Source organism: Lactuca virosa, chromosome 8 (assembly GCF_052849685.1).
Source record: "Lactuca virosa cultivar CGN04683 chromosome 8, Lactuca_virosa_CGN04683_v6, whole genome shotgun sequence".
NCBI classification, from domain to species: Eukaryota; Viridiplantae; Streptophyta; class Magnoliopsida; order Asterales; family Asteraceae; genus Lactuca; species Lactuca virosa.
In genome coordinates this window covers 148,873,802-148,945,890 of record NC_136433.1, presented here as the reverse complement: position 1 = coordinate 148,945,890, position 72,089 = coordinate 148,873,802, and the positions used below count along the sequence as shown (strand labels likewise).

Below are 72,089 nucleotides of genomic sequence, written 5' to 3'. Positions count from 1 at the left end.
GTCCCATATTAGTGTGCCGGTTAACCATACACGCTCCACTAATGACCAACAAGGTGCAATGTGCAATTTCATGGATTAGCACTGTCACACCTCCAGCCGTCGGCGGAAACACCGGGTGGTGTAACGTCATTCTTCGTATCACAGTTATATAACATACACTGAACAATACTAAAGAAAATACATACCTTTATTGATTATTGAAAGTTACATTATTGTTTTCCTAGTACTTATTACATAATATCCGACTATGGCATACTTCTTAATGAACAGAAAGGTAATAGTAAAACTTCTCCTGTTCGAATACATACCAGCTTTTCAAGTTCCTAAAAACATATGCATTTTCAAATTCGTCAACATAAAGTTGGTGAGTTCACAGGTTTTGACTCCATATGAAAATAATACTATTCCTAAGTTCAAAAGTTTAGTTTTTGAAAGTATCATTTTGACGCTCCAACATTTAGTATATATATTAGGTATAATAGTCTACTTATCAAATAAGTGTTATACCTAGACATTCCTTGAACCTAGGGTATAAGTAGGGGGAAACTTATACTTAACATTAATACTTGTATACGACAAAGTATAATGTTTCTAACAATTTTCTACCATGAGCCTGTAACCGCTGCTATGACATAATACCTCTGATAAAACACACTCACGATTTCCATGAGAAACAACACACTCATGATTTCCATGAGAAACAACACCGCACGCTTCATCGACGCCGGAATAATTACAAGCAAAAGGATAGTTCGTCACTCGCTTATGGTTGACTGTAGCCAACAATCACAAGTGGGGTTGTCAACCCGTATACTAATTATACACGACGTCCTTGCTCACACAGGATTAACGGTTACCGTTCAGAGGATTTCCGCTAAGATCCCTAATCTTAGTTGATGAATACAATTACTCATGTAGACTCCGACGGCTTCCTATAGCTCTAACAACAAAAGCATTTTCATGTCTAAAACCCTAAGTTATTAGACTATACCTTTAAACATTACTCCTAAGTTCATATTACTTTAGGCAGTACAACAACTATAACTTGAGGAAAAACCAGGTTTTATCTTAACATAAAACCAACAATAACAATATATAACATACCAAGTTTTATCTTGACATAAAACCAATAATAGCAACATACTTTTTAACATATAGAACTTTCGAATATAACTTCGGAACTATATCGCACACAACATATATATAGAATCCTAAGTATAAATAAAGATCTACATTAGTACAAGAACATGCTAACAAGTTGATAATAGTTGTATATATTCAAATTATTATATTTAGAACAACTATATCCTGGTTATTATAACTATCTACGTTGATACTAATATACTATCATATAGACATAATAGTAACGTATATACAATATTTAGCATGCGTTTTCCCCCAAAATATTAGAAAGTGGGGCCGTGAAACTCACCCTAGTAGCGTGATTTTATGTAATCTAAGCAGAAATGGTCAGCGGTACTAGGTCGTCAGGGCTCGGGATGCAAGAGGGCTTCAGCAAATGAGAGAGCAGGTGGCCATATGAATCCTCACGTCGTGAGATATCCTTGCTCACGTCGTGAGTTTGGAACTTATCCCTTCGTAGTCTCGTCACGCACCTTCTAGATCCGAAATGTGGCAATTTGACTCCTCACGTCGTGAGTTTCTATGCTCACGTCGTGAGTTCAGTCGGATTAGGGTTTCTGGCAGTTGTATCTTCGGAAGGTCGTAACTTTCGCATACGAACTCCGTTTTTGACGTTCTTTATATCCACACGTAGGTATTTACGAGTACTACAACTATCTTTGGGACTCCAATAGCTAGCTCTAAGTCTATTTTAAATTCCTCTTATTATAGAGATTTATATTGTTTGGTTATCATAACTTCTTCACACGAAGTCAGATTCAGACGTTCTCTATATTTTGGAATCGTATGGACGTATAATTTGAGTTGTATCATAAAGAAAGTTCATATTTGTATTAGAATTTATCCTGAACTACATAATAAGTTTATCATATTACTAGTTTAACAACATCACATTACATGATTGGCATAATCACATGTGATTGTTATTGATCTATCTTGACTAGTGTTACATTCTCCCCCCGTTAGAATAATTTCGTCCCGAAATTTATCTTATGGATGGGGTTTTGTCAAACAGTTGGGGGTATTTTTCTTTCATCTGATCTTCACGTTCCAAAGTAAATTCAGGTCCTCGTAAAGAGTTCCATCGAACTTTCACTATGTGAATACGACTTTGCTTTAATCGTTTGACTTCTCGATCCATGATCTCGACAGGTTCTTCTACAAAGTTGAGTTTTGTATTGACTTGTATCTCGTCGAGAGGTATAACAAGAGTGTCATTGGATAGACATATTTTGAGATTTGATACGTGAAAAACATCGTGCACATTACTTAGTTCTTGAGGCAACTTGAGTTGGTATGCGACAGAACCAATTCCTGCTAGAATTTCAAAAGGTCCTATATACCTTGGGTTTAGTTTGCCTCGTTTCCCTAATCGGATTACGCCTTTCCAAGGAGATTCCTTCAACATTACTTTATCTCCAACTTGGAATTCTAAAGGCTTACGTCTTACGTCAGCGTAACTCTTTTGACGATCATGTGCAACCTTTAATCGATCCTTACTTTGCACGATCTTTTCAGTTGTCTTGTGGATTATTTCTGGTCCAGTACGTAATGTATCACCCGTATGTTCTCTGCCATCTGCGTATCTCCAACTTCTGCCCAACATATTGGGGAACGACATTTTCGTCCATAAATAGCCTCAAACGGTGCAGCCTTGATGCTGGTGTGATGACTATTGTTGTAGGAAAACTCAATTAACGGTAAATGTGTATCCCACACATTTCCAAAGTCTATTACACAGGCTCGGAGCATATCTTCTAAAGTCTGAATGGTTCTCTCACTCTGACCATCAGTCTGTGGATGGTAAGCTGTACTCATATCTAGGCGTGTTCCTAAGGATTTTTGTAGAGATTGCCAAAATCATGAAGTGAATCTACTATCTCGATCAGAAATAATAGAATTTGGAACTCCATGCAATCTAACAATTTCTTTAAGATAAATTCTTGTCAGCTTCTCCATCTTGTCGTTCTCCTTAATTGGTAAGAAACGGGCGGACTTAGTCAATCTATCGACTATTTCCCAAATAGTGTCGAACCCACTAGGAGTTTTAGGTAACTTAGAGATGAAGTCCATTGATATCTGCTCCCATTTCCATTCAGGTATTTCCGGTTGTTGAAGTAAACCTGAAGGCTTTTGATGTTTTGCCTTTACTCTAGAACAAGTCAAGCATTTACTCACATAAGTAGCAATTTCAGCCTTCATGTTTGGCCACCAATAATGTACTTTCAAGTCTAAGTACATTTTGTCAGAGCCTGGATGCACGGAATATCTGGACTTGTGGGCTTCTTCTAAGACCAAGTCCTTGACTCCACCGAACTTAGGCGTCCAAATTCGGTTCATAAAGTGTCACGTTCCGTCATCTTTTTGTATAAGTTGCTTTTCCATTCCTCGCAAAGCTTCGTTCTTAATGTTTTCTTATTTTAGAGCCTCAAGTTGAGCTTCTCTAATTTGTGCGGTAAAGTTAGAATGGATAGTTATAGTTAATGCTCGTACCCGACGGGGTTTAATATATTCTTTCCGGCTCAAGGCATCTGCTACCACGTTTGCCTTTCCGGGATGATAACGAATCTCACATTCGTAATCATTCAACAATTCGACCCATCTTCGTTGTCTCATATTAAGATCTTTTTGGTCGAAGATGTGTTGGAGACTCTTGTGGTCGGTAAAAATAGTACACTTAGTACCGTATAAGTAATGTCTCCAGATTTTTAGTGAAAAAACTACAGCTCCCAATTCAAGATCATGGGTAGTGTAATTATTCTCATGCACCTTAAGTTGTCGTGATGCGTAGGCGATAACTTTTCCTCTTTGCATCAACACACATCCCAATCCTTGATTTGATGCGTCGCAGTATACGACGAAATCTTCTGTCCCATCTGGGAGGGATAGGATTGGTGCACTACACAACATTTGCTTCAGTTTCTGAAAAGAAGCTTCTTGTTTGTCTTCCCAGTTGAACTTCGTATCCTTCTGGGTTAGTGTTGTAAGCGGCTTGGCTATTTTGGAGAAATTCTCTATGAATCGGCGGTAATAGCCAACAAGTCCTAGGAATTGACGCACTTCTATTGGCGTCTTTGGTGCTTCCCAATTCCTGATTGCTTCAACTTTGGATGGGTCAACATGAATTCCTTCGCTGCTATCTACATGACCTAAAAATTGTACTTCTCTAATCCAAAACTCACATTTGGAGAATTTGGCGTACAACTTTTCTTTTCTTAGTAGTTCCAAGATTATTTGCAAGTGTTGACCATGTTCTTCCTTGGTTCGTGAATATATCAATATATCATCGATAAATACGATCACGAATTTATCCAAGTATGGTTTGCAAACATGATTCATGAGATCCATAAACACTGTTGGGGCATTGGTCAATCCAAAAGACATAACTAAGAACTCATAATGACTATAACGAGTTCTAAACGCTGTTTTTGGAATATCATCTTCTTGTACTCTGAGTTGATGATATCCTGATCTGAGATCTATCTTTGAGTAGTAGTTGGATCCTTGCAGTCGATCGAATAGATCATCAATTCTTGGAAGCGCGTAACGATTCTTGATCGTTAGCTTGTTTAGCTCCCGATAATCAATACACATTCGAAAGGATCCGTCCTTTTGTTTGACAAACAAGATTGGTGCTCCCCAAGGTGAAAAACTTGGTCTGATAAAGCCTTTGTCAACAAGTTCTTGTAGTTGGCTAGACAATTCTTGCATTTCGGATGGAGCCAACCGATAAGGACATTTCGCTACTGGTGCTGCTCCTGGAATTAAGTCGATTCGAAACTCGACTTGTCGGACGGGAGGTATTCCAGGTAGATCTTCAGGAAACACGTCAGGGAAATCACATACTTGAGGTATGTCCTTGATTTCTTTTGTCTTTCTCTTCTTATCTAAAATGTCGGCTAAGAATGCGCTACATTTCTTATGTAGATATTTCTGGGTTTTGGTACAAGAGATGACTTTGAGGTTCTTCCCAGATTTATCACCATAGATAATCAGGGCTTCGCCGTTTGGTAAGGGTATTCGTATAGCTTTCTCATAACATAAAATTTCGGCGTGGTGTGAAGATAATCAATCCATGCCAATTATGACATCAAAACTACCGATAGGCATTGGCATGAGGTTGACGTGAAAAAGGTAGTAATTAAGAGTTAACAGAAAGTTTTCTAGGATTTCATGTGTTTTCTCGGTTTGACCGTTAGCGATTTCTACTTCATAGATTTCTTTTAATTTGCTAGACTCATGACTTAACAATTTTCTAAACATCGGAGTTATAAAACTTCTATCTGCTCAAGAGTCGAAGAGTATGGTAGCATATAAATTATCTATGAGAAATGTACCAGATACGACCGAAGGGTCCTGCATAGCTTCTCTGCTTCCGATCACGAATGCCCTGCCACGCCCTATGCCTCCTTGATTCCTTAACTTTGGACATTCTCTCTTGATGTGTCCAACCTCGCCACACTCAAAACACTTTCTTCCTTCATCTTTGCCTATTCCAGTATTTGTTTTCTGATTGACTGTTGCAGGTTTTGTGCTCCTGCAGTAACTAGCAGTATGCCCTTTCTTCTTGCAACTCATGCAAACAAAACAGTCACCTAGGTGATGACGGTTGCACCGATTGCACCATGCAGACTTTGGTTGAGTGGTTACTGCCGTCGTGGCTGCATAATTGGTTGCCACTTCTTGTCTTTTCTCAGATGATTGTCTGGGATTGTTCCCATTAAACTTGCGCTTGTTTGTTCCAGATTTGGGAGACTCAGCCTTTGAGACCACTACTGTTCCTTGAATCTCTGTGAGGGTTAGTTGATGAGCTATTCTCTTAGTGCTGTCATAGGCTGTAGGCTTTGATGCGATCACCATTCCTTTAATTTGCAATGCTAAACCCCAGATATATCGCTCAATTTTCTTATATTCAGGGGTTACAAGTGTTGGACACATTACTGCAAGATCATTAAATCTAGCGGTATAAGCTTTTATCTCTGAACCCTTCATGGTTAGGGTCCACAATTCTTGTTCCAACTTATGTATTTCCTCCCTATGACAATACTCCTCTACTAGCATCATCTTTAGCTCTTCCCATTTCATGGAATTTACAGTATCAATTCCCATTGTATTCACATGGCTATTCCACCATGTAAGTGCTGCATCAGCGGAAGTACATGCTGCAATTCGTACTTTACAATCGTCTGGACAAAAGCTTATTTGAAGGACGGACTCTGTATTTTTAACCCATCTGGTCAAATTAACAACCCCTTCATTTCCATGAAAGCTCTTTGTCCTGCAATTCATAAAGTCTTTGTAGGTACATATTCTAGCGGTCCCTACATTGCCTTCATTTCTAACTCCACCTCTTGTTACATTAGATAGAGCCGCATCGATTCTTTGAGCTATGATTTCTTCAAGTTTTGCTGTACTCATTGGGGGGTTTGGTTATGGTGGTTTTTGTTGTGGTGCTGATCGTTGGTTAGGGTTTAGCCGAGCACTACTCCTTCTAGGCATTTTGTTTTAGTTCCTATTATAAATAATAAGAATTTTATGAGTTTTGTTAGTCATTTAATACACGAGTACTAAATACTTCAATTATTCTTCAAAGTGTAATACATAATGGATAACACAATGATTACTGTAATATATGCTTCATATTATTACCAGCGGTTACATCAGTTTATTTAGGCTTATAAGAGAAAAGTTTCTATAAACATTGCAAGGTTTTCTACATCCTTGCTATAAACTTTACTCTTCATGCCTTAACCAGTCTGATTTTTCTATTTACACAACCACTAGTTTTAGCTTATCTACTAGAAACCTAAGTGATGACCTAGCACATCAGTGACATTAACCACTTGCTCCTCAAGTGCTTGAGTTCTTTTCTCAAGACTTCATGTGCGTTCTTTATTTCTTGAGGTTTGATTGTAGAGCTCTAACTCTGCAATCCTTGTATCGTGAGTAATCATGTCTTTATAAGCGAAATTTATACGATGATGGACATCCATCACCAATTCCTGATCTCGCGTCCTTTGTCCTTCTAGCCTTCGTACTCTTCCGGAGAGATGAGTAGCCCTTCCTTCGACAATTTCCATCTTATCTTCAATTTCACACTTTTGTCAAACAATTGAGATAAGGTGTTAACTTCAGAAGATTGTGGGGGATGTGGTCGATATGACTGACCAGTCTCATACATCCTAGCAGCTCTTTCTTCTGCCACCCATCTATTAATGGTTGTGCTATCCGTGCAGGTTCATCTTGAACTCTATGACTTCCTGAAGATGTTGCCTTCTGATTCTTCTTAATCTTTTGCCATATCGGTATGGATTTACGAGCCGTGCGTTTCATCTTCGCTCCTCCTCGAACTTGACGGTAAAGAGTTTTCATTGGTGGTAAAGATGATGCCATCGATTCTGTCTCCTCCATTGGTTCACTCTCTTCTATTGGTTCACTCTCTTCCCATTCGTTGGAAGGTAAAGGTGCTCCATCGTCACAAGGTATTGGATGAAAGGTGGTTGGATTTATAGGGTAGTAAGGATCGCCTACCAATATGGGTAATGAAACTTCCTCTTCTTCATCCGTATCCTCGATGATTATCCATTCTCGTGAATGTGCCATGTCGAATTCCTATACATTTTGGATCACCAAGAGTTTAGTCTATCAAATATTACTCCCAAATTAAATAGTTCATATAATGTGATCATAATAAAATGTAGTTGCGCACCTACACCTAATTGTGATAGGATATACGCACATATAAAATTTAGTTGGAATATTTGATCTAAATCCTTGAGATCAAAAACATTCCGGGTATTTGTGACAACCCGAAACTTTTTCCGTTTCCATTATGCAATTTCCGTTAATAAAATTTGAATTTTATTAATCTTCCTTCGAACCTTAGATTTAGAAAATCATCTGGTATTATATAATTAAACTTATATATGCAAGTCGGAACCAAAACCGCGCGAAACTCGATTTATCCTCGAAAAACATCATGTTCACGGCCTAACTGGAGTTCACGGCCGTAAACCTGTTTACGGCCGTAAACTCGTTTGCGACCAACGTCGGGTGGACCCCACCCACCGACAACAAAACCCCTATAAATATGAGACCCCCACCCTCATTTGAACACCTTTGACCGGAAACTCTCTCTTTCTCTCTCTAAAACTCTTGACAGTAAACACCTAGAAGGCCTCCAATCTTCGAGGAAACACCGAGAAACACCGTTTAGAGTTATTTCGGGGCGTCTGGAACACATTTCTCTTCGAAATCAGCACCCTTGTTCTTGAGTTTACGGCCCATCTTCAAAGACCGTAAATCCGTTTACGGAGCATCTTCAAAGACCGTAAACCCATTTACGGCCCATCTTCAAAGACCGTAAACCCAGTTCACGGCCGTAAACTCTTCACGGCTGCAAACTCTTCCTAAGTGGTGAAAGCTCGTTTTCTCGATTCAAGCAGGTTTCGGTAACATTCCTTAACCGAAAGCAAGTGTTTTTCTAACACTTTATCTAACGAAATCGCTAATTTAGATACATATACGTATTTATTGATATTAGGATTCCGTTAAGCACCACGTACAACAACCCGAGGATCTTCGTTTCCAATGAACGTTTCCACACAACCACAGTGAGTTCATACCCCTACATTTTTCCGTGTTTTTAATGTTTTCAGGGGGAATACAAGCCAAACTCAAAGTATTTTATTAAGTTTTAAACTTATTAATACAATTCAACGATTTCCACGTTTAATAACCTACCATATATTTTTCCCTTTTGTAATATGTTGAGCATTAGGGAAACTGTTATTTCGAAATCTAACTTCATAGCTTTCAGAAAGGTTTTACAAAACATTTTCCATAACAACACTAATAAACTATAATGGGTATAGTTTGGGATAACCCTCTAGGCAGTTTCTACCAAATCAGATTTCATGGATGAATATATCTAAACTATGACAGATTTAGTTTATGTTATATGTTTTCTCAGAAGTATAAAGTACATTTATTCAAGGATAATTACTGTTTTATACTGTTTCTAGCTTGTAAACAAGATTATACAGAATTGTGAGGCTCTACTTCAATACTGTACCCTTAGGTGTACAGGGATAAATCCTTTTAGTATAACCAGAGTCTCCTGGAGGGAGAGCGTGAGATTTGTGAATAGATCTATTCGGGACTGACAATCCCACACCTGAACTGCTAGCTACAGTTAGGCGGGCACGCCTGGGGTGAACAAATGTCATTTAGCTTAACGCCTGAAGAACGTTATAAAGGTCTCTAGGTCATATCAAGTATGGTTATACGACTCGCAAGATAAGTATAAACTAACTTTGGTTTACGGACTCTACTCTTCATTTGTTTTTATTTTTAGAAATAAAACTACCTTCATGTATACACTGATAGTAATCAGGGATTTCTATACTTACATCTCTACCTCTAGGACGGATAACTTGTTTTTAGGAAAATATGGGATTTTCCCAGGATTACACTGGCATTTCTAAAACTGATGATTTATTTTCTACTAATAGATACTCTTTCAACACTACTTTTCATAAGAAAATATGGGATTTTCTTGAGGAACAATTTTCAAAAGAATCAAAGAACCTCTTCCACCAAAGCAAATGCTTATGAACTCACCAGCTTTATGCTGATATTCTTTCAAAACTGCTTGTATTATCAGGAAATCAGTAGACAGGTACCTGCTGGATTTTGAGAAGCTGGAGCAATAAGAGTCTTATGTTTATATTTTACATACTTTTGATGTACCTAAAACAAGATTTCAAACTGATGTAAACATTTTACTTATATATGTATCCACTGTATTGGTTGTGTTGCTATGTTTCCTATTATTCATTGGTTGTGATGCTAAACATGACGTCCTCCGCCCCCCGAACGTTTCCGCCGTTCCAGTTTGGGGGTGTGACAGTATTAAGGTGTATTCTCATCGCGAGTCTGAGTCTTTATATATGACTCTATATTCTTATTTATTGTATTCACGCTTTAACTATTGTTTGTTACTTCAGGTCTATTTGATAAGGCACCGGCCAGTCAGCACAGTCGAAAGGGCAAGATCATTTTAGCATATAGCCGTTCTGGAATCCAACAACCCAAATCGACATGTCTATCCTGTCACTGCTCCCGTAAGTAGTCCTTCAGTAGAATAATTAATAATATTTTTTATTGTAGGCTAAGGGATATACCTAAACCTAATAGAGTAAGCCCTAAAATATAGACGTGCTTTCCTAAGAAAGTACTAGTTCACTATAGTTAATAGCTCTGATACCAATTCTGTCACACCCCCAGCCGTCGGCGGAAACATCGGGTGGTGTAACGTCATTCTTCGTATCACAGTTATATAACATACACTGAACAGTACTAAAGAAAATACATACCTTTATTGATTATTGAAAGTTACATTATTGTTTTCCTAGTACTTATTACATAATATCTGACTATGGCATACTTCTTAATGAACAGAAATGTAATAGTAAAACTTCTCCTGTTCGAATACATACCAGCTTTTCAAGTTCCTGAAAACACATGCATTTTAAAATACGTCAACATAAAGTTGGTGAGTTCACAGGTTTTGACTCCATATGAAAATAATACTTTTCCTAAGTTCAAAAGTTTAGTTTTTGAAAGTATCATTTTGACGCTCCAACATTTAGTATATATATTTGGTATAATAGTCTACTTATCAAATAAGTGTTATACCTAGACGTTCCTTGAACCTAGGGTATAAGTAGAGGAAAACTTATACTTAACATTAATACTTATATACGACAAAGTATAATGTTTCTAACAATTTGCTACCATGAGTCTGTAACCGCTGCTATGACATAATACCTCTGATAAAACACCCTCATGATTTCTATGAGAAACAACACACTCATGATTTCCATGAGAAACAACACCGCACGCTTCATCGACGCCGGAACAATAACAAGTAAAATGATAGTTCATCACTCGCTTATGGTTGACTGTAGCTAACAATCACAAGTGGGGTTGTCAACCCGTATACTAATTATACACGACGTCCTTGCTCACACAGGATTAACGGTTACCGTTCAGAGGATTTCCGCTAAGATCCCTAATCTTAGTTGATGAATACAATTACTCATGTAGACTCCGACGGCTTCCTATAGCTCTAACAACAAAAGCATTTTCATGTCTAAAACCCTAAGTTATTAGACTATGCCTTTAAACATTACTCCTAAGTTCATATTACTTTAGGCAGTACAACAACTATAACTTGAGGAAAAACCAGGTTTTATCTTAACATAAAACCAACAATAACAATATATAACATACCAAGTTTTATCTTGACATAAAACCAATAATAGCAACATACTTTTTAACATATAGAATTTTCGAATATAACTTCGGAACTATATCGCACACAACATATATATAGAATCCTAAGTATAAATAAAGATCTACATTAGTACAAGAACATGCTAACAAGTTGATAATAGTTGTATATATTCAAATTATTATATTTAGAACAACTATATCTTGGTTATTATAACTATCTACGTTGATACTAATATACTATCATATAGACATAATAGTAACGTATATACAATATTTAGCATGCGTTTTCCCCCGAAATATTAGCAAGTGGGGCCGTGAAACTCACCCTAGTAGCGTGATTTTATGTAATCTAAGCAGAAATGGTCAGCGGTATGAGGTCGTCGGGGCTCGGGATACAAGAGGGCTTCAGCAAATGATAGAGAAGGAAAGAGTTTCAGATGCAAGAATGGATGGGGTCGAACTTGCTATTTATAGTAAGTTTTTGGACTCTCACATCGTGAGTTTTATAAGACTCACGTCGTGAGTCAAGCATGATCATCTCGTAGACTTGCCATTTGCGTCCCTAGCTTCGGAAGGTGGCCAGATGAATCCTCACGTCGTGAGATATCCTTGCTCACGTCGTGAGTTTGGAACTTATCCCTTCGTAGCCTCGTCACGCACCTTCTAGATCCGAAATGTGGCAATTCACGTCCTGAGTTTCTATGCTCACATTGTGAGTTCAGGCGGATTAGGGTTTCTGGCAGTTGTATCTTCGGAAGGTCGTAACTTTCGCATACAAACTCCGTTTTTGACGTTCTTTATATCCGCTTTTGACGTTCTTTATATCAACACGTAGGTTTTCGACGGGAATGGAGGTGTTATTGCTCTAACTCGATGGTTCGAGAAGATCGAATCCATCTTCAAAATTTGCGCCTGTTCCGAAGCCAACAAGGTGAAGTTCGCCGCTTGCACCTTCACCGACAGAGCCTTGACCTGGTGGAATGGTCGAGTCAAAACCCTAACCCTGCTAGTGGCTAATGCCATGGGTTGGGAAAGACTGAAGGAACTCATGGTTGCGGAATACTGCCCGAGGGGCGAAGTGCAAAAGTTGGAGCACGAACTCTGGAACTTGAAGATGAAGGGTTCCGACATCGCTGCCTAGACCGCTAGATTCTGTGATCTGGCTCTCCTCTGTCCGGGAATGGTCACCCCAGAAAGCAAGAAAATCGAGAGGTACATCTGGGAACTGACACAAGCAACCAAAGGAAATGTCTTGGATGCTTGACCGGCCACGTTTGAGAGCGCCAAGGATCTGACACAGACTCTGATCGATCATGGGATCGATATGGACGAGGCATCAGCGGTCGTCGAGCCACAAAAGGAGAGTGGCGAGAAGAAGAAGAAATTTTGGAACAAACGCAAGGTCCAGTCTCCTCAGGAGCCCTCCAAGAAGCAACAAACAGTGGCAGTCCACGCTGCTACTACTCCTACTGCTGCTCCCACTGCTGTTCCAACCACTCAAGCTCCTACCGGTGGCTATGCTGGAAACCTACCTCTGTGCAACAAGTGTAACTTTCATCATCACGGACCCTGCCGTGAATTGAAATGCAACAATTGTGGAAAGAAGGGACACACGGCTCGATACTGCAAGACACCTGTTCAACCAACCAAGTAGGCTCCTGGGGCGGGTGCTGGTCAAGCCTGCTATGGCTGTGGAGAGGTTGGGCACTTCAAAAGAAACTTCCCCAAAGCGACAACGAGGGGCAATACAGGAAGAGTGCTGGCGATGGGCCAAGAGGAAGCAGTCGCTGATCCTACCGTTGTTACGGGTACGTTCCTCCTTGACAACTCTTATGCATGCATTCTCTTCGATTCTGGTGCGGAGAGGAGTTTTGTTAGTCATGCATTCAAACATCTAATCAAATGTAAATCCCAACCTCTAACCGAAACATTTACCGTCGAGGTGGCTAACGGAAAGAAGGAGAGCACTAACGACATATTTATAGGCTGTACTCTTACCCTAGACGGTCATTCCTTTCCCATCAACCTTATGCATGTATCCATTAAGAGTTTCGATGTCATTATCGGCATGGATTGGTTAAGCCCCAATCGTGCTGATATCCTTTGCTACGAGAAGGCTATCCGTTTCAATCTTCCCTCTGGCGAAGCCCTCACTATTTTCGGTGATAAACTTAGTTCGAGCCTTCGTATCATTTCATGCATCAAGGCCCAGAAGTATCTGCGGAAGGAGTGCCATGCATTCCTAGCTCATGTTTTCGATGAGATGCAAAAAGTTAAAGATCTCGAGAGTCTTCCCGAAGTCTGCAACTTTCCTGATGTCTTCCCCGAAGATCTTCCAGGAATTCCTCCCGAGCGTCAAGTCGAGTTTCGCATCGACTTAATCCCCGGATCTACTCCCGTAGCTAAATCTCCTTATCGTTTAGCGCCGGCAGAAATGCAAGAGTTATCCAGCCAGCTCAATGAGCTGATCAGCAAAGGATTCATAAGGCTGAGTTCCTCACCCTGGGGAGCCCCGATTTTATTCGTAAAGAAGAAAGATGGATCCTTTCGGATGTGCATCGACTACCGAGATCTGAACAAGCTTACCATCAAGAACCGTTATCCCCTACCCAGAATCGACGACCTCTTCGATCAACTTCAGGGAGCCAGTTATTTCTCCAAGATAGACCTAAGATCAGGGCACCATCAGTTACGAGTTCATGAGAATGATGTTCCCAAGACAACATTCTGAACTCGTTACGGACACTATGAGTTCGTAGTAATGCCCTTCGGTCTAACCAACGCACCGGCAGTATTCATGGACCTGATGAATCGGGTGTGCCGCCCTTTCCTAGACAAGTTCATGATCGTGTTCATTGACGACATACTTGTTTATTCGCGGAGCGAGGATGATCATAAACAACACTTGAGGCAGGTACTCGAAACACTAAGGGCGGAGAAACCATATGCAAAATTCTCAAAGTGTGAGTTTTGGATCAGGAATGTAACTTTCCTTAGTCACGTGGTTAGCAAGGAAGGCATACACGTGGACCCTTCCAAAATCAAAGTGATTGAGAATTGGTCTGCACCAAAGACACCCACAGAAATCCGGCAATTCTTGGGTCTCGCAGGCTATTATCGCAGGTTCATCCAGAACTTCTCCAGAATCGCTAAGTCTTTCACTACCCTGACACAGAAAGGTGTAACCTTTAGTTAGGGAGTCAAGCAAGACACTGCGTTTCAAACATTGAAGCAGGCCTTATGCAGCGCACCTATCTTGTCCCTGCCCGAAGGGACGGAAGACTTCGTTGTCTACTGTGATGCATCCAATCAGGGCCTAGGCTGTGTGCTCATGCAACGAGGAAATGTTATCGCCTATGCCTCGAGGCAGTTGGAAACACACGAGGTCAATTAAACAACTCACGATCTAGAGTTGGGAGCAGTGGTCTTTGCATTAAAGATCTGGAGACACTATCTCTACGGAACCAAGTGCACTATCTTCACCGACCATAAGAGCTTGCAGCATATCTTTGATCAGAAGGAGTTAAACATGCGACAACGGCGATGGGTAGAACTACTCAGTGATTATGAGTGTGAAATTATTGGGTTATGAGCATTCTAACACTCCTAAGTGTACATGCAACCCTAAATACCTTGGATCTATGTTTTCTCTATTATACATACAATTATGAACATCCAAGGTATTATCCTAATCTAGCATACAAAATAATAAATATAACAAGATAGAATACATACCTCTTTGATGTAGAATGTCTTCATGAAGCTTGAGTGCCTAGTGCCCCAAGTGTGACACCTCAAATGGTTCACACAACACCAAATACACTTGGAATAACTTGAGAGAAACTTGAACACTCCTTGAAATCGTCTAGCCCTCACACTCACACATTAGTGCATGATTTCTTGAGCCATGGGATTCTTTTATATGGTGGCTATTAGGGTTACACCATGTAACTCATAACTTTACCCATTCCTTATGCTCCATGGATTTTAACCTCCATGGAGTATCCATGGGTCACCCCATGGACTTAGTCCAACATAAGAAATCTTGGATCACAAGCCCACATATATAAGAATGAATGATTTACACAATCAACCCATATATTTAATTAGTCTCCTTTTGATCACTTAATTAATTCCAAATTAATTCTTGATCAATACTAATTAAATAACCTTATTAATATATTAGAACTTATAATATATTAACCAACCTTAAGTGTTATTTCTCTCATTATAGTCTATCCAAATGCATGATGCCATGCAACCCAAATGGACCATGCCGGGTCGGGTCAAGTCTTACCAATTATAGTTATGGACTTAGACATTAATCCAACAGTCTCCCACTTGGATAAGTCTAAAACTATTATTGCGTATGACTTCAGGAACCGATCAGCAATCGTAGCTCTCAAAAGCTTCTGTCGAACTCTGACCTTGTCGATGAACTCTGACCTTTGTCAATGACTTGTCCATTAGATAAAGGATCATATATTCCTCCATTCTAGATATCATATGGACTGAGACATGGATTATCAATCATTCTCTCTGTCCATTTGTTGTTTCCCGATTTCCGATTCATAATGACTGACTGATTGAACAAATCAAATCAGTCCTGGCTTGGCCAAGCACTCACATGTATCATCTTTAAATCATCGAGGGGCCCACAGATATCGCTTTTATCCCGAAGGTAAAAGGAATGGATAAACTTCGACTCATATGGCTTGTTCTACTACTTGTTGAATCATACACAAAGGCACGTTTTATAACATCGAGTTACCAATGCGTTTTCGTGCAATCAATGTATAACCAACTCATAGTAACAACTCATATCTCTAGGTTTGAAGAATATAAGATATTATCGTCTCATGATCACTCGTGATAAAATCCATGAAGTGATTCAAATGAGCGCGGGTTGAATCCAATACTCAGAACAAATGAGCACTCATGAGTGTTGTAGCACCACTTTGTCCACCAACTTGGACCTCTACAAACCAACCCATGACAGTCTTGATTCATATCTACTTCCAACATATGACCGACTGTGGATGGTTTGAATAACTTAATCATTCAGGAAGAGCGACTTAGTTATTCTGGAAGTCAAAACATGCAAAGTGAAACACAAGAATAAATGAATCAAATATGGTATCAAACCCTATGAATATAAATAAACACTTTTATTTATCACCATACTGATTACTCATTATTCATTGTTTCGGTTTTATCAACTTTATACTTGAATTTTAAACAATAGTTGTCCCATGCTCCAAGCATGTACACTATGTTTTCTAAACACTAGTCATGCCATACACCAAGTATGCATACTATGTTTGTCTATGATCTTTACTTTGTAAAATAGATCAATTGAACATCACTCCAATGATCCTCTTTTCACAGTCCCAAATCCTTACTGCAAATGCAAGAATTCCAAATTCATGCCATTTACTGAAATCTGTTAGATTCTAAACTTATATGCATTGATCCTCTTAATGATTATGCACGAAGTCAGAAAGACTTGACAACAATCATTACAGAGCATTCCAAAGGAGATCAGCTCCTTGGAAACATCCTTCTTTCATTAAGTTTCCTAATCTTACACAGATTGAATAATTTCTAACTTTGAAACATTTCCATATTCCATTTTGACTATCACTTCTGAACAAGAGTTGCCTCCTTACAGATTATGTCAATATGGTCCTTCCAGAATTAACATTATACTTCCAACTGTCCTTGAGCAACCAATCTTTGGTAAACCTTAGATTGTCCTCGACAATTGCTTAATCATTTTAGTCATATCCAATTCTAAACCTTTTCCCTTCATAATGCCCCAGGCATTTGGAAAATTTTAGAAAGGATGAATATAACACATGTAATCGATCCTATATCCGAAGCATATGGGAAACGATTCATGATGTCTCACATAAAGACTAAACCAGTCTTTTGCTATAATATTTCCATTTCAATTTGCCAAGTTCTCAAAATTCAGATTATGAAAAGGGATGCCGTAATCATAATCAAATTTTAGAACGCAAATAATGGACCCATATATAGAATTTCCTTATGTTGAGCCATTCCAACATGAAATTCATATATATATCCTTGATTAAATACGATTAAAATCTCAATCTAAGCTTTTAGAATTGAAATGAAGTATAATTTCCTCTCCCTTAATTATAGCAAAACAACTTTTTCAACCCCTACAACCTCACGAATTGAAACTTTTGTTTTCTATAATTAACATTGCTAACTTGCAACCTTTGTCATAATTATCATGCTCCCACTAACATGATGATTATTAGGATAACACTTATGCTCCCACTAGCTTTGACATGTACTCAGAAATCAGCTGACTTACTTACCAAAGTTCAGATTTCTGATACTAGATTGTTTTGATAAAACTTTATCAAAATCATACACCTCTCTTAGATAGCTCACATGTGTGTCTAAACAATTTTAAAACTATGAAAAGGGATGCCGTAATCATAGTCTCAATTGTTTAGACCTTTGCCACTTCTCACAAGTCCATGTTAGTGTGCCGGTAAACCACACACGCTCCACTAACGACTTTGAGAATGCAAATATCACAATTGCTATCTAGCTAAAATCTACTTAGTGAAAGTGTTTCCTCACCATCATTTTCATGAATCGGAGAGAAACCTTATGACACTTAGATTTAATAGTGTATGTGTTCTTATCCATGTGAATTTGTCAAAACCATAATCACAAGACAAGGTTAGTGACAAATCCAAACTCATATTGATTAAACTTGTGCAATCTTAAATTCTTGCCGTTTGGCAGCTCAGGTGCCTGCCATTGCTTCCAAGTAGTTGTGAAACCAATTGAGAACTCTCAGAACTCCTATGCAAAGCCAACTTGAATAGGCACAAAAATTTCAACACGATAGGTTATAAACCTCAAGTCGTGTGCTAGTGAAGGACTTTAGGTTTTATTCTTGATTAAGTCTTGAAACTTTCAAGAGCTTTAAGACTCCCACTGTCCTCTTGACATATAAGACTCCCTTGTCAAATATTCAAGAGATAGTGCGGATTCTTTATCAAGACTAACACTTTACACAATTGGCCTAAGTTGGTCTCTGTTTTATCCAAAACATCACAACTTACCAATTTCAAATGTACAAGAGTAGATAACCTTTTACTCTTACATCTGACTAGTGTTAACAAACCCTCTTTAAGATATGTCACTCAAGTTACAATCTTGGAGTATGACTCTAAGAATTGTTTTGGAACGAAGTATGACTCATCTTTTTGATTTAACCATTTCAACAATTCATGACTCATCTTCTTAGTCATAAGAATGCCCTAAGATGACTTTAGAGGACCAATTGTGATATGGTATCTTAATCATTAAGATGATCATAAACATGATACTAAAGTACTCTCCCATCTTTTCAGATTTGAGAAACTTTTATCTTTCTGCCATACTTTAATTCTTCTTATTCGTCCTGTCTCACATTGAAACTTCTCCAATGCTACAGACTTATACTTAAACTTATAAGTATAACCATATTTACTGAACTTAAGTAAATCATGACGAATAGTCTTCTTGATCTTTTATGGTGGACTTGACCAGTGCACAAGAATGTGTACTCGATCCCTTAGTCCTTTCCTTATTCACATAAGGAATTAGTCTTAATTTTCCAAGCTGAAAGTTCTCATTCATCATACTATACAACTTGCATGATTCCAAGTTTCGGTCCAATTGAACCTTGGGTGATGAGAATCTTTCCTTATTTGGTAATATTAGACACTACCACAACCGAAAGAATCAAATCCATTTTTCCAATATTGCTATCAATGGAATCTTATAAGCAACAACTTTTCACAAATGCCATTGTAAGGATACTTAAAATAAATAAAATCAAAACCTTTTTCTTTTATTTTAAAACTTTGCGGAAAAACTTATCCTTACAATCCATATGAAAACCTTGTTGTTATCTATTCCTAAGCAATATAAATATCATAACTCTTAAGTAATAACCCAAAATTCTGATCACCGAACCATGCGATTGAAATCCATCTTCGCGATCAGAATCAGCATGTACTTAATAGAGTTAGACAATGGACTTTACCTGAAGTAGAGCCAAACTTATTGACATTAACATCCTTAGGTAAATTTGGCAGCTTCGTAACCAATGCCCCTTCCTTTGGCAATAGTTACCTATGGACCCTTGATAATGGGACTATCTCAGACTTCGCCTCTCTCTTTACCATTGGGTCAACCGAGTTGACTATGGCCGATCCCTTTCCATTGGGAAGAGAGAGCTTTACTGGATATCCAATGTCATCATTGTCAATGTCCATAGCGTTTTAGGAAGTTGATCTTAGCAAATAGATAAGATCATTAAGGGTCTTGTCTTAGTCTGTTTCATGGGATTCCTAAAAGAACTCACTATGTGACTTAGAAAGTAGTTGAGCCACCAACTTTCTCAAGACTTTGACACCCAACTCTCCCGGCTTGTCAATATGTGACTACATCTCCAAGATGTGATCACACCTAGACCTTGTCTTGCCAATAGGGCTTGAGTGACCTTAAACTTTTTAGGAACTTGTGGGTTAAGGAGAATAATTGGAGGAGGTGAAAGAAGTATGATATCCATGGGACATCATCTTCATTTAGGAAAGCTTGTTTCAAGAGATTTGGGAAGATCATAAATGTCTAGACCAGACATCTTTTTGGGAGATATTCAAGATAGTTGATTTAAAGTCCTTAATATGACACCCAATACGAAATATTAAGGCTAGGACCCAACAAACTATTTTATAACTTAGAAGAGGGATGTCGTAATCCAAGCTATAAAATATTGAAGGTAGGTGAATGACGATTCACCAATTTCCACCATGAAAAACGAAATAATTTATTAGGTTTTAATTGGATTTGAAAGTCCTAGATCTTTGAGATTCATTGAACTGTTTAAAGGCATGTTTCAATCTCGAGTGTGCCCTTCAGGTTTTGTGACTGGGATGCCGAGGATCACAAAACAAGGTGTGAATAACCATGCAAATATACTTGGTACCCTTAATATTTACCCCTTAATCAGTGTGCCGGTTAACCACACACGCTCCACCGATACTATGATAAATATTAAGTTACCCTTTGCCTACCTTGTTAAGTCCAGGTTAGTGTGCCGGTTAACCACACACGCTCCACTAACGACTTAAGCAAAGTGCAAAGTGTAATTTCATGGGTTAGCACCAAATTCACATTTTCCTAAGTAACTAACATTGGGTATTAATAAGAGTTTAGTTACTTAGTATTTATCATTAATACTTTTAATGAAAGGAGAATTATAGTCCTTGTCCTACCCGTTCGGCTAACGACCCTCCACCAGTCAAGGAAGCGGTGGGTGAGAGTGGACACCCATTAAACTGCCATTTTATAGGCAGTAACCTTATACCCCCCTTATAGACCGGCTTCGTGAATGAGGCCTACTAACGGTAAGACTGACTTTACTCTTATACATATATATAAATATTATTAACTTATAATATTATAAAGTATAAGGGTTGAATTTTAACTTTTAAAATTCTAAGGGCTAACTTGGAATTAAAGTATTCATAAGTGAAAACTTTTCAAATTCCAAAACTTGAGGGCAAGTTTAGAAACTATTCAAAACTAATTAATTCCATAAGTTATGAGTTTAAAGTAGTTTTAATTAAAAAAAAACTCTTCAAGTTCCATAACTTGAGGACAAGTTATGGAAGACTTTAAACTAATTAATAAAAAAAATAGCTTTTTTTATTGTAACTTATGGAACTAATTAAGGTTACACTTTTTTTTTAATTTAATGAAGAGACTCTTGAACCTCCATAACTTGAGGACAAGTTATGGAGTCATAAAACCATTTAATTAGAACTAGACTCTTCATTTTGTAACATTTGCCAACTTTTATGAGTTTTATGATTCTTAAATGTGACTTTTCATATAACTTGAGGACAAGTTACAAAAACACACTTTGGAATCAACTCTTAGATTAAAATGGATTGAAAACAACTATTTCACACAACTTTTCTATTAATCTAAGAACATCATAAGAACAAGATAATTCAAATCATCAATCTTCAAGAAATTAGCATGAACATACAAACTAATACAAATCTTGAAATTATGACAATTATCTTAGAAATTGGATTAGCATGAACATTACCACATCAAAAACAAGTTTATAAGTCCAAAAACATCTTAGGGTAATGTTCCTAGTCCAATTCCAGCCAAAACAATCGAATATATGCATCCAACTCAATTTTTTCAGCTACTTTTGCAAGTATAACAAGAAAACAAGCCTAGGATCTGATACCACTGTTGGGTTATGAGCATTGTAACACTCCTAAGTGTACATGCAACCCTAAATACCTTGGATCTATGTTTTCTCTATTATACATACAATTATGAACATCCAAGGTATTATCCTAATCTAGCATACAAAATAATAAATATAACAAGATAGAATACATACCTCTTTGATGTAGAATGTCTTCATGAAGCTTGAGTGCCTAGTGCCCCAAGTGTGACACCTCAAATGGTTCACACAACACCAAATACACTTGGAATAACTTGAGAGAAACTTGAACACTCCTTGAAATCGTCTAGCCCTCACACTCACACATTAGTGCACGATTTCTTGAGCCATGGGATTCTTTTATATGGTGGCTATTAGGGTTACACCATGTAACTCATAACTTTACCCATTCCTTATGCTCCATGGATTTTAACCTCCATGGAGTATCCATGGGTCACCCCATGGACTTAGTCCAACATAAGGAATCTTGGATCACAAGCCCACATATATAAGAATGAATGATTTACACAATCAACCCATATATTTAATTAGTCTCCTTTTGATCACTTAATTAATTCCAAATTAATTCTTGATCAATACTAATTAAATAACCTTATTTATATATTAGAACTTATAATATATTAACCAACCTTAAGTGTTATTTATCTCATTATAGTCTATCCAAATGCATGATACCATGCAACCCAAATGGACCATGCCGGGTCGGGTCAAGTCTTACCAATTATATTTATGGACTTAGACATTAATCCAACAGAAATACGCTACCATCCCGGCAAGGCCAATGTGGTAGCAGATGCCCTCAGCCGAAAGGAGTATTCAGGTCGTAGAGTGAAGGCATTGACTATGACCATTAATTCCCATTTATCGGCGCAAATCAGAGAGGCTCAGTTGGAAGCCTTGAAACAAGAGAAAGTGGCGGATGAAGCCTTGCGGGGAATGGACAAGAACTTAGAGGTCAAGGAAGACGGAGCTTACTATTTCAGGAACCGATCTGGGCCCCAAAGTACGGTGGTTACAGGAAGGTTGTCATGAATGAAGCTCACAAGACTAAATACTCTGTTCACCCATGTTCAGATAAGATGTATATGGATCTCAAACAACTCTATTGGTGGCCGAACATGAAAGCAGAAATCGCTACCTTCGTGGGCAAGTGCCTGACTTGCGCCAAGGTGAAGGTAGAATATCAAAAGCCCTCAGGTCTACTTCAGCAGCTAGAGATACCTGAGTGGAAGTGGGAAAGGATAACAATGGATTTTATCACCAAGTTACCCAGATCTCCGAGTGGGCACGACTCCATCTGGGTAATTGTCGATCGGTTGACTAAATCCGCCCACTTCCTGCCAATCAAAGAAAACTTCAAGATGGAGAGACTCACACGAATCTACATTCGAGAGATAGTTCGCCTTCATGGGGTACCTGTATCCATTATCTCCGACCGAGATAGCAGGTTCACCTCGAGATTCTGGCAATCGCTACAGAAGGCTCTTGGAACTAAGTTGGATATGAGCACGACTTATCATCCACAGACAGATGGCCAGAGTGAGAGAACAATTCAAACATTGGAAGATATGTTGAGAGCCTACGTTATAGATTTCGGCATGTCATGGGACATTCATTTACCCTTGGTTGAATTTTCCTACAACAACAGCTACCATACCAGCATCAAGGCTGCGCCATTTGAAGCCATCTATGGCCGTAAGTGCAGATCCCCTCTGTGCTGGGCTGAAGTGGGTGACACGTAGCAAGCCAAGGGTCAAGTCCCTGACAGCACTCTCACTGGTCCTGAGATCATCCGAGAGACGACTGAAAAGATCGTACAAATCCGAGAATGACTGAAAGCTTCAAGAGATAGACAAAAGAGCTACGCCGATAAGAGACGAACACCCTTGGAATTCCAGGTTGGTGACCGTGTTCTTTTGAAGGTCTCACCCTGGAAAGGCATGATACGCTTCGGAAAGCGTGGAAAGCTGAATCCAGGATATATCGGACCATTCGAGATCCTTTCTAGGATCGGTCCAGTAGCACACCGACTCCAGTTACCTCGAGAACTTAGCAACGTACATCCTGTCTTTCACGTCTCGAACCTAAAGAAGTGTGTGTCCGATGAGATACTTTTCATTCCCCTCGATGAAATCGAGCTAGACGAAAGTCTACACTTCGTGGAAGAACCCATGGAAATCATGGACCGGGAAGTCAAACGAACAAAACAAAGTCGCATCCCGATAGTGAAGGTTCGCTGGAATGCCAAGCGGGGACCTGAATTCACTTGGGAGCATGAGGATTCAATGAAACAGAAGTACCCTCATCTTTTTCCAAGTCCATAATTTGTATCTCTATTCTTGAACTTCGGGACGAAATTCCCTCTAACGAGGGGATGATGTGACAACCCGAAACTTTTTCCGTTTCCATTATGCAATTTCCGTTAATAAAATTTGAATTTTATTAATCGTCCGTCGAACCTTTGATTTAGAAAATCATCTGGTATTATATAATTAAACTTATATATGCAAGTCGGAACCAAAAACCGCGCGAAAGTCGATTTATCCTCGAAAAACATCATGTTCACGGCCTGACTGGAGTTCACGGCCCAAAACCTGTTTACGGCCGTAAACTCGTTTGCGGCTAGCGTCGGGTAGACCCCACCCACCGACCACAAAACCCTTATTAATATGAGACCCCTACCCTCATTTGAACACCTTTGACCGGAAGTAGTCCTTCAATAGAATAATTAATAATACTTTTTATTGTAGGCTAAGGGATATACCTAAACCTAATAGAGTAAGCCCTAAACTATAGACGTGCTTTCCTAAGAAAGTACTAGTTCACTATAGTTAATAGCTCTGATACCAATTCTGTCACACCCCCAGCCGTCGGCGGAAACACCGGGTGGTGTAACTTCCTTCTTCGTATCACAGTTATATAACATACACTGAACAGTACTAAAGAAAATACATACCTTTATTGATTATTGAAAGTTACATTATTGTTTTCCTAGTACTTATTACATAATATCTGACTATGGCATACTTCTTAATGAACAGAAATGTAATAGTAAAACTTCTCCTGTTCGAATACATACCAGCTTTTCAAGTTCCTGAAAACACATGCATTTTAAAATACGTCAACATAAAGTTGGTGAGTTCACAGGTTTTGACTCCATATGAAAATAATACTTTTCCTAAGTTCAAAAGTTTAGTTTTTGAAAGTATCATTTTGACGCTCCAACATTTAGTATATATATTAGGTATAATAGTCTACTTATCAAATAAGTGTTATACCTAGACGTTCCTTGAACCTAGGGTATAAGTAGAGGAAAACTTATACTTAACATTAATACTTATATACGACAAAGTATAATGTTTCTAACAATTTTCTACCATGAGTCTCTAACCGCTGCTCTGACATAATACCTCTGATAAAACACACTCATGCTTTCCATGAGAAACAACACACTCATGATTTCAATGAGAAACAACACCGCACGCTTCATCGACGCCGGAACAATAACAAGTAAAAGGATAGTTCGTCACTCGCTTATGGTTGACTGTAGCTAACAATCACAAGTGGGGTTGTCAACCCGTATACTAATTATACATGACTTCCTTGCTCACACGGGATTAACGGTTACAGTTCAGAGGATTTCCGCTAAGATCCCTAATCTTAGTTGATGAATACAATTACTCATGTAGACTCCGACGTCTTCCTATAGCTCTAACAACAAAAGCATTTTCATGTCTAAAACCCTAAGTTATTAGACTATGCCTTTAAACATTACTCCTAAGTTCATATTACTTTGGGCAGTATAACAACTATAACTTGAGGAAAAACCAGGTTTTATCTTAACATAAAACCAACAATAACAATATATAACATACCAAGTTTTATCTTGACATAAAACCAATAATAGCAACATACTTTTTAACATATAGAACTTTCGAATATAACTTCAGAACTATATCGCACACAACATATATATAGAATCCTAAGTATAAATAAAGATCTACATTAGTACAAGAACATGCTAACAAGTTGATAATAGTTGTATATATTCAAATTATTATATTTAGAACAACTATATCCTAGTTATTATAACTATCTACGTTGATACTAATATACTATCATATAGACATAATAGTAACGTATATACAATATTTAGCATGTGTTTTCCCCCGAAATATTAGAAAGTGGGGCCGTGAAACTCACCCTAGTAGTGTGATTTTATGTAATCTAAGCAGAAATGGTCAGCGGTACGAGGTCGTCGGGGCTCGAGATGCAAGAGGGCTTCAGCAAATGATAGAGAAGGAAAGAGTTTCAGATGCAATAATGGATGGGGTCTAACTTGCTATTTATAGTAAGTTTTTGGACTCTCACATCGTGAGTTTTATAAGACTCACGTCGTGAGTCAAGCATGATCATCTCGTAGACTTGCCATTTGCTTCCCTAGCTTCGGAAGGTGGCCAGATGAATCCTCACGTCGTGAGATATCCTTACTCACGTCGTGAGTTTGGAACTTATCCCTTCGTAGCCTCGTCACGCACCTTCTAGATCCAAAATGTGGCAATTTGACTCCTCATGTCGTGAGTTTCTATGCTCACATCGTGAGTTCAGTCGGTTTAGGGTTTCTGGCAGTTGTATCTTCGGAAGGTCATAACTTTCGCATACGAACTCCGTTTTTGACGTTCTTTATATCCACACGTAGGTATTTACGAGTACTACAACTCTCTTTTAGACTCCAATAGCTAGTTCTAAGTCTATTTTAAATTCCTCTTATTATAGAGATTTATATTGTTCGGTTATCATAACTTCTTCACGCGAAGTCAGATTCAGACGTTCTCTATATTTTGGAATCGTATGGACGTATACTTTGAGTTGTATCATAAAGAAAGTTCATATTTGTATTAGAATTTATCATGGACTACATAATAAGTTTATCATATTACTAGTTTAACAACATCACATTACATGATTGGCATAATCACATGTGATTGTTATTGATCTATTTTGACTAGTGTTACAAGCACCAACTCCACATTTTTCCTAAAGTAACTAAGATTTGGGAATTTATAAAAGTGTTTAGTTACTTTGTATTTCATTATACTTATAATGGAAGGTTGTGTCCTATCCTACCCGTTCGGCTAACGACCCCCCATTAGTCAAGAGTGTGGTGGGTAAGAGTGGATACCTATTTAATCACCATTTTATAGGCAAATTCCTTAAACACCCCTTATAGACCAGCTTCGTGAATGAGGCCTACTAACGGTAAGACTGACATTTACTTATACATCTATAATATTAAACTTATAATTCTATATAGTATAAGGGTGTATTTTTATACTTTTAAAATACTGGATGGTTTAATCTATTAACAAATTAGACTTTTAATTTTATTAATCTTAAACCATATTATTATGGATTTATTAATTCTCTATTTTAATTAAACTTTTAATTAATCTTAATGAAATCCATAAAGGGGGTAATTTTGAACTTTTCAAAATACTAGGGTTTTAGACTTTAACATTTCAAAATTAATACTTTTTAATTAATTTTAAATTCCAAAACTCGAGGACAAATTTTGAAACTTTTCAAAACATTAGGGTTTAACTATTTAAATTTCAAAAACTAAAACTTTTAAGTTCAAATTTAAACTATAAAACCTAAAGGGTGTAAATTGAAACTTTTCAAACTTACTAGGTCAAATATTTGAATCATAATAATCATATATTATCCATATTTAACCAAATCCATTAATTTTGATAAGGATAATCATTCCAAACATAAAAAATCGATTTTAGGCAATAAAAACGAGTTTTTGTTATTATCCTTAACAAAATCTGCTCAAAAAATCGAAAATCCTGGCAACAGCACCCTCGACTCGCCGAGTCGGCTTCGCAGACAACAAAAATTCGACTTTTTGATCCTTTGGCAGTTCACTTTTGCATCTATTCAACTAGAAAAACGACCTAGTCTCTGATACCACTGTTGTGTTATGAGCATAACATCAATCCTATGGTGTTCATGCAACCCTAATTGCTTTGATCTAGGTTTTTCTAATTTGAATATATAACACTGAATACCAAAGCAATAAACCCTAATTGACTAGCATACAAATCTGAAAATCACATATGATTAGGGTTAGAAAGTTTACCTTGATTGTTATGTAGCAATAACAATCACAATCCTCCTTGATCTTGACTTCTGAAAGCTTAGTGCCCCAAGTGTTGCACCTCTAATGGGGTCACAAACACTCTATGCAAAGGATGAAGTAGGAGAGAGGAGAATTTCGACCACTCTAGGGTTTCTTAAACCTTGGACGAAATTCCCTTGTACTGGGGTCTATTTATAGTTGTGTGGGATGCTAGGGTTTCATATGGAAACCCTAATTCTCTGCTTAGGCCTTAAGCAACCCATGGAACCTTTCTAGAAGGCCCATTGGACAATTTCTATATGGGCTCCCATACAGGCCAAAAAACTCGAAAATCTGCTGTCAGGGGCTCCAACTCGTCGAGTGCAAGAACAAACTCGACGAGTTTGATGAATTTGTTCTTGGACTCGACGAGTCCCCCAGTAGACTCGGCGAGTCCACTGTCCAGAACAGCAGAAAATCGATTTTTTGCTCCGAAAACCAACAATAACATCAAATATAATAGAAAACAACCCATGGCTCTGATACCACTGTTGGGTTTTGTATACTACAACATCCTATGGTGCACATACAACCCTAAACGCCTTGGATCTATGTTTTCTCTAATTATACATGTAATGGTGTTTCCAAAGCATTAAGCCTATAACTAGCATGCAATTGACATAAACACTATATAATACTAGTTAGGATGACATACCTTTTATGTAGATTGAAACCTTGTTGTATTTGGCCTTAATAGCTTAGCACCAATAGTATGAAATGCCTCAAATGGCTCACAACACACCTAGGACAAAGGTGGCTCTTGAGAGAGAATTTCCATGCACCAAAAATACCTCCATAAACTCCAAGAACATGTGTAACCACAAGTGGCGATTTTGGGCAAAGGACCACATATTTATATGTGGTGGATTCCAAGGGTCATGGGTATAACCCAAATCCATACCCATGGGTTTTATGATCCATGGTTCATGTGGCCCAACTCTTTATGTATCCATAGATAAACTTGGTCCAACATGGATCATAAGCCCAACACATATAAATATAACTAATTACCATAATTAGTCCCCATAGATTTAATTTGTCTCTTTTGATCACTAAATTAATTCCAAATTAATTCTTGATCAATACTAATTAGATCAATACTAATTAAAACATATGATTTCATATTAATATATTATAACTTATAATATATTAATAAATCATATATAACCTTTCTCTCAAGAGTCCATCCTAACAAATTGTCCTGATGATATGCAACCCAAATGGACCATGCTACTCTCGGGTCGAGTACATACCAATAATAGTTATGGGCTTAGACATCTAATCCAACATGAATGTCGTTACCAATGAGTAATATGTCATCGACATACAACACCAGAAAAGTCACTATACTCCCACTAGCCTTGATATATACACAGAACTCATCTTCACTCCTAGAGAAACCAAACTCTTTGACTTTCTCATGGAAGCAAAGATTCCAGCTGCGAGATGCTTGTTTCAATCCATAAATGGATTTCTCAAGCTTGCACACTCTATTGGGAAACTTTGCATCAACAAAACCCTTTGGCTGATTCATGTAAACATCCTCAGCCAACTTCTCATTAAGGAAGGCAGTCTTGACATCCATCTGCCAGATTTCATAGTCATGAAAGGAAGCTATGGCGAGAAATATCCTAATAGATTTAATCTTAGCTACTGGCGAGAAGGTCTCATCATAGTCAACCCCCGGGGTTTGAGTGAAATCTTTTGCAACCAGTCGAGCCTTGAATGTGTGCACATTTCCATCCATGTCTGTCTTCTTCTTGAAGATCCATTTGCACCCAACTGTCCTACGACCTGGTGCACTATCAACCAAATTCCAAACTTGGTTGTCATACATGGACTTAATCTCACTGTCCATTGCCTTTTTCCACTTGGAAGCCTCTAGGCCTGCCATTGCTTCCTTGTAAGTAACTGGTTCATCTAAATTTATCAGTGTCCTATCACTGATGAATGTGTCACCATCTGAAGTAATATGAAAACCATACAACTCAGGTGGCACACTCACGCTAGTGGATCTTCGAAGAGGTAATGAGTTATCAACTGGTTCAACAGGAACTGTTTCCTATGGTTGAGTGTTAGTGTCATCTAAGGTTCCTTCATTGGCTAACTCTTGAATCTCTTCAAGGTCAATGGTGCTCCCACTGTCCTCTTTTAATATGAGCTCTCTTTCTAGAAAGACTCCTCTTCGTGCTACAATTCAATAAATCTAATCTAACATCATTATTAAGCAAAAGTTGATAAACTCCGATCTTGGTCACTGATCAAGACTTTCTGTTCCCCATGATCAAGTTTATCCTCCCTCGCTCCACCTCCTCACTTTCTTTTAGCCCCTGCAAATCAGAACAGATGTGAAAACCACATCCTGTATCAAGGACCCATGAACGAGAAGATAATGAGTTATTAGAAGAAATAGTGTAAATACCTGCTGAAGATGGCTTCACTTTGCCATCTTTGATGTGCTACATATATTTTGGGCAGCTTCTCTTCCAATGCCCTTTGTCATTGCAATAAAAGCAATCAGCATCCTTTGGATCAGAAACATGGGGAATGGTAGCATTCGGCTTAGCCTTTGGGTCACTACTAGATGAACCAGCTTGAGCCTTGGCCTTCCAATTTTGCTTAGGAGGACCTTTCCTCTTTTTCCCCTTTCCCTGTCCAATAGCCAAGACAGGGGCACTAGCAGGAGTGGAGGCTATACTTTTACCCTTCATCCCTGCTTCAGCTGTCTGCAACAAGTTGTGAAATTGGGCCAGTGTCTGCTCAATGTTGTTCAAATGGTAAGTTAGGATGAACTGACCATAACAATCAGGTAATGAGTTCAAGACCATGTCAACGGCCAATTCCTCATCAAAATGAATGTTGAGCTTGACCAAATGCTCTATGTAGCGTTGCATTCTTTGCACATGACTAACAACCGACTCCTCATCCTTCATCTTGCAAGCCATGAGTGATTTGACTACCTCGAACTTTTCTTGACGAGCACGCTTATGGTACTTTTCCATAAGGTCCTTGTTCATATCAAAAGTCCAGTAGTCCTCATAGTACCTTTGCAGTTTTGGGTACATGGTTGCGACCATGATGCATGACACTTTGGTGGCATCGTCATAGTGCCTTTTGTAGGCAGCATATTCTTCGGGAGTGGCTTTGGATTCATCAATTTCTTTGAGTTCCTTTTCAAGGACATACTCCTTGTCCTCAAAACGAAGTGCCATTTTGATGTTGCGCATCCAATCATTATAGTTTGAGCCATCCATAACGACTTTGGAGCAAATGTTGAGCAAAGAGAAGTTGTGGTTGGAGGATGATGAAGCAGAAGTGTTTCAAGGAGCAGACATCTGAAAAAAAAAGATAGTTTTAGTTAGATTTCAAGATACCTCAATATAATAACCCAAAGATACAATATCAAGGTTAGGATCCAACTATGATGATTCACAACTTAGAAATGGGATGTTGAGATCCAAGTGTAAATTTCATAAAGGTAGGTGAATGACGATTCACCAATTCCACCATAGGACGAAATGAAGTGAAATTCCTAATTCTTTTGAGACACATTGAAACTATTCAATGGCATGTTTTAATCTCGGATTATGCTCTTCTATTTGTAACTGGGATACCGAGGATCACAAACAAGATGTGAATAACCATGCAAATGTGCTTGGTAACCTCATTGTCTTTATCATTATCTATTGATGTGCTGGTAAACCATACACGCTCCATCAAAATGATAATTATGAGATACCCATTACTACTCTTTATTAGGGCCTATTAGTGTGATGGTTAACCACACACGCTCCACTAACGACCAATAAAGCATAATGTGCAATTTCATGGGTTAGCATACTTTTCACATTTTTCCTAAAGTAACTAGAGTTGGGATTTTTGTAAAATAATGTTCTAGTACTTCATTAATAACATTATACTTTTAATGAGATTTAGTTTTCCTATAAAATTCGTTCTGCTAACGACCCTCCACTAATCAAGGAAGCGGTGGGTGAGAGTGGACACTCATTCAACTACCATTTTATAGGCAGTTTCCTTATACCCCCCTTATAGACTAGCTTCGTGAATGAGGCATACTAGCGATTTGACTGACCAATTCTTATACATATATAACATTTAACTTTTAATTATAATATATGAGGTGTGTTTTAAACTTTTTAAAACTTTAGGGTTTATATAAAGATTTCGAAAATTAAACCATTAGTTTTTAAATTTAAAATAAACAAAAACTAGATTTAATAATTATCTATTAATTAACTATTAATTAATTTATTAAATCTTGTAAGGATTATCTAATCAAATTAAACAATTAATTTAATCCTAATCCATATCCCTCTAGATTTCGAAAATTAGGGTATATGATAATTTCCTTATTTTTTCTCAATTATCCAATTAGGCAATAATTATCCAATTAGGCAATAATTATCCAAAATAAAATAAAACCCTAATATTATAAGCAAATTTCGAAATTCAAGGAAGGAGGTTAGGTTTTTCAAAACCCTAACCCTAATTTCGATTAGGGTTCATGGAGGCTAGGGTTTTTCAAAAAACCCTTTGAACCAAAAACCCTAAAAACGAAAAACATGGCCATTTAGGGTTTAATAGCTATAAACCCTAATTTGCAATTTAACTATTATAGCTATTCAATTTAAAACAAAACCAATAGCTCTGATACCACTAATGGGATTTAGGTAAAACAACTAAACTAGAGAAACAATCCCTAAGTTCACATGCAACCTACTTTGGATCTATGTTTTAACTATTGAACATATAACTTTGAATTGCAAAACAAGAACCCTAAAGAGAGAGGCTATTTTTTGAAATTAATCAACTAGGGTTTTAGAGTTACATACCTTTCAATTGTTACAGCAAACAATTGGTAATCCTTTGATCTTGATCTTCTTAGAAGCCTAGCACCACAATTGTAATGCCTCTAATGGAATCACACCCAAGAGCTAGCAAGAAGGAAACTTGTGAGGAGAGAGGTTAGGGTATGCAATTTCAGCCTAGGGTTTCTTCAAGAGAAGGACTGCCAATTTTGGGAGCCAGGAGGCTCCTTATATAGCTGAGGTATCTAGGGTTTAAGGAAAACCCTAATGTTCCTTTGCTTAGGGCCTAAGCTTATCCAAAGGCCTTATCCAAGCCCCTTGGACGAAATCATTAGGGTTTCCCCTATAGATTTCGTCCACCCCCTTCCAAGGAGGTTCTGGAACCTTCCACTCAACTATTTGATAATTGCAAACTAGTCCCTGCACTTTATAATTAATACAATTAACCCCAAAATCAATTCTAATTAATTTCTGGCTAACTATTAATTAAACATTATGATTTCTAATTAATATATTAACCTTTAACATATTAATAAATCATTTATATTAATTTATTAATCTTATAATAAATCAATATCTCTCATTACATAATTTCCTTGTCCAGTTGTTAGGTTTGAGGGCAACCCAAAAGGACTGTGTTGCTATCAATTCAAGTACATACCAATTATAGTTATGGGCTTAGACACCTAATCCAACAAGTAAACCCAAGTAAATCTTGAAAAATCGTCAATGATAACTAGAATATATTTATTACCACCAATGATCTCGATGACAGATGGGCCACAAAGATCAATGTGTAACAATTCTAGTGGTTCGATTACTTTAGTATTGATAATAGTCGAGTGACTTTTACGACTTTGATTTCCTAGCTCACAAGTTGCACATAGATGTTCCTTCTCAAACTTCATAAGAGGGAGTCCTCGCACAAGATCGCCAAGTACAAGTTTGTTGATGTCCTTGAAATTTAGATGAGAGAGCCTTCGGTGCCATAGCCAACTGTCATCCGAAGATGCTTTCGGTTTTATGTGATGGGTTTTGAGCATATCTACAATCTTATGTGATCATGCAACCCTAATTGCTTTGGATCTAAGTTTTTCACTAATTGAACATGCAAATTGAATACCAAAGCAATAACCCTAAAACTAGCATACAATTTCGAAAATCATATATGATTAGGGTTATAATATAACCTCACTTGTTATATAGTAATAACAAGAACAATCTTGAAGATCCTTGACTCTTGAAAGCTTAGTTCCCCGAATGTTGCACCTCTAATTGAGTCACAAACACCCAATGCAACAAGATGAGAGGAGAGACACTAGGAAAATCGGTTAGGGTTCTTCAAGGAAGCATAGGGTCGAAATTCTAATGCTTGGGGGGGTTTATATAGCTGTGGGCGGCTAGCGTTTTCAGGTGGAAACCCTAATTTCCTGCTTAAGGCTTAAGCAGCCCATTGACTCCTCATTATGAGGCCTTGGACGAAAATCTTATAGGGCCTCCTATAATTTTCGTCCACTCTATCATAAGGAGTCCAGTAGCCCAGTTTCACAACTATCAATGATTTGCAAAATAGCCCTCCATTATTAATCAGTTCCTTTAATCCCAAAATTAATATCAAATTAATTTATGATTAAATACTAATTAATAATATGATTTCCAAATAATATATTAATCTTGTAACATATTAATAAAATCATTTTGAGTACCAATTTATTATTTCACATAATAAATTCTACTCTCTCTCCACTAGTCATCCTGTCAAGTTGCGTAAGTGAAGGCAACTCAAAAGGACCATGCTACAATAAAATTAAGTACATACCAGTTATAGTTATGGGCTTAGACACCTAATCCAACATTATGTTCAAAGGAAACATCTCTCCCTTCCTTTTGGATTTCAGAAGCACTACCTTTGTTTTCTTCTCGATGATTTCTGATCCCCCATCATTGAATGATACTTTCAGCCCTATACCTATAACCAATTGAGGAACACTTATCAGATTGTGTTGCAGGCCTTCCACATAGGCTACCTTCCGAATGGAGAATTCACCATTCGTAATCATGCCATATCCTTTAATTTCTCCTGTGGCATTGTTTCTAAATTTCACTTTGCCACCGTCCTTCAGTGATCGAAATTCCCTCAGCTCTTCTCTCATTCCTGTCATGTGACGCGGACAACCACTGTCGATGTACCATTCGGAATCGTATTGTTCGTCACTGATTACCTCCAAAATTCAGAGAGATTTAGGAACCCAAACTTTCTTGGGTCCTTGTGAGGTTTTCTTATAAACTGGAAAAGTTATGTTTGTATCAACCCAGAAGGTTCTTTTGAGCAAAACACTATTCTATCCTCTGAATATTTTAAAAACCTTCATTTTACTATCACAAAGATTAACTTCAACATGAATTGTTTTTCTTTGAATAAAATCTTTGTGTTTTTCAGCCATCTTCTTTGCAAAAGACTTTCTCTCTTTTTTTAAGTTCGCTTCGAATTCCTCGAGAGAAATCTCCGGTTCCGAAACAACTTTATTTTTGCCCTTAACATCTTTTGATGTGTTAAAAAAATTGGAAACATTTGTTTTTGGAGAAAATTAGTTTTTGGTTTTTAGTTGGATCAGAAACTTGTGGTTTTGAAAAAAAATTAGGTTTCGGTTTCTGAATAGGAGAAGAATTCGTATTTTGAGTTGAAGATCTTTCTGAATTAACAGAATTTTGATTTGAATTCCTGTTTTTCGAGAAACGCTTTCTTTCTTGCAAGTTTTTCCTATATCTAGCATTCAGTTGTCATTTCTTAGCAATAAGTTCCTCAGCTGACTTATGCATGTTAGTTCTAGGTTTTTCTTTTCTAACAAGTGTGGCTGTCTGCTCAGATGACGTTTCCTTGGGAACATTCTTTGTGCCACTTCGCCATGCCTGGTCGTAACAAAAGTCAACACGATTCAATGGTTCCGAAACATATTTTCCTTTCGTTTTCCAAGAGGTCAATTCGGAAAGACCTTTTGTTTCGTCTGCATTGTCTATTGGTCCAGACCAGAAAAATTCATCACAACCATCAACATTATCATTATTAACAATGGACGTCACTTCTGAAGTATCAGTTTTGTCCAGTCTAGTTTTTACGAATACTTGATTAGGGACGGTCTGGACTTTCGGAAAAACTCTGGCTTTTGCTTTTAAAACTTCTGAACCTTTATTTTCAACAACACAAATATATTCAATTAAATTTTCATAAATCAACTTTTTCTTTGGTTCAGACTCATTTTGTACAAATGTTGAACAATCGATCTCATCCTCTACAAAAATCTCACTCATGTCACTTTCGTCAAATTCAGAAACATTTTCAGCATCAAAAGTGTTTTCTGAACTCAATTTTGTGCACAACGAATCAAATTTTTGCACAATATTAGATTTAATTTGTTCCTTATATTTATCATCCAACATTTGCTTTAACATATTATTATGTTCCTTGGATTGAATATAAGCTTCAATTTTGTCAAGCCCAATTTTATACGAATCAGAAACATCATCAAAGGACACAATAGATTCACACTTATAGCACTCTGCATCGATTTCATCCTCGTTTAATTTGTGAAAGGGTAAAACCATTGTGTGTATATTTTTACCTATTTCACAATGAAGATGCAGTTGAGTGATATTGAAATATAAACGCTTTGCAATTAAACAGAAAATATTTTGTTGTTTCAAAAGTGCTAAATTGTCTCTCTTAAGATAAATGACATCATCATTTGACTTAGTTAGTGTTGGATTAGGTGTCTAAGCCCATAACTATAATTGGTATGTACTTGAATCAATAGCAACACGATCCTTTTGGGTTGCCCTCAAACCTAGCAACTAGAAAATGAAATTATGAAAGGAGATATATTAATTTATTATAAGATTAATAAATTAATATAAATGATTTATTAATATGTTAAAAGATTAATATATTAATAAGAAAGCATAATGTTTTGGGGTTAACTATATTAATTATAAAGTGTAGGGACTGGTTTTCAATTATCCAATAGTTGAGTGGAAGGTTCCAGAACCCCCTTGGAAGGGGGTGGACGAAATCTATAGGGGAAACTCTAATGATTTCGTCCAAGGGGCTTGGATAAGGCCTTTGGATAAGCTTAGGCCCTAAGCAAATGGACATTAGGGTTTTCCCTAAACCCTAGATACCTCAGCTATATAAGGAGGCCTCTGGCTCCCAAAATTGGCCACTCCTTCTCTTGAAGAAACCCTAGGCCGAAAATTGCATACCCTAGCCTCTCTCCTCATAAGTTTCCTTCTTGCTAGCTCTTGGGTGTGACTCCATTAGAGGCATTGCATTTGTGGTGCTAAGCTTCCAAGAAGATCAAGATCAAAAGGATTACCAATTGTTTACTATAACAATTGAAAAGTATGTAACTCTAAAACCCTAATTAGTTAATTTCGAAAATAGCCTCCTCTCTTAGGGTTCTTGTTTTGCAATTCAAAGTTATATGTTCAATAGTTAAAACATAGATCCAAAGTAGGTTACATGTGAAATTAGGAATTATTTTTCTAGTTTATTTGTTTTACCCAAAACCTATCAGTGGTATCAGAGCCATTGGTTTTGTTTTAAATTGAATTGCTCTAATAGTTGAATTGCAAATTAGGGTTTATATCCATTAAACCCTAAAGGACAAAGTTTTCGTTTTTAGGGTTTTGACTTGAAGGGTTTTCGAAAACCCTAGCCTCCATAAACCCTAATCGAAAATTAGGGTTAGGGTTTTGGAAAACCCTAGCCACCTCCCTTGAATTTCGAAATATCCTAAGTATTTTTAGGGTTTCTTGTTTTGGATAATTGTTGCTTGATTGGATTAATTGGATAATTATCCTTTACCCTAAATTTTCGAAATATAGAGGGTTAAGGATTAGGATTAAATTAATTGTTTAATTTGATTAGATAATCCTTACAAGATTTAATAAATTAATTAAAAGTTAATTAATAGATAATTATTAAATCTAGTTTTTGGTTTATTTTAAATTTAAATTAATAGTTTAATTTTCGAAATTTATATAAACCTTAAAGTTTAAAAAGTTTAAAACACACCTTATATATATTATAATTAAAAGTTATATGTTATATATGTATAAGAATTGGTCAGTTAAATCGCTAGTATGCCTCATTCACGAAGCTAATCTATAAGGGGTATAAGGAAACTGCCTATAAAATGGTAGTTGAATGGATGTCCACTCTCACCCACCGCTTCATTGATTAGTGGAGGGTCGTTAGCAGAACGGATTTGATAGGACAATTTAATCTCATTAAAAGTATAATGTTATTAATAAAGTACTAGAACATTATTTTATAAAAATCCCAACTCTAGTTACTTTAGGAAAAATGTGAAAAGTATGCTAACCCATGAAATTGCACATTAGGCTTTATAAGTCGTTAGTGGAGCGCGTGTGGTTAACCGGCACACTAATTAGGACTAATAAAGAGTCGTAATGGGTATCTCATGATTATCATTATTGATGGAGCGTGCGTGGTTTACCGGCACATCAACAGATAATGATAAAGACAATGAGGTTACCAAGCACATTTGCATGGTTATTCACATCTTGTTTGTGATCCTCGGTATCCCAGTCACAAATAGAAGAACATAATCCGAGATTAAAACATGCCATTGAATGGTTTCAATGTATCTCAAAAGAATCAGGAATTTCACTTCGTTCGTTTCGTCTTATGGTGGAATTAGTGAATTGTCATTCACTTACGTTTATGAAATTCACACTTGGATCTCGGCATCCCATTTCTAAGTTGTGAATCCTCATAGTTGGATCCTAACCTTGATATTGTATATTTGGGTTATTATATTGAGGTATTTTGAAATCTATCTAAAAACTATCTTTCTTTTCAGATGTCTACACCTGGAAACACTTCTGCTTCATCTTCCTCCAACCACAACTTCTCTTTGCTCAACATTTGCTCCAAAGTCGTTATGGATGGCTCTAACTATAACGATTGGATGCGCAATATCAAAATGGCGCTTCGTTTTGAGGACAAAGAGTATGTTCTTGAAAAGGAGCAAAGAGATCGATGAAACCAAAGCCACTCCCGAACAATATGTTGCCTACAAGAAGCAGTAGGATGATGCAACCAAAGTGGCATGCATCATGGTCGCAACCATGTACCCAGAACTGCAAAGGTACTATGAGGACTACTGTCCCTTTGAGATGAACAAGGACCTTATGGAAAAGTACCATAAGCGAGCTCGTCAAGAAAATTTTGAAGTAGTGAAGTCACTCATGGCTTGCAGGATGAAGGAATGGGAGTCGGTTGTTAGTCATGTGCAAAGAATGCAACGCTACATAGAGCGTTTGGTCAAGCTCAACGTGCAATTTGATGAGGAATTGGCCATAGACATGGTCTTGAACTCATTGCCCGATAGTTATGGTCAGTTCATCCTAACTTACCATTTGAACAACACCGAGCAGACATTGGCCCAATTGCACATCTTGTTGCAGACAGCAGAGGCAGGAATGAAGGGTAAAAGTATAGCCTCCACTCCTTCTAGTGCCCCTGTCTTGGCTATTGGACATGGAAAGGGGAAAAAGAGGAAAGGTCCTCCTAAGCAAAATTGGAAGGGCAAGACCCAAGCTGGGTCATCTAGCAATGGCCCAAAGGCCAAGCCCAATGCTGTGATTCCCCATGTTTCCGACCCAAAAGATGTCGATTGCTTTTATTGCAATGACAAAGGGAACTGAAAACGAGCTGCCCAAAGTATCTGTAGGACATCAAAGGTGGCAAAGTGAAACCATCTTCAACAGGTATTTACACTATTTCTTCTAATAACTCATTATCTTCTCGTTCATGGGTCCTTGATACAGGATGTGGTTTTCACATCTGTTCTGATTTGCGGGGGCTAAAAGAAAGTGAGGAGGTGGAGCAAGGGAGGATAAACTTGATCATGGGAAACAGAAAGTCTTCACCAGTAAGCAAGATCGGAGTTTATCAATTTTTGCTTAATAATGATGTTTGATTAGATTTATTGAATTGTTGTTATTTGTCTGAGATGACGAGAAACATTATTTCATTTCATGCATTGTTCAAACAAGGTTTTAAGTACTCTTTTAATGATTTGAATGGTTCAATTTCTGTTTATAAGAATGGTGTTTTTGTGTTGGAAGCTCTACCTTGTGATGGTATGTATGAAACAGTGACTTGTGTTGATAGCTTAGGTAATAGTGTATTTAATATTGACTTGTCTAATAGTGTAGACAAGCCATGCTTGTGGCATTGTCGTCTTTGACACATTAACAAGAAACGCATAGCCCAACTCCAAAATGATGGAGTGTTGAAATCATTTGACCTAAAATCAGATGATGTGTGTGAATCTTGTCTTTTGGGAAAGATGACAAAATCACCTTTCACGGGATCTTGTGAAAGAGGTGAAGGTTTGTTGGACCTCACACATACTGAACTGTGCGGACCCTTCAGATCAACCACAAGAGATGCTAATCAGTTCTATGTGACTTTCACTGATGATTGTAGCAGATATGGCTATATCTACTTGATCAAACATAAGTCAGAAACCTTTGAAAAATTCAAAGAGTTTAAAAATGAAGTCGAGAATCAATTGGGCAGGAAGATAAAGGTACTTAGATCTGATAGAGGCGAAGAGTATCTTAGTATCGAGTTCAACGACTATCTAAAAGAATGTGGGATAGTCTCACAATTAACTCCTCCTAGGACACCACAGTTAAATGGTGTGTCTGAGAGGCGTAATTGGACCTTGTTAGACATGGTTCATTCTATGATGAGTCGTGCTTCGCTTCCTATTCACTTCTGGGGGTATGCCTTAGAGACAGCCGCACACATCCTCAATCTTGTCCCTACAAAGAAGGTTGCCAAAACACCTCACGAGATGTGGACAGGAAAAGTTCCATCGTTAGCACACATTAAAGTCTGGGGTTGTGAAGCTTTTGTAAGACGAGAGACTCACGACAAGCTAGCAATTAGAAGTGAGAAATGTGTTTTCATTGGTTACCCAAAACAGTCTTTTGGATATTTGTTCTACAGACCTAGTGAAAATGTGGTTTTGTAGCACGAAGAGGAGTCTTTCTAGAAAGAGAGCTCATATTAAAAGAGGACAGTGGGAGCACCATTGACCTTGAAGAGATTCAAGAGTTAGCCAATGAAGGAAACTTATATGACACTAGCACTCAACCATAGGAAATAGTTCCTGTTGAACCAGTTGATAATTCATTACCTCTTCGAAGATCCACTAGGGTTAGTGTGCCACCTGAGTTATATGGTTTCCATATCACTTCAGGACGGTGACACATTTATCAGTGATAGAACACTGGTAAATCTGGATGAACCAACTAATTATAAGGAAGCAATGGCAGGCCCAGAGGCTTCCAAGTGGAAAGAGGCAATGGACAGCGATATAAAATCCATGTATGACAACAATGTTTGGAATTTGGTTGATAATGCACCAGGTCGTAAGACAGTTGGGTGCAAATGAATCTTCAAAAAAAAGACAGACATAGATGGAAATGTGCACACATTCAAGGCTCGACTGCTTGCAAAAGGTTTCACTCAAACCCTGGGGGTTGACTATGATGAGACCTTCTCACCAGTAGCTAAGATTAAGTCTATCAGGATATTGCTCGCCATAGTTGCTTTTCATGACTATGAAATCTGGAAAATTGATGTCAAGACTACTTTCCTTAACGAGAAGTTGGCTGAGGATGTTTACATGAATCAGCCAGAGGGTTTTGTTGATGAAAAGTTTCCCAATAGAGTGTGCAATCTTGAGAAATTCATTTATGGATTGAAACAAGCATGTCGCAGCTGGAATCTTTGCTTCCATGAGAAAGTCAAAGAGTTTGGTTTCTCAAGGAGTGAAGATGAGTCCTGCGTGTATAGCAAAGCTAGTGGGAGTATAGTAACTTTTCTGGTGTTATATGTTGATGACATATTACTCATTGGTAACAACGTTCCAACATTGAAAGATGTTAAGTCTTGGCTCGGAAAGTGTTTTGGCATGAAAGACCTTGGAGAAGCTGCCTATATTATTGGGATTAGAATATTTACAGATAGAAAGAAGAGACTAATTGGACTTATTCAGAGCACGTACTTGGACAAGGTACTAAAGAGATTTAGTATGGAAAATTCCAAAAAGGGAGAGATACCTATCCAAAGCAATACCAAATTGAGTAAGACTCAATGCCCGAGTACATATGAGGAAATGGCTGACATGAGTCGTGTACCTCATGCTTCCGCTGTCGGATCGATCATGTACGCTATGACATGTACTCGCCCTGATGTGGCCTTTGCTTTGAGCATGGTCATTCGCTATCAGGGAAATCCAGGTAGAGCTCATTGGATAGCGGTCAAGAACATACTCAAGTATTTGCGAAGAACAAAGGACTGGGTCCTTGTACTTGGTGGTAATGATACTTTGAGAGTAGATGGTTACAGTGATACCAACTTTCAAACGGATAGAGACAACTTCTGTTCTCAATCTGGCTTGGTATTTATATTGAACGGAGGAGCAGTTACTTGGAAAAGTTCCAAGCAAGATACGGTGGCTGATTCTACTTGTGAATCATAGTACATAGCAACGAACGAAGCATCATAAGAAGCAGCTTGGTTGAGGAACTTCATCAGAGATCTCGGAGTTGTTCCAACCATCCAGGAGCCTATGAAACTGTTCTGCGATAATGAAGGGGCGGTTGCCTTAACAAAGGAACCCAAAGATCAAGGTAAAACCAGACATATCGACAGAAAGTACCATTTTATCAGACATAGAGTAGAAGAAGGCCATCTTGTTGTAAAGAGGGTATCATCCGAGGATAACCCAGCAGACCCCCTCACAAAGGGTTTGAGTAGGGTTAAGCATATTCAGCATGCTCGGAACATTGGACTGAGAGATGATATTAGTTTTAGCCGTTAGATTAGTTTTATTCTGAAACTTGTTACAAAGTAAATGTAATTGACTTTTGGTGATTAAATAATAAAATATTATTTATGAGTTTGTTTACTGCCTTTTGTCAATTGTTTATTATTGTGTTTCATATTTTCCATGTTTTACTTCCCGAATAATGTGATTATTCAAACTCCACGGTCGTTCATACTTTTGGAAGTAAGTAGTGAATTAAGACTGTCATGAATTGGATTGCAGATTGTCTAAGGGAGTTAGACATAGCAATAGAATTGCTGCAATGTTCATGAGTACTTAGAAATAGAGATTTGAGTATTGGATAAACCCTCGCTCAGATTATTACTTCATGGAATTCATCCCGAGTAATACTGAGACGATAATATCTTGTAATCTTGAAACGGAGAAATATGAGTTGTAACTTACAAGTCGGTCATGCATTGGTGATACGAAAATGCATCAGTAACTTGGTGTTATAAAACTCATTGTAATGTATGGTTTGATGAGTAAACGATGCAAGCATATGAGTCAAATTTTATTCGTTCCTTTTGCCCTAATGGGAAAAGAGATATATGTGGGCCCCTCGATGATTTGGTGTTGACTTATGTACTGGGCTCATCCAGGACTGAATTGATGTGTTCAATTAGAAGTCCTATATCATCACAAATCAGAAATCGGGAAACATAGATTCTGGATAAAGAGATTGATTACATTCCATGTCTTATGTCTAGGGATATCTTGTAGAACAAAGGATTATATGATCACTTATCTTAGGACACGTGACTGACTAGGTCAGAGTTCGGCAGCAGCTTTTGGAAGCTACAATTTGCTGGTTGATTAAGAAGTCATACTAGAAATTATAGTTACAGACTTATCCAAGTGGGAGACTGTTGGATTAGGTGTCTAAGCCCATAACTATAATTGGTATGTACTTGAATTAATAGCAGCACAGTCCTTTTGGGTTGCCCACAAACCTAGTAACTAGAAAAGAAAATTATGAAAGGAGAGATATTAATCTATTATAAGATTAATAAATTAATATAAATGATTTATTAATATGTTAAAAGATTAATATATTAATAAGAAATCATAATGTTTAATTACTAGTTAGCCAAAAATTAATTAGAATTAATTTTGGGGTTAACTGTATTAATTATAAAGTGCAGGGACTGGTTTGTAACTATCTAATAGTTGAGTGGAAGGTTCCAGAACCTCTTTGGAAGGGGGTGGACGAAATCTATAGGGGAAACCCTAATGATTTCGTCCAAGGGGCTTGGATAAGGCCTTTGGATAAGCTTAGGCCCTAAGCAAAGGGACATTAGGGTTTTCCCTAAACCCTAGATACCTTAGCTATATAAGGAGGCCTCTGGCTCCCAAAATCGGCCACTCCTTCTCTTGAAGAAACCCTAGGCCGAAAATTGCATACACTAGCCTCTCTCCTCATAAGTTTCCCTCTTGCTAGCTCTTGGGTGTGACTCCATTAGAGGCATTGCATTTGTGGTGCTAAGCTTCCAAGAAGATCAAGATCAAAAGGATTACCAATTGTTTACTATAACAATTGAAAGGTATGTAACTCTAAAACCCTAATTGGTTAATTTCGAAAATAGCCTCCTCTCTTAGGGTTCTTGTTTTGCAATTCAAAATTATATGTTCAATAGTTAAAACATAGATCCAAAGTAGGTTGCATCTGAACTTATGAATTGGTTTTCTAGTTTATTTGTTTTACCCAAGACCTATCAGTTAGCTCTAATTCCAACTTCTCTATCAACATCCTTCTCTCTTAACTTTTATTTGTTATCCTGCTGATTTGATCACTTAGGTTAGAATTGCTTAAACGAGTTCTCTTTAAACTATCGCTAAAATTAGAGAAAGTGTAATTTAAATCATCTAATTCAGATTCGTATCGTGAAACAGGAATATTAAGAGATTGAAGTATTGAGTGTACCTTACTGATGACCTTCTCGCACTCACTCACCTGTTCAGAAACAGGTCTCGCAGCAAAACAGTTTTTAGAGGCCGACCCGCTATCAGTTGCGTATCCCCTCTGTTCCGAGACTCCGCTCTGAACCATCAAACATCTTCCTTCATAATCCGGGGCTCCAGACTTAACCACAAAACATCCATCATGTGTGGGATTCCGAACTTCCTCATCCTCAGAATCTGTTGACCAGACTTCAACACGTCCAAACTCATCATCACCTTCCTACACAATCAAATCAGGTTTCACATTATCAGCACTCTTTTTCTTCCTTAGCTCTTCTATCTTTTAAAGATAGTAAGCTTCATCCTTCTCTTCTTCCTTCTTTTCACTCATCCTTCTCAGCATACACTCTTTGGCAAAATGATTCTTGCCATGGCAGTAGTTGCAATCATAGCAAAAATCTCCCAACAATTTCTTCTTTTGTTTTCTTCATCCTTTTGAGAGTTCTTAAAGCTCTCATCCTTTTGCTTGTTCGAACTGTAGTTTCCCAGTTTGTTCTTGTTCTTGAAACGTCCAAAGTTCTTTTTAGCAAATTTCTTGGGATTAGATACCAACATAGCGTATTCCTTTTTCGTAAGATCACGACCCGAAAGGTCGGATTCCGAATCTTCTTCAGCTACCTTTTTGCCCTTTGCAACCAGGGCCAATGATCCCATGCTAGACACAATATTCACATCCTTCATCACTTCATCTTCGTGGGATCTTAGAATTCCCACAAGCTTCGCCAAAGTGTAACTCTTGAACTGTTCATGAGCTTTTACTGTTGATACAACAGATTTCCATTCCAATCTCAAACCATTCATAAACGTGACTTTTTTGCTCTATTATTTCACGCTTGATTTTGTGTTTTAACATCCTACTCAAAATATGATTAAAACGATTGAATCTTTGATCAAGTTTTTCTTCAGGCTTTTGAACAAAAGCACCAAACTCCGATAGAAGCAACATTTGCACTGATTGTTCCAGATCTGCATCGCTCGAATAAAGCTCTTTTAACCTATCCCAGATTTCCTTTGTTGTGTCACAAGCACTCACCAGACGAAAAGTGTCTGGAGGAAGAGCAAACCTTATAATCCTCATCGCCTTGATGCTACTTAACAGCTTATCTTTTTCATCTTGAGAAACTTCTTTAGTGTTGAGAAGGAGAGTATTGTATCCGGCTTGAGTCTTGATGATTTGCCTAGTAGCAGTATGAGCGAAAATTTTCTGTGTCATGGCTTCCCATATTAGGGTTCCATGTTCTTCAAGACCAAGAACATAGTCTTCAAAGTGCAGTGCCCAGACTTCATAATCCTGCGGAAAAAGGATTCGGATTCTGGTAGTAGATCCGATGATGCTGGATAGATTGAAGGAAAGAGTATGAGGATCTTCGTGTTGCATGATGTTGATTCAAAAAAAACCTGTATAGAATCAGATGTGTAAAACAATAATCGAGTTTAGGGCAAAACAAGGACCCAGATCTAACGTCTACAATCGATGAAAGCGATGAAGACGACAAGAACAGATCCACCAGAAACTCAAAACCCTAATAATACTCGACAGGAGATTTGCGTATGAGTTACACAATCTCCTACTCTGATACCAATTGTAAACAAAATGAACTTAAGATCGATAGATTCTAAACAGTAAAGAGAATCAAATAACAAGAACAATGATCAAAGATGTGTCGAATGCTTAATATTATCAAAGCTTTAGAAGAGTTCAACGTGAACTTTTCTGTAAAAGCTAAGTGGGCAATACAATCGATTAACCCTAGAACGATACATGCATGCACATTAAATAGTCTAACCCTAGCTACATAATGACGGATGGACAGGCCCAACCCGTTAACAAAAGACCAATTAAGTACATAACAATTTGACACAACACATTAAATAACCCAACAAGCAATAAAGGGGATAAGGCTTATCCAAGTAAACTGCCTTATCCTAGCATCCCTCGTCACCTATATAAACCCTCATAAGGGTTATGATTTTTAGCCATCCATTCTACAAGAGTTAGAACCGAAAATGTCTTCCCCTCTTTTCTCTCATCTTTAGCCTCCCAATTTGCTAGGGTTTGGGTATGAGCCATTAGAGACACGAGACTTCTGGTGCTTGCTTTCTGAAGACCAACAATGAATGATTACTAGTTTATTTGCAATAATAAACTAAGGTATGTATTTTCTAATAACCCTTCAGTAATTTCGAATATAGCAATGTACTTTTAGGGTTCATGATATTCAATAGTTGTTTGCAAATCATAGTAAGAACATAGATCATTTAGGGTGCATGTGAACTTAGAATTTATGTTTTTCTGCCAAAAATAGATTGTTTATAACATATAAAACCCATCAAAAGATTACACCACTTAAATTAGTTCTAAATGTAAATAAAATTTCAAAATATGACAATGGCACAATCCTAATTCACAAATACATATAAATTGTTCAAATAACATTAAAAATGTTTAATTTCGAAGTGATTTTGGAAAGTGGCTAGTATTGTCGGTGCTAAGAAAAAGGATGAGAACTAGGATTGCATTTCTTTAAACATAAATAATAATACAACATTATAATTTATAAATCAATACTTTGATTAATACATGATAATATTCAAATAATTATTAAATTAAATATATATATTAAAGTTAAATGGGTTGGTGAGTTGAAAATGGATTAATGATTTTTACCAAACCAAACTTATTTAATTAAATGGATTAAGCGCGTTGACTCATTTAATTTAAATGAGTTGAAAATCTCAATCCAACCCGCTAATTTTGGGTGGGTTCGAGTTTGGTTGATTTTTGTCGGCTCTAATTTTAAGCAGCAACTTGGGGTTCAGACCGTTCAACACATTAAATTGTTTCCAAATGGAAAGATATGCAACAAAAAATGAAAAAGTTTAATATTATTTTCACTCTCAAGATAAATACCCGTGAGGCCGGAGCTTTCGACAAAGAAGTTTTAAAAGCAACAAAAATTGAGTATTACGAACACCATAGCATGAAAGATTTTCATTACGAGACGACTCGAAATATTTTAAAAACCCACCCTTCTTTATTTTTAGAATTTAAGTATTCTTTTAGTTTGTCGTTTGTAGTATTTTTAGTATTTATTTTCATTTTAATTGTTGTTTTGGGATTTAATTTACGTTTTGTTGTAGTATGCCTTTTTAATTAAATGGATTTTTTAATATTATTTTATAAATTTTTTGTTTTAAATTAGTAAAAAAACTTAAAATATATTATGTTTTATTTTATTTTACATTTTCTAATTTAATTAAATTTTCTAATTTTAAACTATCTCTACTGTAATATTAATATAATTATTGTGATTTAAATATATGATTGATCTGTTTTAGCACAATACATAATTATAAAAGATATTAAAATTTCATTGATTATTTCTGTTGTATTGCTTCTCGAAACGTACAAGTCGACAATTATATGTATAGTATACAGCGATGGGCTCACATGTGTCAACAAATAATTTTTAAAAACAGAAATACAACTCACGTATGATACAAGTGGACAATAATTGAAAGAGAGCAAAACAAAAAAATGTTTTTAACATTTTCTTTTATTAGAATATAAATTACTAATTAAATCATATAAATTTTAAGCCATCTCTAATAAGTCCTCCTACGCTCGACCACCTTTGATTTATTCAAAAAAAGCTATAATTATACCATATTACAATAAATTCAATTATATAATAATAATAATAATAATAAGTTATTATCAATTTATGTCACAAAAACAAAAAGAAGTGCAATAAATAGGGTATGTAATGATTATGATCATATATATATATATATATATATATATATATATATATATATATATATATATATATATATATATATATATATATATATATATATATATATATATATATATATATATATATATATATATGGAAGAATGACAAGTCGACCAAATGGTGTATTGCTTTCCTTGTTATTCCAAATCAAATGAGAACAAAGTTTCTTTTTAACCCCAAAGGTTATTAGACTATACACATGAGTTCCCTGTTTTTTTCTTTAATGAAATTTTCACATATTATGTTTCCAAATCTCCCATGAACTTATTTTGATAATTCGTTTATTTGTTTTCATTGTCACAAATAATTATTTATATAGATTTGTGATCAAACTTCACATTTATATTAATTGTTTAACCTTTGTCATTCGTATCATTTTCCCTTTATTATTCATATCATTTCATTCATTCTCAAATTGATAACAAGTCTTAAATTTATGAGATTTGTTTATATGTTTTACTTTTTAATCAGAGTGACATGAGGTGAAGAGTATGTCATTATGAAATAATATAATATTTTTGTGTTGATATGGTCTCAACAGAAAATGGACCCAAAAATAGAACATTATTAAGAATTTCTTGAACTCTTCAAGAAGTCATTGTAACAACCCATTTTCTTAAGAATTTCTAGAACTCTTTAAGTTATACGAAGTCAATGAAAGCTAACTGCAAAGACTGAATTTGTTTTCATTGTTTACAAGATAAAACTATTTTATTATAATAATGCTTAATAGTCTAAAAGACTGAATTTGTTTGTTTTTATTACATTATTAGTTCACTAGTTGTGAGTAGTGCAATACAATGTAAAAAAATGTTAGAAGAATTATATAAGAAAAATTGAGAAAGAAAAATTGATCCAACTCCTCATTAAAACAAAATTCATAATTTATATTTAAACAAAATAGAAATTACAACCATCTTTGTCATACATTTTATACATATTTAAAATATGATAAGATATACAACCATGTAAAAAAATGTTAGAAGAATTATATAAGACATATTGTGCACATGTACAATAATAAATAGTTGATTTTACATATTCACAACATAAAACTTTTTGACACTACGTTTGGTGGGCAACCCCATAATGATTATATTTTTTTGAGGGGCTATACTAATATTTTTGTATTACTTCATGATACCCCTCACATTTGTACTTTTGAGTATATAAACGCATCTCACAACCAAAACATGTCTTAGTAAATTTAATCATGAATGCAAGTAAATATAATTACAATATAATTTTAAAGTTTAAAGTCTATATGGTACCTCGTTAAAATGCAAATTCATTTTCCTTTTAAATCTTGATTTCTTTCTTGATTCTATACAAAATCTCATGTCTTTTTCTCGTCAAGAATAATAACATTGCTTTCAATTACGATTATGCAAAATGGTTGCCGAGATAGAAGGAAAAATCATACATTTACTAATCGCATTTAATATTTTTTGTGATTTTTCCTACTGAATTTAGAAGTTTTCAAAACAATTATTAACGATTCATCATACATACTTTTATAGAAAGCAAACATTTTCTATAAGAAAGTAGTGAAGTGAAACTTCACTTAACGTTGAGGGTCTAAATTGAAAATAAGCTTATTTATACACTTCAAATTCGTGGATCTTTATAGGGCGTAGAACCTGAGAATTCACATGGCACTTTCGTAATTATTTCCATCGTTAAGGGCATTTCTCAAATGCCCTCCCGCCGGCGTTCTAAAACAGAACCCCACCCACCCGGACTCCGGCCCCATTCCTCCCACCACACACACACACACAGACTCTCTCTCTCTCTCTCTCTCTCTCTCTCTCTCTCTCTCTCTCTCTTAAGAATAACTGAAGTCAATTCCAAGTTTTCAACACGTAAGAATATTCGGTTACGATAATCTTAGAGGTTTAAAAGAGGAACATATTCGAGTCTTGTCTTGATTGTGTTAGCTCGTGTGTCGCCTGAGTGAGAGAGAGAGAGAAATAGAGAATCAATAATGGAATCGCCGGGACCGGAGACGGTGGTGGCTAAAGTAGCCGTAAGGTCATCTGTGATAGAGTCGATCAAAGGGTGGTCGTCGTTATCTGGGGTTCGGATTCGTAAAGATGAGCTGAGGCAGAAGATTACGATGCCGGAATATTTACGCCTCGCTATCAAAGATGCCATTGCATCAAAAGACATCGACGCCGGAAAACCTCATTACGAACTCATTTCCACCGGTCACGACAAACCGCCGCAAGTCGCCCCTGAATCGCCGCTGATTGTTTTCATTAATTCCAAGAGCGGTGGACGCTATGGCCCGGAACTTATGGCTAGGTTGCAGGATTTAATGGGGGAAGAACAGGTAAAGTCTAATTTACTCCATTAATCAGTTTAAAAACCCGTAAAATTCTCTTGATTTCATTAATTTATCAGCAACCTTCCATTTTAAATCTTATCTTCTGTTCTTGCATATCTGGTCAGAGTCAAGTGTCATGAAAATCGACGATTTTTATGGTTTTAAAGTCGAATTACATCATCGATGCTGATCTTTCTCAACTTTTTTAATCATAAACTAAAACCAATTTTGATTATGCTCTTGAAATTTCTATACTTGATACCAATTCGAAACCCGATCAAAAATTCAAACCCCTTCTTTGTTTAAATCCTTTCTTGTAAACCATGATTATAACCCATATATAAACACCAAAAGATTCAAAGTTCTTTCACTTCCTTTTACAATGATTTCGCTTTTGATTTTTAGGTTATTGACCTTCTGAGTGTAAAGCCTCATGAGTTTATTCAATATGGTTTGGGTTGTCTCGAGAAGCTTGCTAGTATTGGTGATGGGTGTGCTAAAGAAACCCGTGAAAGATTAAGAATTGTGGTAAGTATACAGTATTCGTATATAGATTATTTTTACTTTTTTACTTTTAGCTTTATTACTTGTATTTGTTTTTTATTTTTTACTTTAGTAAGACACTACTCATTATTTTTCACTGTGGGCTGACGTATTTATAGTTTTATACCATGCCAATTGCCACCTCACTAAAAAGACATGCTCTTTAAAATTAAATTTCAACGTACAATGTTACTATATATACAAAGTTTATATAATTTTATGATAAAAATTTAAGGTTAATAAATTGTTTAATGATAGGTTGCGGGTGGTGATGGAACGGTAGGATGGGTTCTTGGGTGCCTAGGAGAGCTTCATAAAGCCGGGCGGGACCCGGTTCCACCAACCGCAATTGTCCCTCTTGGCACTGGAAATGATTTGTCAAGAAGTTTTGGTTGGGTAATCTTTCTAATTTTACTTTTTTTTTTAATAAATAAAATAAAGTTAAAGTTCTTGAAATGTTTTTTAAACTTAATTTCAGGGTGGATCATTTCCTTTCAATTGGAAAGCAGCTATAAAAAAGACTCTTGATAAGTCTATTCGTGCTCCAACTAGTCGCCTCGATAGGTGAGACTCAAATTTCTTGACCTTTTTATAAAATTAGTCAACTACTTGATTACATTTACAATTTTCAACTCGTTACATTATTATAATTTATAAGTATGTGTGAATGAAAAGTGAAAAGTGTTAATTGTGTATTCTTTTATGAAATATAGTTGGAATCTTGTAATATCAATGCCAAATGGCACAGATTTGGATGCACCTTATTCCTTAAAACGAACAGAAGAAGTTGTTCTTGATCAGGTTAGGATTGTAGACAATCTGTTAAAAAATGACTTCATATGTTAAGAGCCTATATTTTTATTAAATTCTATATGTGCTTTCACATCTTTATAATTAAAATTTTTAGGATCTAAAAGTTGATGGACCATTGCCTGAAAAAGTTTCTTGCTACCAAGGAGTTTTTTATAATTACTTCAGCATAGGTATGGTATTATATTTTCTTAATTAAAACATAGTTTTATAATTTTAATTTTGAGTTTTGATTATAGGAATGGATGCACAAGTGGCTTATGGGTTTCATCATCTAAGAAATGAGAAACCTTATCTTGCACAAGGTCCTATTTCAAACAAGGTCTAAACTTTACTATGTTTCTTAAAAAATGTCATGCATTATATTCCTATATCTTCTTTATTAATTTATAAACTTTTCTTCTGTTTCAGATAATTTACTCGAGTTATAGTTGCAAACAAGGGTGGTTTTTTACACCTTGTATAGCTGATCCAAGTTTGAGGTAAGAATTTCTCATATTTCAATATCCTGTTATAAGTTGTGAAATGCGTTAGGGTTAAAATTAAAAGATTTTAATTTGTTATATGTAATTCTTAATAATGTAAGGGGACTAAATAACATCTTGAGGCTGCATGTTAAAAGGCTCAACAGCACAACATGGGAACCTATTGCTATTCCATCAAGGTAACGTTATTTTATTTTGTTTCATTATTAAATTTTTTTTGTCAAATGTCTAAAGTGCCCTTTTTTTTTTCAGTGTTAGGTCAATAGTCGCTTTGAATCTTCATAGTTATGCAAGTGGAAGGAATCCATGGGGTAACTTGAAGCCTGACTATTTACAAAAGGTAAGATTTTCTTTATAGAATTTACAATTGATTACCATAAAAACCAATAAATTTACTATTATTAATTATCCATTTACAGAAAGGTTTTGTTGAGGCTAAAGCAGATGATGGTCTTCTAGAAGTTTTTGGCTTTAAACATGGATGGCATGCATCATTTGTTATGGCCGATCTAATCTCAGCCAAACACATTGCACAGGTATTTAGCTTTACAAAAGGGCAAAAAAGTAAATTTACAATGTATGTCATACTCATTCTTTATGTTTCTCAGGCTTCAGAGATTCGGTTTGAGTTGAGAGGTGGAGCTTGGAAAGAAGCTTTCATGCAGATGGATGGAGAACCATGGAAGCAACTGATGAACAATGAGTTCTCAACTTTCTTGGACATCAAAAGGGTACCTTTTCAGTCAGTCATGATCAAAGGATAGTGATACAAACCATTTGAGCTCATAGGATTGGGAACTTAGTGGTGTTAAATACTTGTTTTATAAATGTGTTAGTTGTATTACTTGTAAAAAACTTCAAATTGCATATTCTTATTTGAGATTATGCAATGATGTAACCCATTAGTTTGGTTTGGTTGGTAATTTATTGTAAATCATAGTGGTTTGTTGTTATCATTCTCTTCGAGTTTTCGGTTCTAACTTGTGATTATATATATATATATATATATATATATATATATATATATTTTGTGGATGTAAGAATTAATGTGGACCAATCATTTTAAATACTAAAATTAAATAATTAATTGAATATATAGGGGTTGAATAGTAAGTTTAGCTATTAGTTAGTTATGTTAACTACTTAAATCAAATATAAATGCAAATATCATCCCTTTATTTAAGGCAAATTTGTTAGTTATCCACATTAAAATACCACCATTGTTTCAACATGAGAAGGGAAAGGGGCATGTTATTCATTCTGATTAAAGGAATCAATCACCATGATCATTTTCTTCTATACGTCTCCGCTAGATCACCATCACCTTCTCGACCAATCCAACACCATCAACATCATTACCTTAACGATAACATTGAGGGTTTAGATTTTATCACAAACAATAATGAGGCCATGATTTCTCTTTCCATCTCTATTTGCATATCGATTAACCAAATGAAGATAATGATACTGATATGTATCTCTCTTGTGTGTATGTGAGGTACAATCTATTTCCCATCATTTCCGGTTTCCACCTAATTCGAACCTAGGTTTTCTCTATTTGTGTGTGTTTCACGGAGGTTTATTAATTTTCAGCTTGTGTTAGTCTTATGCACTAGAATTTAGGTGAGACAAAATTCTTTGCCTCTTTGATTTTTTTTATAAGTATTTGTATATGTTGAACAACAAGTGCTATATGAAATGCCTAAGTGAACCTCTTAAGTAATTTGTTTAAGAAAGGTAAGAATTTAACATGGTGATTTGTATATGATTAACATAATCCAATTTCTAGAATATATAAAGCTATGTATTTTTTTTTGTGTATTTTGTCAGAATATCTTTGTATAAACATATTACGTCGAAATATCTTTGTATATATATAAATGCATTCTTTAGTTCTAATCTTTTAATTACAAGCAAATTGGTTCACTTACTCAAGATTCTTAAAGAAGTTTAGGTAATGCGCAATTTTTCTATGGTTGGAATCAAGTGATCTTGTAAAAATGAATTCTCTTAAGTGTATTTTGGATTCAAAAGAAGATCAAACACGTTTTATATTCTAGTAGAAGATCAAGGGCATTATGATAGAGAATGTATCACATCTTCATACAAATTTGTCAGTATTTTCTCATCTTCGATTTCGTCTATTAGATATGAAGTAATGAAATCTTTACTCCCAAACTCAATAGGCTTAAAATGCAACTTTCCTTTCTATAGTAGGTTGAACAAGATTGATGAAATACGTATGAATAAGAAGTTGTCGTATGTTAGTTCACTTTAGGTATCGTTCTGGACTGGACAGAACAGAACAAGTTTTTTTTTAATAGTGTTTGGCGTTGATTGGTATGGGACAAGATGGGACAATGACCAAGTCAAATGGGACTAAAAGATAAAATTTTTGTCCCACCCAAAAAGGTAGAACACACATGGACAAAGAGAACAATGACTAAAAGGCCCTCAATTAACCTCTACCACGTACCAGTCACACCATCCCCTTTCATCTACATTTCACGTACTGTGACATCTCTTCTTCCGCTTGATAATAAAATTTAACAAAATACAGTATGTTTATTATAATTAAACAAATTAATGTGTTTATTAGAAAATGCACAATTCAAAGAATTAAAATTATTACGTATCAGCGATAGTGATTCATCAAGTTCTAGAGCACCCGTAAGTGGTGAAGCACATCATTATTATATTTAAAAATATCACATGCTACAGCGACACAGATTCCTACATACATGGATTGGGAATAAAGATGTCATATTTCTTTTCACCAACAAAGCTACCAAAATCAACTATAGTTTTTTTATTGAGCACCGTCGATACGTCGTTCTACCTCCTCCATCGTTCGACAATATAATTACTTAATTACTATGATTCGATGGCCAATGAGACTGCCAGCGGGTATTGAGATTTTTCATTATTGAATTAAATTTGACGTAGTATTGAATATTCTTCATAATTGAATCTCACATTCGTTGGATAACGATTTAGGGTTTATATTCATACTTAATTATTAAGTTAGATTGGTTGTATTTTATTAATTGATATCAAGGACAATCTAGTAATTTTGACATTTTGTTTTGTTCTGTTCTATGTTTACCAAACGCTATAAAAAAGTTTGTACAGTTCAGTTCAGTCCAATCCAGTTCAGTTATGTTCTGTCTAATCTAGTCCCACATACCAAACGCTGCCTTTTTGTCGAACTTTGATTTTTCATATTTCACTAAGTTCTTTTTAATTTGTTTTATTTGGGAGGTTTGGGGTTTTGGTTTGTGGATAGACGATGAGGAATATGAAACCATAAAAGGATTGTTGTTACAGATTTCTTAAGAGTGATTTTGTTATGAGTGTAGAAATTCTATGATGTAGTGTTTTTATATTATAAAGATACAGTTATTGTCACTGTAGTCCAACAATGTTTAATATAAGGATTGTTGTTACAGATTTCTTAAGAGTGATTTTGTTATGAGTGTAGAAATTCTATGATGTAGTGTTTTTATATTATAAAGATACAGTTATTGTCACTGTAGTCCAACAATGTTTAATATATTGGTTTAAATGGTCCATCGTGCTTTTTTTATTTTGCCTTTGAATGGTACGAACTTGTATTTTACTGGTTAATTTGGTACCTTTACTTATTTTTGAAGGTTACAGTGTCTTGTCAACTGCCAACTAGGCAAGTGAGTCAACAATGGTGAGTCGACTCATCGTTGCCACGTAAGCCAAAACCTAATTGTCACGAAGATAGAACTAATCTATCAGTTTACATTGGGATGTGAGGGCTTACGAACAGTAACAATGGAGCTTTTTTTCGACATTAACGCCATCTACTTCTCCTACGTTGTAATTCCAAAACCAGAATCCTAGAAAGTGTAGGTGAGATTTCTTGATGTGGTGGTGGGTGTAAACAAAGAAAAGGGGGTGGCGGTGGTGATTGGATTTTCCCGTGTGATGGTGGCAGGAAAGATGATGAAGTTGGTGATGTGTGTTTGTGTGGGTTACCAAGTGTGTTTGTGTGGTATCTAGTAGCAGCAAAAACCACCATTGATTCACAACCTCCAAAAATCATAGCACCACCACCCCTTATTTGGGTACACATAAATCGATGGGTTTTTGGCGATCATCTTCAACTTCATGAGATATGGGTTTTGATGATGATTACGATGGAGACAAAGATGAAACAGTCTTAGACGATAAGAAGATTAGAGATGTTAATCAGGTGGTACTTTGGTCATCTTCATCGCCTTCATCGACATCCAGTTCCTCCGGAAGAAAAGATTACTTTAGGATTTTAGAAACCGATTTCAAGAAAACAATTTTATTTTCAAATTGATTTCAAGCAAACATCTTAGAAAAACGATTTCAGAAACTGATTTAAGCAAACATTTTGATTTAGAAAATCGATTTCATATGCCGATTTAAAACCAACATGTTGATTCTAGAAACCGATTTCAAGAAACATTTCGACTTAGAAAACCGATTTTAGATACCGATTTCAAGCAAACATTTCGATTTTATAAACGAGTTTGGTCCTAACAGACAAAATTACTCATCATGATGGTTGGTGAACCCTTGAAGACGAAGATGGCGATGGTTAGTGAAAGAAAGGGGTGGTGAAATCGATTGGGGTTCGATTTCATCGAGGTAACATCAATTTCATATTTACAAGTCTTCATCTTCATTAGTTTCTCTCTCTAGATCTATTTAACAACTATTAAACAAGGGATGAACTTGGTTTTAACCAAAAGATCAATATGGATTTTTGTTTGAACAAAAACCAATGACGGGTTTTCCTAACCCTGAAAAAAGAAGGAATGCATCCCATCCACACTAAGCCTTCAATCGATCTTCACCATACCGGACTCTATGCTTGGTGTTCGATTCTATCGGGGTCAACATCAGGCCACCGCCGGAGCCGAAGAAGACAGCGGCGGAGCCGGAGAAGACAACATCGAAGCAGGTGAAGATGAAAGACGGTAAGGGATTTGATCGGATTCGGGTTCTAAAGAAAGCATTATATTAGGTGTTACACGTGGCAATTGAGCTGGCATCTAAACCTGCTGATTAGGATGGGTGTCACCGAATGACCCCTTCAAATTTTCCAAAAGGATCTTTTAAAACCTAAAAATACAAGTTCATGCCCTTCAAATGCAAAAAATAGTCACAATTGACCATTTAAACCAATATACTAAAGTTTGTTGAGCTACAATGACAATAACCCTATAAAGATATTGAAATGTGTAAAGATAGGCCTTACAATTCTTGACACGATCCGCGACACGACACAAAATAAACGAGTTTGGGTTGAGTTTTTCAACCCGTGAACCCTCAAACCCGTCAACCCGTTTATTAAACCGATCACATATGGGTTTCCCAAAAAATATACGGGTTGACCCGCGAACCCGTTTAGAATTTTAATATAAAAAGTTATATATTTTTTAAATGTATTAAGAATTATATACTATACAGTATATACTTTATACTTTATACTATGATATGATATCCGATACCATTAACCATTTGACATTTGGTGTTTGCCCTAAATAATCTCAATATCTCACAAACAAAATCGAATAAGCCCTCTCTCGCTCTCTCCTCTGTGATGAACAACAGAACGAACTCACGAAGAACGACGACATGAATGATTGAATCATTATCGAACGACGTTGACACCTGAACGAGAACGATGAACTCACAACCCAGTAGGCAATTGATTTGCTACGATCCAACGCACGGACAAACGAACCTAAATCTAACCAACGAACCCGTCAACCTGTGAACCCGTATAAATAAGTGGTTTGACGAGTCATATATGGGTTTATGTTCCAAACCCGTCAACCCATGACCTGTATAATTAAACGAGTCGTGTTTGGATTGATATATTTTAACTTACAAACCCGCCAATCCGCGACCCGCCAACCCGAACACAACACGATTGCCAGACCTATGTGAAGATATTAATGAATCTACTCTAATAAATGAAGGTTTTTTTTGCCACATGTCACACTCTCATTCAATTTGTCAAATGTCATTTTGTGCTTATTTTGAATTAATTTCTTTTCCACATGTCATTTTATAAGTTTTTCTATTTTAATAAATTTCATATAATACTTTAATGTAATAATCACAGTAAATATAGTAATAAATAGATATCAATTTCATTAATGGACTTATATTCTTATTTCAAAATTCTCAAATTAAAGCTCATTAGTTTATTTTGTTTATTTATTTAAATTTAAAAAGATAAAAAAAAATCAATTTTAATAATTCATTATTTTTCTTATCTTTTTTATAAATCCAAAATTCTTAAATATTTAGACATTTATATTTAATTTTTTTAATTAACCAATGTAATACATGGGTCTTACACCTAGTATTTAATAGACGTCCCTTGTTAATAAATTACATATATCTATTCTCCTTAATCTTCGTTTAATTTCTTGTTTCTTTCAGCTTTCTTACCTTCAATACCTCTATTATCCTTTTTTATCTCCGACCTTCAATCGTTGTAGTTCATCAACACATGACTTCTCCGCCTCATCTGACACCTCTAGTTCAACCGCCTCATCTCCTATCGCCTTTGGCAATTCACCGCCTTTCTTTGGATCACAAGCAAAAAGAGGATCAACCTTGGATGTGATTCCAGCAAGTGGATCATTGATGCAATCTCCTTCCAATTCATCATCAGAGTGGTGGAACATATGTGAGCTGACAGTTGTTGCAGCCTTCAGGAAGGCTTCCCGTATGGAGTCTGGGGGAAGTGCACAATCCTCAAGACCCGCATCTTCAAGTCGTGGGGGCTTGACTTTATCCAACAAGCTACCGGATTTTGCTTCTCTAGTGGCTTCCATTTGTGAGTTTTTGGAAGTTGAAATCCTAGCAAATAGAAGCCATAGTGATCAACATTACAAGTCTATATAAAAGTGGTTCAAAACATACATTAGAAATATTTCACAAGGGCAAAACGAAATAGGTAACATTTCATCGTGTTGCTTAGAAAAAATATTTTTAATACTATTCTTTAATTTAATAATAATAATAATAATAATAATAATAATAATAACAACAACAAGAATATATATTTAATAAGAATATTAAAAAAAGTTAACAAGAAAAAAAATTAAAAAAATAATTATATTTTGAGAATGGTGTTGGGCTGGGGTGAGGTGTGTCCGGATCGATTAAATAATTCTAAGAAAATAATACAAAATATCTACTCTAATAAATAAAAATCTTTTTGCCACATGTCACATTCTCATTCATTTTGTCACATGTAATTTTGTGGTAATTTTAAATTAATTTTTATTCCACATGTCATTTTATGGTTTTTCAGTTTATTAAATTCCACATAATATTAAATATAATAATAAATGCATATCAATTTCATTAATAAACTTTCCTTTTAATTTCAAAATTACCAAGTTAAAGTTTTATTAATTTCTTTTATTTATTTATCTAAATCATTTCTTTAAATTTAAAAGAGAAAAAAAAAACATTTTAATTTTTATAATTCAATATTTTTTTTTCATTTTTCTTATAAATCCAAACTTCTAAAATGTTTAGAATTTTAAATTTAATTTTTATTTTAAATAAACCTGTGTAATACATGGGTTTCACACCTAGTTTTGAGAAAATAAATGAAAAAAACATAGACAGTGACAACGTGTGTGTGTGTGTGTATATATATATATATATATATATATATATATATATATATATATATATATATATATACACACACACACAACCACCATGTCGCTACTAGGGATGAGATTTAGAACCGAAAAACCGGACCGGAACCGGAATCGAACCGGAACCGGAACCGTTTGAACCGAAATATATAGAACCGGTTCCGGTTTCGGGTTTAAAAATTGGCTTTATCCGGGTTCCGGGTAATCCGGGTTTGGGTCCATCGGGGTCCGGGTAAACCGAGTTTAAAAACCGGAACCGGTTTTAGGAACCGGAACCACTTTTAGGGTCAGAACCGGTTTTTGTGAAACGTTTAAAAGATGCATATCTCATTCGTTTCAACTTCGATTAACATGCGGTTTTTTCCAACGTGTAGTTTAGAGTTTGTACATGATTTTAGACTATAAATTTGCCATTTTTAGTTTTATATTCATTGACTTACAGTCCCCCAAAGTCGAGGTACAAAGCTGAAAGTTTTTAGTTTTTCAGTTTTTTTGTATTCTGTGAAAGTTTTAAAACATGCATATCTAATTCGTTTGAAGTCGGATTGACATGTGGTTTTTTCAAACTTGTAGTTTACAGTTTGTACATGATTTTAGGCTATAATTTTATCATTTTTGGTTTAATATTCAATGATTTACAGTCCCCCGAAGTCGGGATATCAAAACTGAAAATTTTCAACTTTTCAGCTATTTGTTTTGTACTTTGTATTCTGTGAAAATGTTAACACATGCATATCTCATTCATTTAAAGTTAGATTGACATGCGGTTTTTTCCAAAGTGTAGTTTAGAGTTTGTACATGATTTTATACTATATTTTTGTCAATTTTGGTTTCATATTAATGAGTTACAATCCCCCAAAGTCGGGATATCAATATGAAAATTTTCAAAGTTCAACCCATTAAATAGTAAGTAATTACGAAAAAATTCCGGTTTTTCCGGGTCTTCCGGTTCTAAACCCACTTTATCCGGTTCCAACTTACCCACTTTGATGTTTCCGGGTTTTTCGGTTTTAGACCCACTTTACCCGGTACCGTACCCGGAACCAAACCGGAACCGGTTCCTATATACCGGTCCGGTTTCCGGTTCTACAAAATCCCGTTAACCGGTTTCGGGTTTTCCGAGTCCGGGTCCATCCGGTCCGGGTTTGGACCCACTTTCATCCCTAGGCGCCACCACTACCACCCAACAACCACCGCCACCACCACCCAGCTGCTGCCACCCCCGCCCCACCACTGCCATCACCCAACCCAAGTTTAGTTCAAAAATACGTTTACTAAACAAAGTCTTGAACTGCCATTGTTATTTTATTTCATTGTTGTTAAATTATAATTATTTAAATTTCCGTTTTGTCCACATCTTCTTCCTCGGACTGGTATTAGCTTAGGAAAAAAAACAAACACCAAAAAGTGGATCTTTGTTTGTAGATACACTCCAATAATACTTAACCACAAAAACATACGCTACGATTTGGAAAGGGCTGAAATAGTCTAATTTAAATCAAAAAGTAAATCAAACACAGTAAACATACTTAAATTGAACCTAACAATATAATTAATGGTAATGAAATCGGATCCGATAAAGTATTTACCGAAAAGAGATCGATCGTACCTCGGGAGGGCGGAGATCGAGTAGGAAGGACAGCAGCGTTAGAGAAGAAAAACCAAATGCCTTGTTAAGAAATGGCGAAGGAGTGGTTTGTGGAAAGATCTTTCGCATTTCGGCTTATTCTGGATATATAAAATATATACGGCCCATATAATAATAATCAGGCTTTGCTTTTATTGCCCTCAATGGCCCATTAAATTAAAATGTTACAAGATAATTAGTATATAAACATTTTGTTTGATTTAATTTTAATTTATATAATATATCTTATCATTTTTCTATTATCTAATGATTTTTTTATTTTAATTGTTCTATCTATTATAATTGTTAAGTCAGTTTATTTCTATAAAATTCGTTGGTTCATTGATATTGAAGGTCTTGTGTGAAAAATAAAACGGGTCACAAATATAATTTTTTGTATAAATGAAAATAAATAATATTGAATGTTCATTTGGATGGATCGGTTTAATCCAATCTGGTCAAGTGAATCAAAATTGATTTCGGTTTTCATAAAGAAAATATTTTTGATAAGAAATACATATTAAGATATCATATTTGATGAAATTTTTTAATCTAACAAAAATATTTTTGTAAATTTATAAAGGATTATATATATATATATTTGGTCAAATGCTGAATTTTAAGAGGTACAAACCTTACTGCATTATGTACACTTATTTTATGCATTACAAAATCATGAATCTTAATTGGGTCAACATCTAAAAAGTCAAGATAATAACAGATAAGAATTGGCAGATGGTTTATTAGCGGGACTTTAAGTTTGAATTAGTATTCTTCACTTTCAGCCACTTGAATCGGTCAAAACTCACTTTCAACCACTTGAATAGGTGAAACACAACTATATTATCACATCTTCGAAGGTTGATTGGGCGGATGGAGGAGAAAGGCTAGGTCAAAGAGCAATAATTAGGGTACCTGAGATTGAAGAAGATTGATGCTATATAACATGGATTTATGTTGAATCCATGTATTTCTCCCTTCATCCGCCTTCCTAATGTGGAAAATGGGCCAATCGATTTCACTCAGTTCTAAAATTGGCACAGAGTGTTTGTAGGGTTTCAATAGTTGACACATTCATCTCCACGGTCACATGTAATGGTTCCTGTATCAACATTAGAAAACCCTTCTTCTCCACCATTTGCCTCATTAACCGGCCTCCTCCGCCAGTATATCCTGAAATCCCTACCTCGAACTGGTGCTTCCTTCTCCTTTCAACCCCACCACCATTGTACCACCAGTGATCCATCGACCATCTGAAAACCCTAGAGACCACTATCTCTAACACCACTCAACCCTCTCTGAAAAACCTAGACACGACATTTATGTCATATCCTCTAACTAGCTCCCACCTTCTTCTCTCTAAACTCCCTAACCCTAAATCAGATTTGGCAGTTTTAGGGTTCGATGTGAAGCTCAACCTCCTTTATTGTCTACATCTCTGCCATCCCGACGAAGAACATATCAAAAGACACCCAAGAATTTTTTTCTCCGCCCCTTGTGCCCTAATACCATTCGACACCCATACATGACACATGCTCTCTGGTTCAAAACTCCAGCCACTTCAGCGTGTTCCTCCACCACTCCATGGAATTCCTCTGCTAGAGCCACCAATTCATCGCCTTCCTCCGCCAGCAGCGCCGCCGGTAAGCTTCTCTTATCTATCATTGAAATCGTTTTCTTTCTTCTCTAAAATCGATATGCTTGCTTCTCTTCTCCATTTCTTAAATAGATTTGTTATTTGAAATTGATTTGTTAAGTGATTTCTTCTATAAAATCGATTTTGAATCTAATTTTCAACACAAAGGTCCACTACTGAATCTTATTTCTCAACATATGCTCAATTTTGTTCTTATTTTTTTGGTTTATTTTGCAACAGAAGCATGTCTGAATCTGACTTTTGAGTTGGAATCCCTGGTAAGTCTGATTTTTTTGGTTTATTTTGTGGTGTTTCTTTCTCATTTGGTCATATTTTAAATTGGAATCCCAGGTAAGTCCAATATTTGAACTTTAAGGTATTGTGATTGAATCTTATTTATTCTATTTGCATCTTTTTTCATTCAGTTTTGGTTCAAGTTAACAAGATTATACTTTGTATTGTTTGCAAACGTGCAGGTTTACCGTATGCCTATAATATGATGCAATTCAGGTCCCATTAGCTTTATATATTGCTAAAAAATGTTTCTACTAATGGTGGATTGTGCTTATATTCCTTTAACTTTAAGTCTGTATGTCATTTGGATGCAGGGCCTGTGATAAGTGTCTTAATAAAACAAGGAAATTATTCTCTTTATGACCATCCTAACATTTTAGATGGATATGTAATTCACATTGTCAATTCAACCTCAAGTTTTTCCTAAAAACAAGGAAAGTTTTTTCCTCATCGTCTGTGTGTATTTATGTATATTTGTATGTGTTTGTGTGTATCTGTGGGTAGTTGAATATCTATGTGGGTAGCTGAATATCTAGCACAAATGTTTTGCTAGATTTTTTCTAGATCTAAACCTTTTCTTAAATATTTCTTGAAAATAAGATTACCAAGATAAATATGAAAGCATTCATATATCACAGGTAAGTTGAAAGAGGTGAATGCCACAAAGGAGAAAGTTCAAGCTAATAAGAAAGATCCAACATGATGCTATTTCTCATGTTCACATGTAAGCTTTAGAGATGAATGTCACCTATTAATCTATTTTTTTGCTGTCATTTCAACATGTTCCTGTTTTCTGGTTACCAATAGTCAGCATGCTGTGTGTTTTTGTTTAAAGGTTCATTTGTATTTGTGTGTACCAAATGACTACTAACATATGTAAAACTCAATAGTGTTTTTCACTTAATCCCTGTTTCAAAACTCAATAGTGTGTTCGAATATTTAGTCAAATGTTGGTTAATTTCTTTATTTGCTAACTTTTTCTATTCTTTTTAGGAAAACATTGTTAGTCAATTTCCTTTCTATGTTAAAGAATAGATACAAATAATGATACTATAATCTCCTATACTATTTTCTATAATTTCCTATACTATTTTCCTAATTCATCAATGTTTTTAAATTTTGCAGGTGTGTTGATGGTCGTTTTGAGCGAATATAGTCATAACGGTCAGCTCAAATCACGTTAGTTATTTCTCTATTAACATATGTATGCTCTTTTATTACCAACCTTGTTACTAACTTAATAAGAATCTATCTACTATATAAACTAAATGAATGAAAGTATGGTCTTATTTATTTCTTTAACCCATTTGTTTAGGGCTAATTGCAAGAAATGTAATAAACTTCTATTTAACTGTGTTTTATAACATTTTATTTTCATTATCTTTCTATTACAACATGTGTACTTTCAATTTCATTATTATTAAACCACTTTACTTTGAAAACAAACCCAATTATGGAATTCTACTTTCATGTTTTTTCTTATTAGAACATTATACTTTTAAAAGCCTATCTAGTTATATCAATGATAATTGCTTTGTAATCGGTTCACATTGCTATAATTGGGTATATTATTCAAAGTGAAACACTCTAATTTGAAAAAGTGAAAGTAGGATGCTATAACTCGAATCAATGAAAATAATTTCCTATTACTTACACTTGACACTTATTCTTTGATTGGTGTTTATACTGCAGGAGTACCCACTCCCACTTGAGTTGTATTTTGACAAAAATGAGCTAAAGATGCTCCCCAAGTACAATAGTAACAACAAAGACCAACAGAGGCTATTCAATCCCCATTATTTTGTCGTCATTTGGGCTTATGCGTGATTTTGCTAGAAAAATGACAAGTAAATTACAAAAACAATCCTTTTGGTATGTTTTTTTTAATTTAATCTTTATGTTTCGATGCAACAAATAATTGTTTTAGACAAAATCATAACTTTTATCATAAATACCACAAGGGCCAATTCTGTACTTTACTAAAAAATATTAAAATTTGGAATTCTAGATCATGTTTTGTGTTATGAATTAGCTAGCATAGGTATACGTGAGATTAGTGCAATGTTGCAATAAATGCGACACAAATATTGAAACAATTCTATTTGGTTGTCTAAACTTTATTACATTCTTACAATTTCATTATAGTTTAAAATACATTGTTAATTCAATATACATGTTATGGTGTATGTGCTATGAATGTTGAATTATTTCAAGGATTTTGGCCTGATTTTGCTTTTGATATATTCCCTTTTTGTGTGTGGGATTTATATTATCTTTTACAAATCCAATTTTGCTTTTGATATATTCCTTTTTTGTGTGTGAAATTTATATTATCTTTTACAAATCCAGTCCTTTATGTTATCTTCATTTGTTAAAAGGAATAACTAAAATATTTAAGTTTCGATCTCATCTTTGTGGATATGATTGTTATATCAAATTATAGATTGATGATTTATATGGAAGTTTTGGTGCCGGCTCTTTGGCTTAGTAAACGAAAATGACAAGGTTTCTTATTCTGTAATTAATGAATATTAACGGCGAATTATTATTAGAATTATTAAATCACTTGTAATGTCTTTTAAAGCTATAATTATTTTATGATTTTATTTAGTTCAAACAACAACATATATAAAATTGTTATTATACCAATGAGATGAACTTCATGGTGATTTTGTGAAGACGAAGGTTGAATAGGGCATATAACTGTTTAGATGTATTAAACTATTTGCGTAAAAGAAATAACCGTCTCTACATACTAATTTCTGAATAAAATATTTGCACCCGACACTTGGCGCGGGTAAACGGCTAGTATATATATATATATATATATATATATATATATATATATATATATATATATATATATATATATATATATATATATATATATTAAAGATAAATAATTGTTATTCGTTTCTTCTGTATTATTCAGTTTGTATTTTATAAATCAAAATCAATTCGAAATCCAAAATAATAATTCGGTTTCGCTGAAACTCAATCCAAAAATATGAATATCCAAACCAAATAGCCTGATCGAAATTGTCTAATCAGACAATTTAGTTTTATCCAAATAATGAACGCCCCTAATTACGATAAGTCGATAATGGTTATAAAATAATGAGTCAAAACAAGATTTGTCACATATCAGCATTGATGTGTCACTAATTCGTTACTAATATGTCAATATTTTGTTGTTAATACTAATACACGTAAAAGAGATAAATATGGATCATATACAATCGCAAACCCTAGTAAAGAAACCCATGTGCTACCCTATCCTAACAAAAGATAGATTTAACATATGGTGTTTTAAATTGTAGTCGGTGTTATATACACATTAGTGTATACTTTTAACTTATTTTCATCCATATTGTAGTCGGTGTAATATACACATTAGTGTATACTTTTAACTTATTTTCATCCATATCTCCATGTTAGGGATGAGCATTTTGTACTAAATTCTAATCCCGTACTGGTACCGTACCGGAACCGGTACCGAATTTAAAAATATGGGACGGTACTCGGTATTCCAAAATCACGAAATTCAGAATTTGGTATCGTCGGTATCGGTACTAGTACCGAAAACCTGTACCATTCCCAGTACCGGTATCGGTAACGTTAATTTGGTACGGTACTCAGGATTGACTTTCGATCAAATTCGGTATACGGAAAATCGGGAGCGGTACCGATCGGTACCGTTTCCGTCTCACGTTCATCCCTACTCCATGTAATCGTTATAATTCAATAGATTAGAGCATTCTTATTGTTGATATCATTTAAAAATCTAAAAATACTTTAATATAATCATTTTCCATGTTAGATCATCAATTTATAAGCATATTTTTTTTTACTATTCAACATCTTAGAAGGTGTATTGTGGCGGTGCCAAGGCATGACTATAATGTTCCGAATGCTTTCATGAAGATCATTGTTAGACGTGATGCATACCAAGGTGAATCAATGTGCGTTATGACGTGAGTTTTTTTTCAAGACACGTTTTTTTTATCGGGTATGAAAGAATTGAGTTTCAATTAAACACTTGTTATTAGGTGTTATTATAACTCTTTTAAAAACATGATATATTTAATACAAATTTATATAATGTTATTTATCTTTTTTTTATGTATATAAAATTTCAGCTTTGAATAGTAGACTTGTAAAATGTCATGACTCCTAAAGTTTTGGTGTCATATCAAGACTCACACCATTTAGAATCTTGATGATGACAAAAATGAATTATTTTTTAGACAAAATTACAAAAATGGTCACTATGGTTTGCAAAAAGTCACAAAGTCATTTCTAAGATCTTCACCTAAATCACATTTCATCACTAAGGACTCATCCTAAGGTTCATCGCCTAATCATCGCATTTTATATATTCATCGCTAAGGACTTCTCCTAATGTTCATCACCTAATCAGCATATTTTATATTTTCATTGTTAAGGACTTCTCCTAATGTTCATCGCCTATCATCGCATTGACAGTATAACTTGGGGATTCCTCCACAAAACATGTCGATATAGTACATCGCATGAATACACGATTCATACATTGTTTGAACTCGTAATTCATCACCTACAAGTTGCAATCCTGCCGGTGTTCCACTGGACTATTAAGATTAGTCCGTGGTCATCATCTATACTCTGTTAGATAACTACAACCCAAACATCGCAATCATCTCAAGTAAAAGTCATAGCATCTCCTATATTTTTAAGGACCTCTCCTAATCGTTTTTCATCTCTCATCTCCCATCTCTCATCATCCATCACTACCGGATACATGCATATATATATATATATATATATATATATATATATATATATATATATATAAGTACTAAAATACTTATATAATTAAATCGAGTAAAATCATGTCATATAGGTTCATCCAACACACATCGTAGAAAATATGCACACATAGCATTTAATTATATAAATACTTCATATGTATATGTAAGATGAACGTAACTATGCTCTCACTTGATAAGAGTGGATGACTGGTGATTTTGGCAGAGCTTCTCCTAACACCTTAGCTTTTCCTTTTGATGCAACCTAAGTATGAATATCACTAAGTCTTAGGAGTCATTTGATAGTTGCTAACTGGGTTAGAAGGCGATTGAGTTAGAAATTCTGACTAGTTTAACTTCTGAAAACTTGTTGTTTGATTTTTCATCTGACTGACTTTATGAAACATCCCAAAAATCATGACCAAAAATTTCTTTTTAAAATCATTTATAATAAAACCATAAGTCATTCATCAACATAAAGAAAACCATAAATCGTGTATCTCAAAACATTGTGTCAAAATACTGTATCAAAATCATATGAGAAAATATCAGAGTAAAACATCCCAGGCTAAACATCATGGTGTGTGCGATGCAGTCATCTCGAGCTCTTCCCTCCGCTACCGGAAGTACCTGAAACCAAAACTGAAAATCGTAAGCACGAAGCTTAGTGAGTTCCCCAACCTACCACATGCCATACACATGACCACATACTGGGCCCCCGCCCGCTGCATTGGGACTTTCCCGACATCGGACTCGCTCCGGCATCGGGCCCCGCCCGGCATCAGGCCCCGCCTGGCGTCGAGTCTCGCTCGGTATACATATCTATTTCTCTTAGGCCTCGTCTGTTTTCGGGCCACTCCCACTATACATATACAATCATATAAAAATACTAGCACATATAGCAAACATACTATATTGTATTCCTGTTCTAAGGCCTCGCCTAACTTGGGCCTCGCCCCTGTTCTGCTACTGATGAGTCGTGGAACCCTGTCCACACTCCTACTGATAGTGAGATTCGCCCCCGCCCACACTCACTTCCCTCCTATCACGGGCCTCGCCCCTATTCTGCTAACTGATGAGATATGGAACCCCATCCACACTCGTCTAGTGATGAGATACGGGACCTCGCCCACACTCACCTCCCTATCAGGCACATACATGTATCACAAAGACAACAAGTATAATCTACTATGCAACATATAACATTCCTCGGGATTACCCCGACATCGGACCCTAGTCCGGAAACATACTACTGACACATGCAAGAATCACAAAGACCTCTAACATACAAACATACCTCGGGCCTCGCCCGACATCGACTCGTAATCCGGAACATATATCATAAAAATGCATAGGGCTAACCCCCGGGCCTTCCTACTATACACAAACATAATGGGCCGACATTGTGGCCGTAGACCCATGCACACAGTGAGGAGACTCACATCACACTCCTGAAGTCCTGCTGATAATCTTCTGGCTGCTAACTGGCAATTCCCCGAACTGCTACTCCTTCGGCTCCCCGAACTATCGGTAACAAAATACACTTAGTCCTAAAATGACCTCAAACGTCAAACTAGGTCAACCTTGGTCCAAGTCAAAGTCAACGGTCAAATTCAATGCTCCGAGTTGACTTAACTCGTCGAGTTCTAAAACTCAGAATCCTGAGATAGCGATCCAACTCGTCGAGTCAGCCCCTGACTCGCCGAGTTCCCTTGCTAAACATGTTCGCGACTTATCGAATCAACTCGTCGAGTTAATCCTCAGACTCGTCGAGTTTTACCATAAATAGAAACGGGACAACTCACTTCGAATCGTTGAGTCCCTCCCTGGACTCGCCGAGTCCCTCAGTCTGTTTGGTCCATCTTAACAGATTAAGCCTCTACATCTCAGATCTGAACCCCAACTTCGTCTATAAGCTGGAAATGAACTCATAAGGGTAAAGTTTCCAACTTTACCCACTCCTAGTCCTTCTTAATGGTTTTAGCTCAAAACCCTAGCTCCTTAAGGCATAAATCTTTATCCAAAAACCTTATTACTCCAATCCAAAACAGAAGAACCAAGATCTCAGCCCTAGACTGTAACACTAGTCAAAATAGGTCAATAGACAATCACATGTGATTATGCATATCATGTAATGTGATTTTGTTAAAATAGTAATGTGATAAGATGCTATGTAGTTCATGATAAATTTGTTGGGTTATGAGCATTCTAACACTCCTAAGTGTACATGCAACCCTAAATACCTTGGATCTATGTTTTCTCTATTATACATACAATTATGAACATCCAAGGTATTATCCTAATCTAGCATACAAAATAATAAATATAACAAGATAGAATACATACCTCTTTGATGTAGAATGTCTTCATGAAGCTTGAGTGCCTAGTGCCCCAAGTGTGACACCTCAAATGGTTCACACAACACCAAATACACTTGGAATAACTTGAGAGAAACTTGAACACTCCTTGAAATCGTCTATCCCTCACACTCACACATTAGTGCACGCTTTCTTGAGCCATGAGATTCTTTTATATGGTGGCTATTAGGGTTACACCATGTAACTCATAACTTTACCCATTCCTTATGCTCCATGGATTTTAACCTCCATGGAGTATCCATGGGTCACCCCATGGACTTAGTCCAACATAAGGAATCTTGGATCACAAGCCCACATATATAAGAATGAATGTTTTACACAATCAACCCATATATTTAATTAGTCTCCTTTTGATCACTTAATTAATTCCAAATTAATTCTTGATCAATACTAATTAAATAACCTTATTAATATATTAGAACTTATAATATATTAACCAACCTTAAGTGTTATTTCTCTCATTATAGTCTATCCAAATGCATGATGCCATGCAACCCAAATGGACCATGCCGGGTCGGGTCAAGTCTTACCAATTATAGTTATGGACTTAGACATTAATCCAACAGTCTCCCACTTGGATAAGTCTAAAACTATTATTGCGTATGACTTCAGGAACCGATCAGCAATCGTAGCTCTCAAAAGCTTCTGTCGAACTCTGACCTTGTCGATGAACTCTGACCTTTGTCAATGACTTGTCCATTAGATAAGGGATCATATATTCCTCCATTCTAGATATCATATGGACTGAGACATGGATTATCAATCATTCTCTCTGTCCATTGGTTGTTTCCCGATTTCCGATTCATGATGACTGACTGATTGAACAAATCAAATCAGTCCTGGCTTGGCCAAGCACTCACATGTATCATCTTTAAATCATCGAGGGGCCCACAAATATCGTTTTTATCCCGAAGGTAAAAGGAATGGATAAACTTCGACTCATATGGCTTGTTCTACTACTTGTTGAATCATACACAAAGGCACGTTTTATAACATCGAGTTACCAATGCGTTTTTGTGCAATCAATGTATAACCAACTCATAGTAAC

General features: G+C 35.9%; 2 protein-coding genes across 2 annotated transcripts; one reads left to right on the top strand and one right to left on the bottom strand.

The window, feature by feature from the left end:
* Positions 1 to 50,111: 50,111 nt before the first annotated feature.
* LOC145132323 (diacylglycerol kinase 4-like) lies at positions 50,112 to 53,578 on the top strand. The gene is made up of 12 exons (XM_079067069.1): positions 50,112 to 50,790; positions 51,190 to 51,312; positions 51,586 to 51,723; positions 51,806 to 51,891; positions 52,041 to 52,128; positions 52,235 to 52,310; positions 52,377 to 52,459; positions 52,549 to 52,619; positions 52,724 to 52,801; positions 52,875 to 52,962; positions 53,042 to 53,158; positions 53,231 to 53,578. Exons 1-12 carry the CDS (start codon positions 50,443 to 50,445, stop codon positions 53,384 to 53,386), a joined length of 1,452 nt encoding a protein of 483 aa, XP_078923195.1. The 5' UTR covers positions 50,112 to 50,442; the 3' UTR covers positions 53,387 to 53,578.
* Positions 53,579 to 58,931: 5,353 nt separating this feature from the next.
* Positions 58,932 to 62,019, bottom strand: LOC145129288 (uncharacterized). Its single transcript, XM_079063992.1, has 2 exons — positions 61,909 to 62,019; positions 58,932 to 59,504 (listed from the first exon to the last, which is right to left on the bottom strand). Exon 2 carries the CDS (start codon positions 59,477 to 59,479, stop codon positions 59,105 to 59,107), a length of 375 nt encoding a protein of 124 aa, XP_078920118.1. The 5' UTR covers positions 59,480 to 59,504; positions 61,909 to 62,019; the 3' UTR covers positions 58,932 to 59,104.
* Positions 62,020 to 72,089: the final 10,070 nt, after the last annotated feature.

What these genes read in the sequence shown, in the direction of transcription:
- LOC145129288 (XM_079063992.1), bottom strand. Translation starts at nt 59,479, where the DNA reads ATGGAAGCCACTAGAGAAGCAAAATCCGGTAGCTTGTTGGATAAAGTC.
- LOC145132323 (XM_079067069.1), top strand. Translation starts at nt 50,443, where the DNA reads ATGGAATCGCCGGGACCGGAGACGGTGGTGGCTAAAGTAGCCGTAAGG. An exon ending in CCAACTAGTCGCCTCGATAG is followed by an intron (nt 51,892 to 52,040) that starts GTGAGACTCAAA and finishes TATGAAATATAG; the next exon opens with TTGGAATCTTGTAATATCAA. An exon ending in AAGAAGTTGTTCTTGATCAG is followed by an intron (nt 52,129 to 52,234) that starts GTTAGGATTGTA and finishes TAAAATTTTTAG; the next exon opens with GATCTAAAAGTTGATGGACC.